The following is a 67,062-nucleotide window of genomic DNA, read 5'->3' on the forward strand; positions in this document are numbered from 1 at the left end:
AATTTGGACTTTCTTGTTTTCAAGAAAATGGGCAATGATTCACCTTGGCAACTTTTTCTGATTGGTTTTTATGTAACAGACTACTTCACTTAGTTTAGGAAAAATTTAACAGTGTCTTCTTGTGTGTTTACAAGCTAAAAAAAAGTGAATGTGCTTAAAAGAACAAGAGCAATAGTTCACATTAAATAATTTCAGCTTTTTGACCTCCAATAAAGTTCATTCTTGAGCAATAATAAATCATTTCACCATATTTTTCCCACTAACTATTTAATCTTTTGACCTTGTTTCCTACCTCATGACCTAGACAATTCTCATCTCACTTGAACATCAGGTGTTTAATTAAAATCAGTCAAGAATAGTGTTATATAGTGTTTACGAACAATAATGGACAGACAGATGGAGAGACAGACTGATGGATAGATTGGTAGACATTTGATCTGGGAATATAAAAATGAAAACCATTGAGCACTCCTTGTACCAAGCATGTCCTCATGAGCTGCATAAAAGATTGACTTAAGCATGGATCAAAATGGATGAAGCTGGTTTATGTAGGGATGGGGCAAATGCTTACATCTGTTATGTTCTTTAACAACCAAGGGGAACTTTGATTATGACTCAAGATGTAGAATGATCCACAGAATATATGGTACTGTCTGTCATACATAAACAAACAATATTAGTACATCAATTTCGATAATATCAATGAATAAAACCACTTTATTGGCAAGGTGAATGGACATAGAAACATAGCAAATTAAAAACATGAGGAAATAAATAAAACAAATACAAGTTATTTCCTTGATTTGAAAGACTTTATGTGCAATGTCCAATAAATGAACATAAAAACGTATTAATCACAGCATTGGATTGACAGATTGACTTGACAAATGGAATTGATGAATGAATGAAAACTTACTGTCATTGGTGTTTTGAGAGTCACTAGAATCAATGCTGGTAGAGGACACAGTGTTGTTCTCCATATCTGTATTTATTTTGGAATTAATGACATCACTCATGGCTGCAGGCTTGATAACATTATTTTCTTAACATTGACCTATTGAAAATAAACAAAGGTTACTTATGGCTTACTATGCTATAAATGAAAATCAAGTTGCGAACCAGTGCATCTGTATATTGATAAAACAACACACTTTGATGGCCATGTTATGTAAATCTAGTTTCAAACCTCATGTTCATAAACCTGCTATCAATTACTCTGCAATATGTCTGCTAACCATTTAACTAAGTAATGAGAAAATTTTTCTAAATAGCAGTACCAAAATACATTTAAAATCTATTTAATGTTTTTAAAATACAAGCTTGCATTGGTAATGAAGTCTATATATTTATATGGGTTACATTTTTATTTCAAATGATTGGGCAAAACTACGGCTAGATAAAGATCAACAAGATTTGTGTAGGAAGATGAACTGATTCATTTATATAAGTATGAATCATTCATGTCCTTAATAATCTCTTCGATTTACTACCATAGTAATAGTATTGCCTACGTCAAACACGGTTGCCTACTACACAGCATAAAATAGATCAATAAATTGTGATGCTTCCATTTCTAGGTTCAGTGATTCCATTGTCATTTCAATTTATAATCATTTCAATTTCAACTGCTTATTAAATTCATAACTATATACATCTATTTAAGAGTTATTTAACAGTCATATGTAAGGCAATTGTCTGACTTCATTAACATAAACAAAAGAGTTATTTCCCTTGATATTGACATTTTCAGGAATTTTAAATGAGCCCAGTTTGAAGGACAATTTCAATGGTTCAATGCTATTCATAAACTCAATTTAAGTGAAAGTGAAGAAATTGGTCAAACATTCATTAAAAGAATGTGTGATAACTAGGGTAATGGCACATTTGATGGCAGAAAAACAGGAGAAGAAAATTATACCAAACCACCTCAGCACCTGTCAAAACACTTGACTGTTTCTGAGATAATTTTCTTTCGAAATTAGACACAATAAGCTAAAACCATTATTGATAATTACGAACGTCCTATCAAATTCTAATGGAGAGTGATTTTGAAAAGTATTAACTCGGTTTTTAAGTGAGAAAAACTTAAACTTCATACAGACCTGGAATTGTCTCTGCCATCGGATCCGAACCGGAAGCTTCTAGGCTTAATACATTTGCCGCAGAAAAGTCTGTCTGCTTTTGCTGAAAATTGAAATTATTGAATAATTCCTTTATCTTTTACGAAAGTATATATCATCATTTTGTAAAAAGCTTGATGCTTCATATATTTTTTTGTATTTATTGAAATATTTTGAAATATTGCTCGACTTCCGCCTATCTCGCACACTTACCCTGTAGTCTTGATTGTCTAACAAAAGATACACCGATAGAGATCTGGATAATCAAGATAGAAAATCAATATGGTTTCCCCTGGCGGTGTTTTAAGTGAAATTTGAAAATTTTAAGCTTTTATGGCGTGATTTTATTGATGTTTAACCCAAGTCAACCTAAAATTCAAAAGCACTATTTTAGTCAGTAGAACTGGCCATCTTACCATCTGATAAAGTATACTTGGTTTCGAAGACGAAACTCTTTTTAACAATTTTCTAATGATATTGACACTGAAAAATACTTAAACTTATTTTCAAAAGGATGTCAATAAAAAACATTGATGGGGTTTAGGCAGTTAATGTCATGGAATATTTGTATGTCACTATGAAATTGATTTACCTTCATGTTTTTGCATTCATCCTTTTGACCTATTGGACTGGAACACAAATGCTATGGCAATCCCTCATTTCCGTTGGAATAAGGAACAAATCGACCAGTCTCGAGATGTCTTGACGCATTAAGACCTGCACAATATGGCAAATCGTCTAGTCCTATGAATTTAGCAGAATCTGTATACAAACTTCTGTTTGCTATGAATTAGAAAAATTTTCAACAATAAAAGTCTTTATTTCTAGTGTTACAAGATTGTCAATTGTGGGATTAACATTTTGGGTTTATATTATTTGTATTTTTGATCAGGTCATATTACCAAAATGGCAGAAAAACAAACACCACAGTCAAATGTTGATTCCATGTTCCAAAAGATGGGAGAAAAATTAGGATGGTTTCAATATAAAGATTTAGATAGTGCCATGAAAACTGTAAGTATTTTAGATTTAGCTAATCATGTGTTATATTATGGTGACACAGTCCTTGCAAAAATGAATTGTACATTTTTGATTGGATCCATCAATACAATATCATAGAACCAAAATGGGTGCTGGAATACATTCAATTTATTTCCATGATGAAGTATATCATTAGCACCAATTTTCATTGGAAATTGATTAGAAGTCTTAAGGTTGTCAGATATATCTTGATTTCTCAAGAAGAATATTTCATTAGATTTGTTTGTTTTGTTTTTAGTTATCAGATAAGAAGAAACACAATAAAAGTAGACTAAGATTAAGATCTAAACAAGACAAAGAAAATAGACCAGTTTTAAATCTAAACCAAAAAGAAGGTAACAACTTTGAAAGCCTATCTATCAATCCATTGTCCAAAGATTCCTGAGTGATAAAATGGTTGATTTCTTATTCAAGGGCTGTGATTATTGTACTAGTTCAGATACAAGCAGTTTTCATACCTCTGACATTTATTTGTACATCTTAGTTTGTATATCATTATGTCATTTGTTTAAAACCGTCTTTGATATATTTTTGCAGCTGATTCTAGGGAGCAATCAAAAGAATCTAGATTGAAAGAGATTCCACTAAAATCAAATAAGGAATATAAAGAAATACCACTAAGGAAGAGTCCAGCTAGTATAGATCTTACACAAGAAAACTCATCACAGGAAGTTTATAATACAGTTCCAACAAGCCCTTTATCTCAAAACAGTCAAAAACCACCACAGTCATCAAAATCATCAAGCAAAGCAATTAACCAGAATCCCAAGTCTACCCAAGGACTTTCAAGTAAAACTTCTGGACTGAATTTGATCGAAATGCCAAAAGAGTCTCAAACTGGAAATGAAGCGCTCAGGCAGAGTGAAAATTCTCAAGAGAAGAATAATGGACAATCAAGCCAGTGTCAAAAGCTGTACAATATGTCAGTGATAGCAGGACAGGATGATGCTGACATGTTCTCAATACTAGAAGATGTTGGTGTTCCACTAGTAGAATCAACTAGAATCTACAGTCGTCAATCTATCGATGTGTTTGGTTTAAGTATCAATGAAGAAACTGGTGAGAATGACTCGTATGAAAATCTACAAATTAAGCATGAGAATAAGACAGAAAAGAAAAGAAATTCTGATCTATTCACCACTGCAGTGGAATCTCAGAATGATTACTATACTGTCACAAATACAGCAACTCAAACTGGAAAGAGTTTGATGCATAAAAATGAAAATGATCATGCTGCAAATGAATCAATATCAAGTGAAGAAGGTTCATTGTACGAGGTGAAAGACGTGAGTATCCAGACAGAACCTGTTATCCAGTCTGATGAAAACCTTTGCAAACAATTTGAAGAAAGTGTAGTTATTTCCGAACATTCTGAAAATGCTCAGAAATTCACTTCTCAAAGTCAAGAACCAGAAAAGAGTGGACAATCGAGTCTAACCCCTTCCATTATAGAAGAATCACAGCTTGTCCTGAGAATGGATACCCACTATTCTATACCAGAAGTGGTTTCTGTAACACCAGAGGAAATACCTATTCCTCAACTTCCATCATCATCAAAATCCAGAAGGAAACCAAAAGTGAAACCCAAACCTAAAACAAAATCATTAAAAAGTAAAATAATGAAAAACACTATTGATTTTTCTGATTCAGAATCAGGGAGTGATTTTACACCTGTCAAAACCACACCCTCAACTTTACGTAAAAAACACAAACTTTATACTCCTGGAAATGAATCCTTTCTGTGCCCATCCCTTAATGATACCCTATCTCGATCTAGTGTCAAATCTCGACTGAATATGACACCTTTAGAAAAATCTATCTGTCAGTCCAATGCTGTTGAAAGCTATTCAGAAATGATGCCGAAATTATCACAGAAGTTGGAAACGAAACTATTAACAATTCCTGATTCAAAATCTATTCTCAGAGTTTCAAATATTCCAATTGTGGATTCTTTGAGAGTTGTTGATGATGTTTCTGAAAATGAAAAAGTATATGATGACGACCCTATGGACTCTAAAGAAGATGAACAAAGTATCAAATCTCTGGTCAGTGAGGGTGATATTGTAACAGAAAATGATTTCAGTTCTTTCAAAAATGAACAGGATTCCAGTGAAATTATACAAGATTCTCCAAAAGAAGAAAGAACTCCACCTTTACTTTCTGAAGATGAAAGTGCTTTGTTTTCTGATATCAGTATTACTGCTTCTTCAAAACCTTCTAAAACTTCATCAGAGATGGCCTCAAACTCATTTCCAGGTACTGATTATTTTTTAACTAAGAATTCGCCAACAAAAATCTCATCTGATACACATGAAAGCTCAATAACAGCACCTGCTCTAGAGAGCATGTCAACTCCCTCCCCAAATATTAAGATACCCTCCCCTCAAAATTCACCAGTTTATAGTCCATCACCCAGAACCAACTCAGTAATCAAACTTAAACAAAGTTCAACTTCAAAACCTAAACCAGGTTCAGCAACCAAACCAAAACCAAGTTCAGCAGCCAAACCTAAACCGGCTTCAGCAACCAAACACACAACCAGTGATAGGAAAGTGGCAAAAATGAAAGCTTTATTTTCATCATCTGATTCTGAAGAGGAGATGCTGACACCAGAAGTGACAAAGAGTAAATATTTCACCCCCAAACCAGGGAAGAAATCCATTACTTCTGATGCGAATCAAAGTAAATATTTTACACCGAAGTCACAGGCTGAAGCAGATTTGAGTGATTCTGATGATTGTGTGACAGGTTTAAATTTAGATAGATATAAAGTTATTAAAGAACAGCCATCTTCTAGTTGGAGGTTTGTATATACCTATTGCATTTAATAAGTCTTACACAAGCTGACCAAATCAACAAGGTAGAAAATAGTTGAATAGTCATCTTTTTAATTATTGAAAAATTTGAGTGATTTGCAACTTGACATCAATGAATTTTTACGACCATGCAATGTAATTTTCAGATTCCTTAATATCCATTCTAAGTAAAATTGATAAATTATTATTTAAATACATCTCAAAACCTGTAGAGCTATTAAATAAACTTGACTCTAGAAATGGGTGTAACTGTTTCTAATGGTTAAGGAGTTGCCATAATGAAATCCATCTTTGGCACTGATAGTTTAAAGATTGTGCTGTTATCTGATCTGTTGGGATATGAGACAAAATGTCGAATAACTGTTGTTATACTCCTATGTCGGAATTAACAGAGTACTCTGTGTCATTTTTATGTTTATATGTAATTAATTTTCAGGTCATCAAGGACAATTAGTGAGTCTAGTGATGATGATTTTGATCAATGTAAGTAAGATTACTGTACTGGGCTGTACTTTAGTTTTTTTTATATGGGCTCATAGTAACATAAGGAATTTTTATTTAAGCTTATCAACTCGCTTTGATGGCCACTTATCAGAGAATGATGAAAATTAAACCGTCTTGAATAAATGACCGCTGGCCAAGTTGCATGTCTTGTTTACTTCTCAATAATTAAGTTAATTTGTTAATGGAATACAATTTTCTTTAGATCTTTCTCTTTATTGTTAAAAATTTCAAACAGTAAAAATGAATTTTTGTCTTTATTTATATACTCTTAGGACGAATAGATCTTGAAATGTTTTTACTTGTTATCAATGTTGGCCGCCATTTTCAATCTTCAAAGTGCTGCTAGCCATGATTTGGTCAAATTGGATAAGCGCTTTGGCAAATCACTCAAATAATTGTGTATTGTAGGCAAATCATTGTAGGCACTTCTCTTATATTAATACACTCTTTGATCTGTGTCAATAGAATTTGCTTAAACGAAAACACCTATAGTGTATCACATAATAAAGATCAGTGCAACTTTTAAATTTTATCAATGTTCTGGTGAAGTTTTAGGTTCACTGCTTCCTGTATCAAGACATTTATTTTCTTTATATATTTTTCAGTTTTAGAATCAGTCAAACCACAAGTTAAACCAGTAACGGAAGTATTAGAAAAGAGGTTAGATATTTTTACACTTTTTGAACATAACATCTTAATTCATTTCATAAAGAACCATGGCAAATAGAAATGGAATGAAATGGGAGTTTTACGTCCTACTTTTGGCAACTTGTCAGCAGTCAAACAACAAAGCATTAAGTTGAATTTTGTCAATATGTCATGTGATGCATGTGTGTTAGTACATAGTGAATAACTTGTGTTCTTTGTGAATTTCACTTCAGACTTAATTGTTACTGTCCTGAAAATATTTCCCTCCCTGCATACAGTTTTGGATTTGTTCAATCAGTAGCAAATAATGGGAAGTTTCATGTTATATTTTAATATTTTATTTTTTAGTTTAAGTGATTTTATTGTGGATGATGATGAAATTATAACTGATGGATCAGATTCAGAATTGGAAGAAGAAATATTTATCTCAATTCAATCACCTAAAAATAGAGGCTGTACTATAGTCAGGTTGGTGTAGATTGAGATTTTTAAGACTGCTAGATTTCATATTGAAAATATAACTTACTATAACAAAAGCAGCATTCAGGGAAGAACAAAAATGAAATGCAGAACCAGTATGTCTCGATGTTGGCTTTCAATCCCTAGCACAATGAAACCCAATCAAGCAAATTTCAATTTTCTTTGTTTGGTATATTTTGGAATTAAAAGTTTTATTATAACAGACATTAATTTTTTGTTTGTTTCTTTCAGTCCTGTTTCTAAGAGATATTCACCATCAGTAGTTGATGTCAATAAACCACATAGATTGAAGACACCTACCTCCACTCTACTCTCTTCTCCTCATACTGATCAACTAAAAACACCTTCAACACATACCACTACATTTAGAACGCCGCATATATCTCATGCTGCAACAAGACCCTACTCTACAACAAGTACAGGTTTGTTTTGGTTTTAGATCATGCTGTGGCGATTGGACTTCAGCCAATTTGCCTTATCAAGACAAGTCTGAGAAATTCAAGTCCATTTCAACACCATCTTCCAAAAGCCTACTATGAATTATATGCTGATCATTTTGAATTTGTTTTCAAGCATTTTGAATGCTTCATGAGCTGAATAAATTGCAGAAAAAGTAGGATTTTAAACTCAATTCTCAGAAATGTTAAGATATATATGCTAATTAATTAATTTTTTTTTTAAGAGTTATTTAAACCTCCACAAAGACCTAAAGTTTTAACAACACCTAAAGTAAGTTTTTCTGATAAACCTACAGGACATGATAAACATAATAAATGTAGTTTTATAAAATCATTGACAACAGAATTAGATGAGAGCAGACGTCATCCTGAGTCCATCAAGTAAGTTTCTAGTCCCATCTAGTATGTATAAAGAATCTTAATGAAAGCACTGGCCTAGGTCACAGAGCAATCCCAGTATCTGGTAGTTGGACATTTGTGGGAGACTTTGTAAAATCAAAAGGGTCAGGGATTGTAAACCCGGTTTAGGTAATTTTGATGAGTATTGTAGCTTTATATTTTTTAGATATATTAAACAATTTAAGAAGAATTATGAAGAATTAACATCTAGATTATTTAAACTTTATAATGAAACAATCTTCGAAAAAAAGGTAAGTACCTAGTTTTACAAAAAAAATATCTGCTGATCAATTTTGTCATGAGCTATTTCTCAACCTAATTTTTATACTAATGCAGTTAGTTTTGCTATAATAAATTCAGTTTTTTTTTAATTAGGTAAGTGAAATGTTTGACAGGAGGCTAACAGATCTACATTTATCAGGAAAGTGTGGTTATTTCCCATGTATTGAATTATCCTCAAGTTTACATATACAATTGCGGATAATGGCCATGGAAAATTTCCATCTCACATCCGGAAAATAGTTAAAATATTTCACCTGTGTCATAGCTACATCCTTTACCTGTCAGAATTAGACATTTATGTCCTTTTCAACAAACCAAGCACTACTGTCAGCCTCTAGATAGTTAGGGATCACAAAAAGGAGTTTTTCTATTTCAGCTGTAAAAAAGCTGAATTCATTGATTATTTTTTCTGTCTATCTAGCTACCAGAAGATATGAGTATCACATGGAATAAAAGGTTATTAAGAACAGCAGGTTATTGTGCCTATAAGCGTTGCCATGGTAAACATGTTGCTAGAATTGAACTTTCTACTAAAGTCTGTGATAATGCAGGTTTGTTCAGTTTTTATATTCCTTTTGGTAGTTAACCATTGATTTCATTAAGATGAATATTTGAAATTTTATGATAATGAATCGAAGTCCTTATCAAGGGTTTCCTAATGCCAAGTTTTGTTGATGCAGATAGTCTTTTGATTAGAAGAGAATCGTAGCAATATATTTATTGGTTATTTTTCTATTCTGTGATAATAACATTATTTTTTCAGAAAGAGTACGAGATACCTTAATACATGAATTATGTCATGCTGCTGTGTGGATGTTAAATCAAAGAACAGACGGACATGGTCCTTACTGGAAATACTGGTAGGTGATTCGTTTTATTATACACCCACATTATAATGTGGACGTATATTTTCTTCACCCATGTCCTTCCGTACGTCTGTCCACAATTGGCTTGTGAACGCGATAGAGACTACAGTTTTCATCTGATTCGAATGAAATTTGGTGTGTTCATTTATATTAATGAGATCTTTGACAAGTTCGATACTCACTATTTTTCTATGAACGGTTTTTGAGTTATTGCCCTTGACTTAGCCAAAACGCGTCAGAATTGGCTTGTGAACGCGATAGAGACTATAGTTTTCATCTGATTTGAATAAAATTTGGTGTGATCATTTATATTGATGAGATCTTGGACAAGTTGGTCAAGTCTGAAGTTGGCTATATTTCGATGAAAGGTTTTTGAGTTATTGCCCTTGATTTATGAAAAACGCACCAAAATTTGTTTGTGAACACAATAGAGAGTATAGTTTTCATGCGATTTAAATGAAATTTGGTATGATTATTTATAATGATGAGATCTTAGTCAAGATTGAATTTGAGAATTTTTTGATCAACAGAATTTGAGTTATTGCCCTTGACTCAGTAAAAACTCATCAAAATTTGTTGGCGGTGACAGTTTATGTCAGAAATTTATTAAATTATGTGTTTAAATCAACAATATCTTGCACAAATTAGATTTTTGGTATGACACAGATAGGTGACTGCCCTTGATACACTGAAAATGTATGAGGAAAGTGGACGTATCTTGCTAGGCAACCACTTGTTTCAGGTCCTAAAGGTTTAGGTCCAGATGGATATTTTTTCATTTCAAATGTAACATCAACAACAGTTATTTAAGCAATGAACGATGGACCCACTGCAGTTACGGTGATATGAATACATTGGGCAAGGTGCCAAATTGTGCTTATATTTCCACTGTCCGATTGATAAATTATATTTCAAAAAGATTGCCATTACAAAAATAAGGCCTCCACAGCAGCCATATTGCGCGTTTAGTTTAGTCATACGCTATGAAAAATTGTCCCAAACACCCGCTTCAGAGTAAAGGACGGCAATTTCTTAAAAATTAACTATTTGTTTTTTGGTTTTCTTTTTTATTATTATAATCATAATAAATAAATTTTGACATCATTTTAACAAATGTAAGAAAAGTAGGTCGTGTTATTGTATTCCTACGCGCTCAGGGATGTGACTATGTGACCCACTGCAGTTTACGTCAATTTGAATGCATTTCTTGTCAAAAGGTTCACTGTGACAAATACAGTGAGAGTGGAAATATATCCATATGGACCTGAGGACATTGCAAGCATTTGAAATTTTGAAATAATACCTGAAAAATATGAACATATTCAATTCTGAACTCACTGTAGTCAGAGATTAGACCTTCTTGCTGGCTTCATGATTGACCAAATAGCATTATAATTGTTGTGTATTGTTTTAGGGCCAGAAAATCAAATTTAAGTCACCCAGAATTACCAATTATAAGTAGATGTCATAATTACAGTATATCTACTAAATATACTTATACATGTACACAGTGTGGATATCAGTAAGTTATTTATTATATAGCTATATTTGAAGGGTTTCAATAACTATTCTTCCCAGTATTTATCAGGGACACTATTAGCTTTTATTTGCACCATCGCTATTTCTGCTCTTTTTCTGTGGTGCCTGTAAATTAAAAGAACTTTCAATGGATGATTGAAACGGTGCAAATTAATTACTGTATAAAAGATATCACCATATTGATAGTGAGACAGGGAAAACAATCTGCAAAGCACATCAATTTTTTTCCATCATATCTTTCAAATGAATACTATACCACAGAGTAAAACTTACCTTTTTTTCCAGAATTGGCCGTCATTCAAAGTCTCTGGATACGACTAAGAAAGTTTGTGGACACTGTCATGGACGATTTGAATTGATGGGAACTCCAGGATCCAAGGAAGGAACGCCACGCACACCAAATAAATTTGCTTTATTTGTGAAAGAGAATTATGGCAGTGCCAAGAAGACTAACTCTGATTTCAAACATAAAGAAATAATGCAGTTATTGAGTCAACAATTTGCAGAGAAAACAAAGCTTGATTCTTAAAAAGTTTTATAATAAACTCTAATAAGTTTTCTCACATTTGTGTCTCATGGAACAATCTCTGAGGGTTAAGAATGTTGCTACATTGTGAATTGTTCAAAGGAAAATTAAATCTGAGTTTTGTAGTGAGAAGTTTCTGATTTACCACCTATATTATATGATTTATACTATAAACATTTGTGAAAATATGATTTCTGAAAAATTTGTTTTGTTTATGAATGATAAATTCTCTAACCTTCCCCTACTTTGGGTATTTTTCATTGCTTTATTACTGCACCATTTCACTCAACTTTTATAAATTCCGTTCTTTGATGCCTCACAACTTGACCTGTTGTCTTATTAGATGTAGTAAAGAATTAAAAACATTCGCTTGTGAAGGGAAATCCTCCACAAGTTCAAGTACTAATCATAGATTCTGCTCACATAAGGGTGCTTTGAATATTACACTATAAGATATATGTCTATTAAACTAAATAGTGCGGCTACATGTTCACCTAAAAATTGGGTGATATGGTATAATTGATTATGTCAGTTAGGGTATCAGAATTTTCCTTCTCTTGTTAATATTAGATGGGAATATAACACTATAGCACTTAATTATCCAGCAAACATCAATTTTATAAACTAAGTCATCTCATTGTCAGTTCGGTGTTCTTGTAGACTAAGGTTAATTAAGCACTGCTTTATAGACTACAGTAGCCCCCTAACAGGAATACAATAATAAAACAAAGTAGATAAATTGCTTAATTTCATTCTTGATAAAATGCAATGATAACATACAATAACTATTTACAATGTTTTCATATAATAATAATAATAGATCAGAGACAACTTGTCAACAAAAACAAGTCCAGAAATGGAGAATAGGGCAGAATACATACACATAGAATAATGCACTTAATTTATACATAAATATAGTCACTTGCAATGAGTCTTTAACATAGTCACAATTTGTCCAGTCTTAAAATATAATCATTTAGCTCATGTAATTCTTGTCATTTAATTCCGGGTAAACAAAACTATTCAATATCAACTAATAAATTCTAAACTTTTACCCCTAAGTTTTGGACATATTTTAGGTAAAAGTCCGTCTGTCCATATAAAAACATTTAACACAAAATTACACATACAATAGTGTTGGTTTTGAAATCTTAAAAAGTCTTGTAATAATTCGGCTAATTTTTAAATCTCTATTTCATAAAAGAATAGATTTTCTAGAAAAATAGATCTTTTTTTGAGAATGCTCATATTTCTTAATGGCAATTAAAAAATTAATTCTTTATAATACTTGAATGCAAATTTAAATTTTGGGAAATAATACTTTCAAAGAATAGAAATACTGCAAAATATATGGAAATTAATCAGGTTATAAAAAAATGACTTATTTCTGACATTTTTAAATAATGAAGAAATCATTGGCTATGGAATCAGAAAATTCAACTTGAATCCATGGCACCAACTGTTTCAGAGAGTAAAGTTAAGTCCTAAATTCATACATAGAGAAAGGAAGACAGATCAATACCTAATTTATAATTCTCAATAAAACAAAGAAATTGCTGGAATATTTGTACAACATGGAAATTGCATACCGGGAGTATATAGCACTTTAATATGATTACGGCACCATTATCTTATTGTTAATTCAGGGGCACCATAATATAAAATTAATAACAACCCAATTTAAACAAAAACTTAGCTTAATAAACAAATACATTATCATGTCTGTACTAAAAAGCATAAAGTTTAATTAATCTGTTTCTATAATGGCACCATTACAAAATGCAGTTCAAACTCAGAGAAACCATTAAAATGAGCTGAATAGATTTTGTTGCAAAAAAGTCAATTACTTATCCCTAACTAAGAATAGAAATACAAAATGAGCTAAAAAAAAAAAAAAATTGTCATCACATTTCAGCTAATGAATTTTTACATCTTTTAAGATCACTATATAGGTTTAACTGCAAGACTGGAAACAGTGAACTTCTACACTACTTAAATTTTCTTGAACTCAACTGCACATGCAATTTTAGTAAGTATTGCAATGTTGTGTAGAAAACTCCATTTAGACAATGATGGGTGTTTCACAAAGACTTTTACTTTTCAAAAGTCTTTTACTAAGATTTTACACAGTCAATCCAATCTTAAAGGCAAGAATCTTATATCAAGAACATAAGAACATTGTTTAAAAGCACATAAAGTCATAATTGATACAATCTTATTCAAAATGTTACATTTATGAATGGTTTTCAAAATGCTACCCAACATTTTCACATATATTGTCAATATTGAAATAATTCATTGTGGTTTTAAAAAAAAGATCAAAAATTAAAGAGATGAATATGTGTGTTTAAGACACTTAACCATTATGAGTCACTTAACTGAGACTTATCAAGTTAGGCTTATATTGTGAAAGGCAGTCTAGTTGAATTTTCATAGTGACTATTGCCATACAAGGTATTACACAAGTTATGCATGATTCTCAGACCACACGGGCGATTAAAATATCACATTTAATGATTGGGAATAAAATACAAATTGTCAAAGATCTTAGATATCTGAATGGTTTTAGAACCTTTAAAATATGCACATTAAATCATGGTCAGACGGATACAATGTTTTAGACCTATACAATGCTAAAAGGTAAGCTGTTGTAAGAGATTTAAGTAATGGACTAAAATGAATGCTAATTTATTTCAATGTACGAACACATAAATTAGAGAGCTATAGAAACTCAAATCAGTATTGAAAATCAAATTGAACACTACTATTTCATTTGAAGATGCTTGAAAAATAAGTTAGACATAAATAATATTAGTTTTTACTGAAAACATATTTACTTTCATTTTAAATAAAATAAATAAAGAAATAAATAGTTAAATAATTGACTGGAAAAGGTAGACTGAAATGGTGGACTTGAATATTTAGTACTAATTGACAAGTAATACTTGAATAATCTCCACTATGACTTTGGCAGGAAGATAACCATGGAAACAATGATGGAAGACTGATATGTTTCAATGTGTGTTGTACATATTTCCTACTGTTGACACACAAGTAACCATGGCAACAAATGATAAGAATATTCCTGTCCATCATAATAATTTCTGTTTTAAAGAGTATTCAGATATAGATCATTTTTTATAACAATAAGGCACCCTTAAATATTTTTTGAAAAAAAGGTACGCTTTCAGAAGCCATAAAAGATGGTGCTTTTCAAAAAGATGTCAGAAAATTGACTTGTACTGGTACGTTGTAATACTATTGAGCAAAATCTTTTCAAAATTCATTTACAATATGGTTCTGGCTAAACTTTGAATTTGAATATATATATTTTGTTTTAAGACACTTTATCATCTGGTAAAGGCTGTTAGATAACAGAATATCATCCAGTTAGAGTCACGAAAGTTTATCTAAGTTTCCGACAGGAAATAGATGAGTAAAATCTAGATGATTTAAGTTGATACAGTTTCAGACACTCACAAAAACAAAAAAATAATGGACATTCCTAAGATCATAATAATCTCTAAAATAAAAAAAAGCATGGGGTTAAGGTCAAGGTCATGAGCTATAAAGTCAAGGTCGGTTGCTGTTGTAATTAAGGTCAAATCTAACAGACCTTATAAATCCACAGATCATTTAAGATCAACTGTACACAATTTTTTTAAAATAAATAATTATTTTGGAATCAATTTTGTATTAAAGCCACTAGAATAAATATTGTTTAAATTACTATGCACGATTATGTTTTATTAACAAACTCCACAGCCATTGCTACCATCCATGTATAACTGGTATCTTTCATTATGTCACTTCACAGAATTATTCATCTGTTATACAATCCTCAGAAATTCTAACTTTCAGGACAATTTGAGCTGGAGTTGTCCTTCATACAAGAAATCTGATTTCAAGAACACAGTTGCGATTTTCTAACAGATAACCAATTCTTATTTAACAGATCCATTCTTATTGTTTGACAATGTTTATAAATTATGATAGTTCATTTCTCTTATATATATATACACATAACTTTCATTTTAGTTTTTATTTAGTAAGACACTGACAATTAAAGACACTATTTATAGAAGCACTACTTTCAATTTCATATCCTGTATTTCTTACTTTCACTTTCATCTAAACCAATGCAATACTTTAACTGAATTGTTTCTTTCACTAACATTAGCATCCTCCAAATCGTCTTCAGATTGCTTGCAATCCTTCCATCACATCCTTATCACAAACCATAAGACACAAACATGACCTGACATCATCAGCGTAGAGACAACTACAGACAATTCAAGGAGTGTGGCCTACCGTCATGTGTCTTTTAAACATTGTAGACCTTTCTGTACATAATGAACAAGTTGAGGAGAAGAATTTGGTGTATATATAAGTGGGCTGGCTTGCTTGTTCAAACAATCAAAAAATGCTGAAATAAAAAAATGAAAGTCATTTTAAATAACAACAATACTGAAATTATATTATTCAAACACTACAGCATGCTTTTTACTTCTTAATTTTAATATAATTCAAATGATATAATTTGCAAAAATATGCTACAAAACATGTCCTTTATCTCTCCAACAGAACATAACCTGTATTGAATAGCAAGCAATTTCAGACTGACATTACATTCCAAAAAGTAATAAATAATCATTACTTACAATGACATTCTTTGGCAATAATTTCAGCTTTATCCCAAAGTTCCCTAGCATTGACCAGATAACCCGAGATAGTAATATATTGCTGAGTTACGGAATGAATTCTCTGTGGTATGCTGACAGAACCTGGTGATGCCATTGGGGTTGAGTTAGCAGTTGCAGCAATAGATGATGCTGTACCATTTGGTTTATTAGCAGATAACTCACAACTTCCCTAAAATATAAAAACAAAACTTTCTGAAAACTTCATTTTAAAATGGGAGGAAGCACTTAGTATAATTCAGACTCTTTCTAATGAAGTACTACTATACAAATTGTGTTACTTTTAGGCTGTTGCATACCTTTCCCTTTTGAAGATGTCAATTTGTTTCAAGCCATAATTTATCAGTAGTTTATATTTTTTAGCTTCCCATAACTCTTTTTTTTTTTAGAAATAAACTCATACATTCCATCAACTGTAGTAATTGATATACATACTTCAGTTCTCACTGGCATAGTTTCTTGTTAGTAAATTTTGACATGGCAATAAAGTATGAGAACAAACCTGTGATCCGACTGAACCTATACTACCAGCAGGTGAAGGTGTTGGTGACATGGGTGATGGTATACCAGTACTACGATTCCAACCTTGGTGAGGAGATGGAGCATGAGGTGCTTTAGTAACCTACAGAATATAAAGAAAAGCTTATGATCACTTACAACACCATACAGAGACAGGTTTCAATTTAAGTCACTTTCTATCCGTGAACTGATCAGGAGCTGCCTTTTTAAAACAGTTTTGACATAGTTTACTCAGTCTACAGTAGAATAGAAAAATTATATTCAATGCCTACCTTACTCTGTTCATGTGATTCAATAATTTTCTTAAATTTTAACCCTTCATTTTTCTTCAAATAATACATTTTTAAATACAATATTGACTGAATACGATATCTGTAAAAGAATGAATAATTTTCATGTATCTGATTCTGGTGAAGTTTTCTAGGACAAAATAATTAAGATTACAATCAAATATCAAAATAACATTTTTATAAAATCAAATTCTAAAAGTCAAAGGAATAGAATCAAACAAACGTCAAAATAAGACAAATTATTAGGACATTTGTGAAAAGGACAAGCCTTTATAAGGTTATAAGATAATAAAATTGTTAAAGCAACCAATGTTCATTGTAGTATTTTATGTATAACAAAGGTGCCAGCCAATAGACTTCAAAAGGATAAAGAAGATATAAAACTTACATTAATCCTGATAATTTTTTATCATGAGCAGCAGAATCTAGTTTAATATTACTGGTAAACCATCTGTAATAAATAATACAACACATTTTAGAGTTACTTCCCTTATATTGCAGATGTGTGTTGAAGATGAGGCACATTCCTGTAGGTTATCAGGATCATTACAATCTTTTCAAAAGTAACACATACCGTTTTTTCTTAATAAAAAAAATGAACTGGTAACAACTGTCAGATTGTATGTCAGTTAATTCAATTTCTATAAACCAAAAATTCTATTAACCAAACTCTAAGAAAGTCAAAAGCTGATGAACAATATTTATATCATTTTTCAATTCACATGGCAAAACATATTATCATAGATGAATGTCACATGTCATACATGTGATACTATAAATAGATCTAGACTAAATTGGGTCGTAAATCAAATATAGCATTATAAATCAAAATTATCTCTGCTTTAAAAATAAAAATTAACAATAGAAAAACTGATTTATATTTCATTAAAAAAATGGAATTCTATTCTTAGATTAAATGATGACTATACAAAACTTGTGTTTCTTATCTATGTCATAGAATCTAGAGTATTTTAGAACACTTAGGTTTACTTATTTTTAAAGGAGTTTAAGGAGCATTTGTGATCAAAAATGAAAGTTGCACATTGTGAAAAATTTCACACACAATCGTTTTTATAATATTTGAATGGGACAAAGCCAAATTAATTAGTCATAAGAAATTCTATAAACACTAAAATTGACAAAAAATGTGTCCACACTTAAAGATTTTCTTGGTTTAAACAAAGAAATTACAAAATGTTCTAGCAAAAAACATACTACTCAATAACAAGTCACAGTTTAACAACAATTAATAGGTCTACATATGAGCTCATAGCAAAAAATCCAATTTTATCTTGTTTTTCATAAACACTTTTCTAATGAATGAAATACACAACAGACTTACTTTAATAAATGTAAAGTTTCATTATAAAGTGTAAACACTCTTTGTGGTTCAGTTTTCTTCTGTTCCATGGAATAAGCACCCTGTATATAGGCTAATACAGCTTCTGTATATGTATAGTATGATTGTAGAGGCTGTTTATCTCTCTGTAATACAAATACAATAGTGTTTATCTCTCTGTAATACAAATACAATAGAATGAATGACTGAGTTACTTCAGCTTTCTACATATTTGAAAACCAGTCATGGAATTTTATAAATACAGGGTTGTTTTGTTTTGTCTTCCATTTTGCTTACTTGCATGCACAGAACATGAATGAATGAATAGGTTTATGGTCAAATGAATAAATGTCAGAAAAAACAATATTAATACTTACCAAAGGATCAGCTTTATGTTTTAATTCTTTACCTTTAGATAAATAATGATCTACACTACTGTAAATAAAAATAACAAAAATATTAGAAAAGTTAGAAATACCAATAGTTTATCAAACCAAACCCAGTTTCTTAAAAAATCTTACCATTGAAACTTGTCAAACTCATAATATACTTTGATAGCAAGATCTTAAGAGAAATGGGACAGTTCTACACCGATTGAATTCAAATTAGACAAATATTCTATTCTATTAATTTTATCAGTCTCCATTCTAATCTAAAAAGATTATACCAAGGTCCTGTACATCCATTTCAAGCAATCACAGCGCATCATGTAGAATAAATATCAACTATAAATACAGTATGAATTATTCAACCTTCAGTCATACACTTCTTTTGAACTTTTTGGGGCAATGCTGAATAGTACTACTAAGTTTTGTCAAAATCCAGCAAGAATCATGCCTTTTAGTGATTAGGAGCTAAAAATTGAAAGCATTTTCAAGAACAAGGGCAATAACTCCTATAAAACATTTTTTGATTTTCAATAGGGTTCATCCATCATCATCATCATCATGATAATAAACATTTTTACCAAATTTTGTCAAAATCTGTCAAGAATAGTGCCTACCAGAATGTTCAGAATGTTGACGAGCTTAAAATTGAACGCATTTTCAAAAACAAGGGCAATAACTCATAATAAATATTTTTCAATTTTTATGATTTTCAATAGGGTCCATGCTTGGGTGATAAACACCTATACCAAGTTTCGTCAAAATCAGTCAGGAATTGTGCCTTCTGTTGTGTTTACGAGCAATTGTGGACAGACGGCCAAGCGTGACGACAATATACAGTATAAAAATGAAATATGAAACTGCCGATACCCACTTGTAAAAGTAATTCTGATTGGTCAGAGAGTTTTGAGTGATTGTCTGCTATAAATAGCTTGCAACGTCAACAGTACATGACCTGGGTATAAATCTCATTAGATTACAATAGAGACCGACCAAAAAATTTAAGAATGAAACAAAATTATGATCTAATTCTAATTAGATTCATTCTACTTCTTAAAAGATTTGGCTTGTATTGTATAACCATTGCTTCCATAAGAAATGTTACTTATCTGTCAATACAAGTTCATAAAACTTACTGTTCATCTAATCTAATCTGTGGTTTAGAAGATGATGATAAAGATTTAGCTGGTGAAGATGGTACTCTACTATCACTATATTTACTGAATGGTATATGATGATTATTAGATTCTATACCATTCTGATGTACTGGTGTACTTGACTTCTGTAAATAAACAGATTCATTTTATTATCGTAATATTGTTTTCTTTCTTAATCAAAGTTCAAAGGTCCATTATCCTTTGTAAACATAAGAAGGTTAAATGGGGAACAATTTTTTCATATTTTTTCACTTTCAGCCAACAAAGATTCCTTACTATCTGATTATGAACATGGTTTTCAGTTTTTCTTCTACTTATTTTCACAGAATCAGAAGACAAAGAGATGTTCAGCAAAATATACCTTACCTTAGTTTTATCAGAACTGGATTCTTTACTTGATTTCGATTCTAATTTAGGTTTTTTCGATTGATTAGATTTGTTACTATGACGACTAGATGTACTGGACGTACTGTTTCTGCGTTCACTACGACTGTGTGGTCGTTTCTCGTCTTCTGTATCTATATCTATACCATTTCTACACAAAAACAACATCAACATTAACTTAATTGTAAAATTACAGTTACTTAATTTGATGTAATCTGCATTAATCAGTCGTGAAAGTAGCATCTAAGTGCAAAGAAATCTGCATGAAATGTGCCAAAAGAAATATTTCATGACCATAGACTGGTTTGATATAGTATAGAAGTCTGAAATTATTTATCAAAATAAATCAGTTTAATGCTCCAAAATAACCATTATTGCTCACTACACAATATTACAAATGATCCGTAACCTACTAGAGTGCACAAGGAAGAACTAAAAATCCATTTTTTCGTATTTCAAAGCAATTTGCAATTTGACAGCGATATTCTTGAAAATTAGGGCTGACTGAAATTGGATTGATCATATCAACCAAAACAGTATCCAATGTAAAAAAAAGTTCAGTTTATATTTTCTCCATACATGAAGCCTCTGACTATAAATAAGTACACTGGGACTATTAGCATCTTTACAATGTCTCCAAAAATTAGATCTTATATGTCTAATTTTACCAGGGAAATATAAGATAGAAGCCATTGTAAAAAAGACAGAGTAAAATTAGAAATTTTCTTTATTCTATAATGAAATCAAACCCTGCAAGTTCCCTGTCATTTGATACTATTAGTTATATATGAATTTATTGTCCTCAGACAATCAGGGATGTTAATTATCTCAAACACATGCCAGTCGCCCTCCAACTTCAGTGACTAGATGTACATATTTCAATTTTTAAGGCTGTTTTTTTTTTTCATCTTAAATGTCTAATGTGTGTAGCCTGTTTTGGAATAGGGAGATTCTTTGTTGAACCATCACGGTGAGATATTTTACAAATGGTCCATGTATAAAGTGAAGAAATTTACTAGTAATACTAGTAAACTATCTAAGTCATTGACCCTTTCTGACCAATTCTTAAGGCTTTATGTAGGAGTTTATTTATACAGTATTGTCAAGCTACCAGCAGGTCATTGGCCTAATGACTACTCTATAATCTTCTAAAGTAAAAGTTGTTGATCTGTAATTGGTTTTAGACGTCACAAATGTCAAATATCACATCTTACATTGACACATTTGTCCTTCAGAATCTTGACAAGAAAATGTCTACCTGCTGTGCTAATTAGGTCTTCTTTACATCTAACTAAAAAGGTCTCAGATTTAAAAACTACTTTAGTTAAATTGCTACAATTGCTGGAGTCAGTATTTTGCATCGAACTTTTACTTTTATAAAATCATTTATTGAGTTTTTTTCGATGGATTTATAGCATTATCTGAGCAATGGAAACATGACTCCATTTGCTTGGTAATTTAGTGATATTAAATAAGCCATCTTTCCTTATGATTCCAGTCCATCCAGGGTAGATTAGCCAAGGATTAGCTAGCAGAAAGGATCCTTGGGATCCTAAAAGTTACCCTTGTTTTTTTTTATTAGTTTCTATTGAAAAGGAATTAGCAAACCGTCAAATGGAGGTAATTATCTCAAAAATATTTACAGATAATTAAACAATAAAACTAGACTTACTCTGTAGGGTTTGATGAAGATTTTTTAGAATTTGATGTAGAATGACTGGAACTAGATGATGAAGTCTTGCTTGACGTAGAAGTTGACGACGAGGATTTATGTTTTTTAGCACTATTATCATTTGATAAACTACTCTCACTCTTCCTCTTACTAGCTTTTGTTTCTTTAGTCCGTGGTTCTTTAGACTCTTTCTTACTCGAGGTGGAATCTTTGTCTTTTTTCACCTCTTCTTTCAATAACATACTTTCACTCAACTTACTACTTTTCTTACTCACTGTTTCTGATTCCAATTTCACAATAGTCGATTGTTTCACAGAATCTGATTCCTTTTTCGTCACTTTCACAGGCGAAGCCTTCACGACATTTGTCACAATTTCCTTTTTAACAGAAACACAATCATCCACAGATTCACTCACTTTTTTCAATTTTTTTACATTTTCCTTGCCAGAGGAACTTTCACTAGATTTCACATCCACATTTACACTAGGTTCTTTTTTATCTTTAGTTAATTTTTTAATTGGTTCAGGCTCAGATTTTTTCACAGGTTCTTTCTTAAGGTTTTTAATTAGTGACAGGTTAATTTTCACAACAACTGATTCGTCTGTTTTCGAGGGAACAATTTGGTTTTTAATATCATGTTTAGATATGGGTGATTTGGTAGACTTTTGAGATGGTAAAGACTTAATACTGAGTTCTTGTAAGGCGAGACTTTTATTGTCCGTGGAAGGTGAAGTCATATTTTTGCAGGGTCCGAAAGGATATGACGGAAGAGGAGAATGGAGACTTGGAGGACGGAAATCTTCCGTTGATTCAAATATTTCCTCAACATCCTGTGCGCAGTCTGTACTTTCATCTTCATCACTAGATTTATAACAGTCTGGTATGATTTTTTTCACATTGTCTTTATGGTTTTTCTTATATAAATGTTTTTTATGTTCAACATCATCTTTGTGGCGACCCAATTTGGAAGGCTTACCACTAGATGATTGAGAATTATTGAGTTTTGAGTCAGACGAATCATGAGAGTTTTTAGGTGATGAGAACAGTTGCTTAGTTATGGAGAGTTTATCATTTTGATTGTGGTCGGAAAGATTGGAGGACATGGGAGCAGTATGTTTAGTGTCTGGGGTAACAGAGACCACATCAACGTCTATATCACTATCAGAGTCAATAATCTCCCTTGAAAGGATTTTCTTACGTTTGGTCGAAGTTAATTTTCGTTTTCTCTCCTCTTTGTGTTTGGACTCCGTAGATTTCAAATTGTTCACACTAGAATGACTCTTTTTCAAAGACTTGCCGTCTTTTTTCACTTTGTCATTGGTTGATTTAATTGAGCTAGACTGACGTTGGCGTTTTACAGGATGTTTTCCTGTGGGTTTTGACATTGAAACATCACAAGTGTCAGAATCACTACTGCTTGAACTTAAGGCAGATGGAGAACAGCTAATCCTATGACATATTTCACTTTCTGAATTTTCACCATTTTGTAAACGATCTGCATCACATCCTGGCAAAGTGACATCATCATCACTGTCACTACTGATTGGAATATCAAATGGTAAGGTTGACGAAGGTCCAATATCTTTTAACGATTTACTAGTCACTAGATCATCTAACATAGCGCTATTCTCCTCATCTATCTTACTCCCTCCACTAGGTTTACTACCAGTACTGGTATTAGATAATGGAGAAGTTTTGGGTTTATTGATAAACTGAACTAGACTCCATTTTGGTTGATTCGGTTGACTTTCCTGAAAAGAAAAAGAAAACCATGTTATTTCAGGTGGATAAACCCTTCCTATCTCATAACTTTCTGCAATATTAGGATCTTTAGGTTATTTCTTGAGCTCTATCACATCTGTCACCTCCATACACAAATATCTCTGCGAGTGCTTATAGATTTTAAAACAGCTCCCAAAGACACTCATTCTAATCTGGATGACCAATGCAGTTGCTGATACCATCAGAATTTCTGATGAATATTTGAAGAACTTCTTAACTTCACTTGAGAAAAGTATCAAGAATCTTTATTTACCGTAGATGATGTAGAATCAACAGATTTGTCTAAATCTTTCTTGATTTCTTCTTTTTCTTTTGATTCATCTTTTTCTTTCTCTTCTTTCTCTTTTTCTTCTTTTTCATCTTCATCATCATCAGAATCGGAATCTGAACCAGAATTATTGGAATCACTGTCTGATCCTGATTCTGAACCACTACTAGAACTGTCACTACTAGAGGAAGGAGGCGTCCTGAAGTATAAAATTGATACAGTAAATAGATAAGGTTCATTATGTTTAATGAATGTATGGTCACAGAAAATAATTTTGATTCATTAAACAATTTCTCAATTAAAAATGTGAACATTTGAGAAAAACTGGTATAACTACACAGGTGTCACACTCATTAGCTTCAATCATACGTAAATGATAATAGTGTTAAATAATATATAAAGGAAGGGTGTCATTAAAGTAGAAATAGAGGTTTTTAGACAGAAGCAAGAAATGGCAAATAGTACAAGATATACACCATGTTGACCTCCTTATTTCAACAATTCAATAATAGTCAAAGGAATGTAAATCTGTGTTAATTATACTGTGTCCAGTAAAGTTCAAACAAGATAATTAAGCCCAAGGCAGTAAACTTAAAATGAAGACCTTTTTGTACAGTTAATAGAGTGCCAGTTCTGATTTATCAAAATGTATCAATAAACAGCAGCAATGCTTCTTTGAGTGGCATATAGTAATAAGATACTGAATAACTGAATATGATTTATCAGTATAGTTTGACAAAGTTGACAATAAACATCATCAAACCATTGCTGGCAAATTTTTAAGAAATTGTTATGTATATAAAGGCCAGAATATTTCCATGGAAAAATGTCATACTACAATTTACTTTATAAAAATATGTTTACTAAAATATCAGTTTAAAAAAACTCAATAATTTCTGTTAACTCAACTCGTTATGTTTTTTAGGGATTTTTTAAAAAAATCAAGTTAACGAAGTTTCATCCAATGAATCATCATTATACCAGGTCAAGTTTCTTCAATTTGCTTATATAATTTCAATTTTTGTGTCTTAATCCTATAAAATAATAGTAATAAGATGACTCAAATTAACCCTACTTCATATCTAACTTCAATATTTCTTCTATATCTCATGTTTTCCTGTGTTAAGTAAAACTAAGAAGACTTTACGCATTATTTCAATCAAATCAGATATAAAACACCATGCTACACTGTATATTTCTTTTAGATCAATACATTTCAATGCTAGAACGAGCTTTTATAATTTCATTCCACTTTACCAACGTTTCTGTTAAACTTCAAACAACGTGCAAAACCTTATTTTACCAATTAATTATTCTATATAACAATTTTAGAGTACAATATGTTTTGACTCTAGTTCTGAAAAAGAAGATGATGATTCCAAAGAGATGATGATGGAAATATCACTAATTTGAATTTCTATATTAAATGAGTTCCCATGCATTATGCTTTCATAACTGAAATATCAGTACAATTCATTCATGTCTTTGCTATCTGATTTCAAATAAAATATACATGGCCTCAATGACAGTGAAAAAACATACCACACTTTTATTAACTATTAATCTATTAATCTTGTCATATATACCCAGTCAAAACCTGATCTTCATAACAAATTCCTAATTCCCTGGAGGTCACATAGTGTGGACATGTGAAAAGAATACCGGAAAAGCAATATTTAGTAATTAATTTGTAATGATTAAATATCATTTGTAAGAATTAAACATGTTTTCTATTGTTCCATACTAAATCATTACAATAATTGAGTAAAAGTCAGAACCTAGTTGATAATTGATAGAAAAGATATAATCCATGAATATTTGATGACATTAGAGCAGAATCAACAGCAATTACCTCTACCTTAAGTTCTTTGAACTAAAATTTTGCAAGCTGATCTTACTATTTCAAACAGCTTCAAGCACAGATCAAATTCCACTATTGTTCTTCATCATCATAATAATGATTCCAACTCATTTATTTATACTGATTTGTTCCTTCATTTTTCAATACAAAGATTGTGTTTTAATTGTATTGAAGTTCTTGGATGAAAAAATACAGAGAATAACATGTATTTTTTATCATTTTTACAAGTCAAATTCCTAAATTAATTTCATGAACTGAAAAAAACTTTAACTATTCAGTAAGGTGTTCTAAAACTCCTATTATAAATATGAAAAGAATTGGTTGAACAGTTTATCACACAAATTAATCAAATGCATTGCATTCCTTGGTGGGGAGGTTACAAATTTATTTTATTTCAAATACAGTGTAGATCTTGTTAGATATATATTTCACGTTGAGTACACTTTGGTTTGTGTGACCTTTATAATACAATGAAGTTAAAATTCAATTTTTCTACATGGCAAGTAATTAACATGCATTTCAATTGTATAAAGTATAACATGTTGTTGTCACTTTGAGATAAGATTGAGGATTATATAACTAGACAGTGAGTAGATATCAGATAACAAGTATAACAATTGTCAACAAGTCTACATACCTCATCTAGTTGACATATTATTATTGTCATAGTCTCTTCCTCAATTCAACTCATAGTGGAGGGTGTCTGATGACTTGAAAAGTCCTTTTTCACATTGAACACTAAATAACCATCAGATCCCTATATTATTTTTAAGACAGGGTCAAATAACCTTGCAGAATATAGATAGTTGAACAGAGGACGAATAGATGAATTAAAGGATAGGTGAACTAGTCTAAGATGAATAAATGAGTTGATATGGTTAGTTAAGCTAAACGAGAATAGATAGATGAGCTTATAAAATTTTTGGTGATGAATAGATGAGCTTAATGAGAATAGATAGATGAGAAAGTAAAATGTCAATAAATGATCAGATGAGCTATATTACAAAGATAGATGAGTTAATTAATTGGAAAAATGAAGTCATGGAGTGTAATAACATGGATAAAATGAAAACTATAAAACCACTGTACTGCAATCAAGATGACATTTTCTGTGACTGTTCGTTATCCAACAAAAAGGACATATACTTAATTACCCCCATGTTGGACCCAATCCTAAATCAACAAGTATCTTACATCATTTATTCACACATGACATTTTATCTCTTTACTACGTCAAATTGATCAATACAAAAAATAGAACTAATTTTCTAAACAGAGAGTGATAATTGAGTATTTTTGAGTACATTGTCAGTGATGTCAACAAAACCATTATATTCTCCTCCTACAACTCCACCTACAACCTGAAATACTACACTGATTACTACACTGGAACTACTTTATTACACCAAATCTCACAGCCTTACTACACAGGAAGTAAATCATTACACTAGTCTAGTTCAGTCTAGTTTCCACCAATCAACTTGACAAGATAAAATACCATTCACAATTTTTAACTTAAAAAATAACACACCAGCTTCAAAATGTGAACTTGTTTTGCAGTTTTTCTACAGCTGCACAAAAAATTCCTCACGTCATTTATGACTCAATAATCAATAATACTGTCAAATATACATATATATATATTATATTTGAAAGGGACAAAATTCCATTAATCATTTACCATCTCTTACAAAATGGCACTAAAGTGTATCTTGGTTTATAAAACTAAAGATGTGATAAGGGTACATGCAAAATCTCTCATATGTCTATAAGTACTGTTTTCACTGCACACTGTGACAAATTGTCTGAAATCACTTATCAAATAGGACAAATAAGAAGTAAAAACTCTTAATTCTCAAATATTTTTAAACAATGCAAATTTATTAACAGCCTGTATTGTTATATTTCAAGGTGTAAATGAAGTTAAAAGATAAGAAAGTAAATGTATAACCTGAGTAAGAAGAAATAAATTTGATTTATAGCCTACAGTGTCTGTCTATAGTATTATTTATTGTTTTATTTTATTATCAACTAAACATGACCTACTTTTTATTGACTTTAAGATCTCTTTCTTTACTGATAACAACTTGGTATACCAATTTACAATAAAAAATATCATAATATTAATACATGGCAAAATATAAAATAATAATGAACTACTTATTACATTACCATTATCATAATTAATTTATAAATTATCAATGAGCATTTTAAAATGTTAATAATGAAACAGATGTGATTAGGGCTGGGTATCAATTAGCAAATTGATATCGATTATAGATGGCAGACTACCGATCAATTGAGAAACCCTGTAAAAACTATAAAAACGTGCCAAAATTCTTAATTTTTGCATCATAAAAATGAAGGAAGGAAGCCTATATGGAAAAGATTACTACTTATTAACTGGTACAGTTAGTGGAGAAAATGTAACTTCGACATATAATCAAATAAACAAATTTTTGTACCAAATCAATCTCAATAGAATTTAGTTTCAGCATAAAAATTCTTCAGATAATTTGGAGATGGCAGATATCCCTTTAACTGGCTGATATCGGACTCAGTCCACTAAAACTTTTTATGTAAATACGAATGTAGTCTGTGTTATGTTTAGAAATTCTCTTTCTCCATTCCTTTTGGTTTTTTGCATGCCTATTATTGAGTAATTTTTGGTCTAGATTTGGAATTTCATGTCTGTGATTTTGTGAGATGATGAGAAATTTTAATGCGGAAGGATAATTTTGAAAATAGTCCTTTTGTGTGCAGAGACAGTCAAGAGGATGTTGATAAAATGTAGAGGTCTACTCTCAGTTTGGCTAGCTCAAGATTTTCATGGTCATGACTCATATATTGAATTTTTGTCCAGTTACTTTAGTATTGGCCAGGTTTCATGTGACATATTTGAAAGTTTTCAACAAGATTTCTGGAAAAAGTTATAGAAGGTTGAATTTCATGATTGAACATGGAAACAGATGGCAAATGAATTACCAGTCTTAGTCCATATATTTGCAAAAGGTTAGTTGAAGAAGTTATCTCCCTGGGCTTTACTGGACCTCATTCACCTTCTATAGTTTTCATCTGTGAGTTACTCCCACAAGTTGGTAAAAGAATAAACCAAGCTCCTCAAAAATCTTATTTGTGGAAGTGTAGTTATGTGGGAGGACATAAAATTTTACAATTATCATTTCATTTGGAATATATTATTTTAAAAAAAAATTTCAGTCAAAGAAAACAGTCCTTTTCATTAAAATATTTTGCTAATCCAGATTATCATGGGGCCATACCATACTAACTAATCTGTAAAACTGTTAAAATCTAAATAATGTAGTGAAAGGTCAGTGTATTGTCCATTGCTTTACACAGACTATAAATCACACACTAGGGATTAAACATCTAATCTAATAGTCTAGTCAAATACTTTTACTCTTCATTTAACTTGTATTCTCACTAGTTTGTTGACATTGATCAGATCATATAACATGGAATTTTACACCCTACTAACCCTTCTCAACTTTACTATGCAATAAATTTTATGCCCTTTTTGCTTTTATGTCCTTCAATTATATTTACCATAAGCTTATCTGCATTACTTTTATCAAATAACTTACTCTTTTACAATAAATGAAAACATTCAGTGATGTGTAGAAATTTTGCAATGACTTAATGATAGCCTATGACCATTTCCACAACCCAACTGTCTTACGATATTTATATATACAACTTGTAGTGAATGAAGCATGTTATTGTCAATTTGTGAATAATTTTGTCTGTGGAATGAAATCATTTGCAGAAATCAATAGTTGATAGTCAGTGATTAACAGACAAGAAATTAATGTACATAATAGAAACAATAAAAATACAAGATGAGTTTTCAAACTGTTGTATAAAATTGATCAGTCTGTGATAGACAGCTGGAACTGACAATAATTACCATTTGTAGGAGAGCAAAAGATTCCAATTTTTAAAATTAATTCAAAAGCTCTTTCAATAGTCAACCAAATTATGTCTTTTATATTGTACTTGGGAATTTACACTTAAATAAATTTTGCTAATATTTCAAGCTAAATATGTTAATATTGATTCAGATCCATAATATTAACATCAATCAAGATGTGAAAATGAAAAGGTAATAAAAAAAATTTTTCAAGCAAATAAAACTTTAATCTAAATTTATAGCACAGAATGAGAATGAAAAAGAAAATCCTTATCAACTGCTAAACAGTATTGAATAAGCCTTAATTAAATTAGTGTCAGAATTAAAATTTAAGAAAGAATTTTGTATGTCTTACATCATGATAAAAAAGAAAGTTGTGATAATTATTAGTGAGAGATGTGAAATATAAGGTATATTAGTGAGTTATTGAATGATTTATAATGTGTAGAATATAATAGATGAACTGTCAATAGTTATAATGTATAAATCGTGTCTAGATTACTAACTGATAGATTTTAACCACCTTCTGATCACGTTTCATTCTTAATGCTTATTTTATTCCATTCTAACTTCCTTGTTGTAGAAGTTTTAACTGCTATATTGCAATTACATTTTTACACTTTACTATTCCTGGATAACTTTGGCATAATTTTGGCATTTAACTTCCTTTTTTGTTCAACCAGATCTCCACAAATGTTCCTATTGTAATACTAAAAGTTGAAGCAAGATATGCTTTCAACAATTATTATAGAAAAAGGTCAATGTTAACTAAGCTTTGATTGGGTGTACCTGTCTATACACATAGATAAACAATGTGAATTATTTTATATGTACCAACTTCAAAACATGTAGAAAACCTGCAAAATGTATCCTAATACCAACCACAGACCTCTAGAGTATCAATTTAACAGACCCATTAAAGTATTTAGTACACATGTAGTACAAATATTCAATTGTTTGACAATATTTAACAACTCATTCATTGGCCACTTGTTCAATAATCTAGAATATGATATTGAAATTGTTGCACTAACTGATGCCCTTCTAATTCAAGACAATTTACAAGTCATCAATGTGTATGTTATAAATCATTTCTTTCTATTTAATAAGTTAAAAGATATCAAACAATACTTGAAAATGGAACCTTTTTGACCTATCTTAATATCACAATAAAATTTCAGCCTGGAATCTTGATCACCATGTGGAACAATTTCTTTCTATTGTTAACAGGAAATCTGACTGCAATAGTACCCTGTTCTTTCTAATATGTGAAACATTGTCCACTATCTAATAATGATAAGCAATCAATTTAAGCACTCTGTTAATAGTGTAACATGATATGTACTGATCATAGCCTCTGGAGAATTGAACTATTTACACTTAACACAGTAATTATCATTACCATCATTCAAACACATTTTCATTTTCACTGTAATACCTTGAATAACAACCAGAATGATTGCTGATTTTTTCTAAAAAAAAATATCAGCGTACAGTCTGGAGCTTCATTAAGCAACCAGTAACCACCTACAGTAAGCAGCAGTGGTAATTCTCCTGACCAATTGCTTTATACAAGTTTGACTGTAATAAAACTTCCAGGGTTCAAACTTGGCATACGTAAAGATAATGCCTTTAAACCTGTTGTCAATTGTGCATGTTAAAGGTCCCTGGACAGTTGGAAATCGAAAAAGAGTAGGCATATGCTGCTGTCTTGGCACAAGTTCCATCATTGAACACTGTCTATATTAGTTAAATCAAATTCAGAAAAGGACATAAACCTATATTCATTTAATTTCATTTGTAACAAAACCTTACAATAACTACAAATTGTCAACTAGAAAATCTATGACCATTTATCCTGTAATTGACAATTAAAGGAAGTATTGAAGGTAATGTTTCTATGGCATATCAAAAACCTGATTAATAACCTTAATATTTTACACTCTATATTTCAATTAAATATTTCGTGAAATTTAGATTAAAATGACATCAAAATTCTTAAGAATTCGAACTTAAAGTTTCAAGATGTCTACAGTAAAAAATACATCAACTCTTCACCTTTACCAACTTATGGCAACTGTAACAAATTGAACTTCTTATTGTAGAATATTCTGGTTAGGGTCACCTTTTTATGTTCAGTGAGTGCCTTATATTGTTGTTCAAACCTTCCTGTATTTAGTTCCTGATGTCCTGATGTCCTGATGAGGATTTTAACCATTAAAATAGTTTGCCAGGCAAGGTAATATACGCCCATTCCACTGACAGCTTTGATTTTGAGGTGATACTGAATAATAATAAGTCAAAATCCGCTTTTTCTGATTTTCAATAAGGTTCATCCTTAGGTGTTTACAAACAATCATACCAAGTTTTGTTAAAATGATTCAAGAATTGTGTCTTCTAGAGTAATTGTGGACAGATGGACATGGTCGACAACAATATATATATCCCCATTTCATGTGGGCGTTTAAAATGTGGGATATAAAACATTGAAAATTGAATATACTGAAATTTAACCATACAGAATAAAATAAACATTGGAAAATCAAATAACTAAAAATAACATGCAAAAACATTCATAATCATTTATTTATTGCCTTCTAAGGAAAGACAATTGAGTAATGCCTGTAATAATCCTTACATCCTGAACTATCAATGAAAAATATTTATACCTGGTCATGACATTGACCTGAAAACAATAAATAATCATTAAAAATGTGTTGAAAAATCTTTATTTAGAAAAAGAATTATAACTTGAAGACCTACAAAAGGTCAACAAAGCAATCAACAACCAGATTGAAAATGTCCAATAATATTTTACCAAGACTAACATACACAAAAGGCTGGTCTCAGTGAAAAATTTTGAACTATTTCTCATGTAAATAAACATAAACAAACACAAAGGATAATAAACAAACAAAGAGACTTGGAAAACAAGTCTAAACTAATACAAGACTTGATACCTAGGTCTACATCTAGCTGCTAATGTCTTTTTCTTTAATCGACTAATCCAATGACTCAATCTGTCCAATACTCTACAGTTAAATATTAATAAATACATTACAAAATCATTAAATACAAAAATTATAACTCTTGTGAGTTTCATTTCATAGTCACACTCACTTTGACAAATTAGCCATCCATCAGAACAGTTATTAACTGGTAGTCACAGATTCAAACTACTTAGACGAAATAAGCCAGTTTGGCTTGAAAGCAAACCATGATCAATTGATGACAACTAGAAGCAACTGAAAGATTCAATCCTCAGTGCTCTCAGGTTGACATAGGCTCTATCTGAGATGGTTAGAAAATGGACAACAGTGACAACAAATTGCTGTTGGTATGGAGGTAACAGCAAATTATCTAATATAGCCAAAGCTGTAATGAATTTAATTCACTCAGTATGTTTTATATCTTCTATAAAACTCTCATGAATATACATTATAAAGTATTTTAATCATATAAAATAACAAAATAATTGTTTTTTTATTGGGAAACTATTTCTAGATCAATAATATGAAGAATGGTATCTGTAAATCATGTAGACTGTATTTTTTGTGTGTGTTTCTATTAGTTGTTGACATTTATTTTGGTGACATATGGTCTCTGATAATCTTATCTCTCTACACTCTGTCATTACCTTTATCATCTAGTACTAACTATTGAATCAATGAGACATAAATGAATGCATGAATGATGAAGCTTATTGAATAATATAATATTGAAATTTGAATCAAGAAATAGATGCATAAAGATTTGAATGAATGAACAAATGAACTAAATGAAATGGTGAAAACAACAGACTTCTTTATTGAATTATATGAATGAACAAATGAATGACTGTTGAACTGTTAAATTATTCAATAAGCAATAATATCTTATGAATGAATCAATGAAAGAATGAATGAATCAATGAATGAATGATTGAACTGTTGTATAATTATTCAAACAAACAATACAGTATATATTTCATGTTTATTCATTCACTTACACTAAATGAAAGCTGTAATATTGATTACTTTCATGAACAGAATAAATGGAATCAAACTACAATAAAATTTACTGAATAAAAAATTAGCTTAAATATTATATTTATCATATTCAAGTCCCACTCCTAATATGAAATATTTCATCAAACCAAACTAACACCATGACTGTCAATGTAATTGGTTCCATCCCACGTATCTTCAGGTCTTTAAGAATTCCATGATCAATGGCATAGATTTCATTAATGGGTTAAAGGTTTATATGAAGTAGTTGTAATGTCAGATACAAAGAAGTTAATATTGAATGGGAATAAAGTCTGTATATTATAGGCTTTTGTGGAACTAGAAGGAACTAATTAAGTCATTTAGAATAACTTTCTACAACCTTTAGTCAGACATTCTTTACAACTTCTGTTTATACAGATATACATTTCCACACAATTTCAATGAAATAAGTCTAAAATGGTGAAGTTGTCAATAGCCCCATTTACATCAGCTGCTATAAAGGGTTATGTTCTCTGTCTGGACCAGGCTGTGATACAATGTGCCCATTTACATTACAGTAAACTCAAGTGGTCTTAAAACGGTTCTTCAGTTGTAGTGTAAACGAAAAGCATTCTGGGCACGGTTATCTGAGGAACTCTTCATGAAGAAGTTAAAATGTCCGTTCTGAGAACTGTTCCGAGACCAAAAAATGTATTCATTCCGTTTTGTAATGTAAAAGGTTATAGAACACTTAGTCCTGTCTCTTCTTATGCTAGAACCTGTCAATGCCAATATATTATAGACTTTACTCCAAATGTTATAACGTCTGATATTGAGCAAGTAATCTTTGTCAACCTTGATTACTCATTATATCAGTACTTTCTGCCTCTTTATATTTCATAATTTGAATTTGTATATCTTGTAATACAGTAAGAAATGTCTGTCTTCATTTTCATTGAGGGAAGAAAAGAATATTGATTCTTCTTGTTATGATGCAATTTCTACCAATCTTAATGACAAACCACTCCTTAGTGAAGATTTATAGCACCCCCTCTCCTATCAATCTCTATGAATGAAGGCTAAAATCAATGAACAGTTTTAAAAACAATAAACCCACCCACTATTATCAAGAAATCCAGGCCACGAGATAAAAATCAATAAAATCCCCACCCCCATCAAATTCCTCTTATCATCAATAAAGTGAAATCAATAAGAGATTATTGGATGACGCTAAAAACCACCCACCTGTAACTATCAGCATAATAAAACTAAATCAGATTGCTTCTCAAGAGACGATAAAAACTACACTATTTCATTGTAAATTATTTTTTTAAACTAATTGTCTGTCAATTCCTAAAACTTTGCGTCCTGAAATATAATTTTATTTGTGTTGATTGTAGCTATTTTGAACAGGCGAGTGCACTAAAGCTGTCTGAAATACTTATCAATAATTCATGTAAGCTTAACTATTCTTTCATCATTTGCCATTGTTTCTCACAAATAATTATCTAAACTGCTGTGCTTTAATAGTCAATTTATTCACACAAAACGTTACATTGTACTTATTTTCAATATTTTGATTAAAATATTATTCAAATCCGTTTCCTGAAGAATATTGGTGTTTTAGTTCTGAATCCAGATTACACCCACGATAAGAAATATGAATGAAAGTATAATCTGGGGTTTGTTGTCAGAAAACATCATAATTTACCATGATTATATCTTAATTATATCCAGAAATATGATTGGTTGTTATATCGGCATATTATTAGATTAACCAACCACAGAAGTTTTAAGTTATTAAATATGATTATATTTATTCATGTCTCAGAGAACAAGATATCTTCAATAAACATCTTTCATATATACAAAATAAAACTACTATGATATTATATCTCAAAGATTTTCTGATTTTCTTTCATGACAATCATTTTCACAATGTCAAGGTAATATGAAGCATCTCATACCTAGGCATCATTAAGGACTTATCTTTATCATGAAAATTTAAAAATGCAGTGATTTACTTGGATTGTACACTAGCAGATACAGCCAATCAGAGCCCAACACAGAAAGACTGAGCAATTTATAACATTCTGAAGATGTACAAAACATTCACAGTTCAATATTCCTTGCAAGATGGGTAGGTATACAGAAAATGTATAAATGGCCTTTTAAATAAACGAACAAAGGTGCATGTTAATGAAAATACCTGATATCACTGAGCTTTCATGATTTTGACTTTCAATCCGATCTTAGAATGGACAGGCAGCATTTTTTTTACCAGTATTTCTCATAACCTTATATTTAATGATTTTGATTAAATAGTCATTTTTCGATTGAGAGTTTTGTAACTTTATATTACTTATCATTAGTCTACTTTATTCTGTAACACTAGTTTTTTAACACTAGTCTCTGACTTAACGGAATCTGTCATCAAATTTCTTTTCTCTACAGTTATATAAATTTTCTACATTTTATAATTTATGACATATGACATGTCAGTTGAAGATCTAAGAGACATTAAATAATTTTCTCCATATTATGTTGTCAACAGAATAATAGTTGTATGTTTGAAAAGATCAGACTTTAACTTACATTTATAGAATGCAAAATTCTATAAAAAGAAAAGTGTCCCAAAGACAACAAGTGGTTACATTTTCAGTATATCAAGGGCAGTCACCTATCTGTTTCAAATCATACCAAAAATCTAATTTGTGCAAGATATTGTTGATTTAAACAAACACACATTATTTAATAAAATTAAGGTGACATAAACTGTCACCTCTATCGCTAAGAAATTTTGAAGCTTTTTTACTAAGTCATGGGCAATAACTCAAATTCTGTTGATGGAAAAATTGTCAAATTTAATCTTGACTAAAATCTCATCATTATAAATGACCATACCAAATTTCATTTAAATTGGATAAAAACTGTAGTCTTTATTGTATTCACAAACAAATTTATACGATGTGGGCAATAACTAAAAAAAAAGGTTCATCGAAAGATCGACAAATTTGAACTTGTCCAAAATCTCATCAATATAAATGATCACACCAAATTTCATTCGAATCAGATAAAAACTGTAGTCTCTATCGCTTTCACAAGCCAATTGTGGACAGAAGGACCTGAAGACTATAAGAATTGTACTGTTTAGGTCACAAAATAAACTTTTCTAATACAAGTACATAATTTTGTAACATAAGTAAAATATTTTTTGATATTTTTCATTTCATATACGGTTATTTTACAGTAGAAACTAAAATTTAAGTACAAAATGTTGCTTATTGAACAGGAATTGAGTTGCAATTTTACCAATAATATGTGTATCAAATTGATAAATTAGCTTGCCATTCCAATCTTAAGATACATCCTGATGGTTTTTTGTTGAACACTTAACAAAAAAAATCACGCCTTTCAAAAGATATGACAAAATAAAGCTTGTTTTCAGGAAGCAATTTCTCAACATAAACAATAGTCTAGTAACAACGAGTTATAACAAGTATTTGACTCTAGTTGTTGTTACATGTATAAAATGTCTGGATTCTGACCACAAATATGGTGAATATTTAGAATCCACCTATCCTTTTTAAAAATGTCCACAACAATCTCTTGTTTATACTAATGAGTTTATTTAAGGAATTGACAATCTATTAAAAGTTAATAAATTAAGTTTGATAGAGTTTTTAATTTCAGCACTATCAGTATAAAAATCTTTATTAAAGATGGACTTGATCATTCGTTTAATATCAGTATTTGAGCAAGTGCCAAAGGAAATTAGGAGAACTCATTATCACTAAAATTCCACTATCAAGTTCTTACATTTCACAAATTGACATCTTGGATGTTAGTAATACATTGATTCACATTAAAGAAATTAAATAATGAGCTATCAGGCCTACATAATTCAATTTGTTAGTTAGAGTTATAAAACTACCCACTAACAGTAGTAATATTGACTGACTGACATTTAAATCTGTAGTAGGTAAAGTTTAATATGCTCATATAATACTACATTATACATGTTCCTATTCAAATACATCAGGCAAGTTCAAACTTACACTAGTTTAAAGTCATAAATAAGAATTCAAATCCTGTGATCACATTTATGATTGTTGACCACATTGCAAAAATTGATTTACAGAAATGCAATCCTTTTGCAATTGAAAGTTGCAATGATGTCTAAGCTTATCTAGTTTGCATTAGAATACTTTTAAGAATAATCATTTGATGAATCACAAATGCTTTTTTTTTTTAACATAAAGTAAAAGCATAGAGCACTTTGTCATCAAAACTAGACAAATTATTCTGAATCATTCAAACTTTGTGAAAGAAAAGTTCCAATATCATAACACTGGCTTAATCTGTTCAACAGTCAGTGTCCTTGAAGTTATTGGTAACAGTTATGATATCTCACGGGAATATCTGGAATAGCATGTCCTGGTTTAATTAAAGATGGAGGAACCTAATTAGGACAGTGGGATGTGAATTGGTCAGCTACACAAACATAAATCTACAACATGACTTAGTTTTAACAGCGGTTTTAAAATTTTAATTTTAAATTTATTCTAAGGCAGTGGTAAGGCTTGAAATTTTACTGTCTGAAATTTATTCACTACAATTGTCAAAATATATTGGAATGGTATGAAATTCTTTTGGAGTTTCAAATTCTTCTTCAAAGCCACAGGTTCAGAGACTGATAGACATAAAACATAAAACATGTTGGTTGGCCTGTCTGAAAATTACCTGTTGTAGAGAAAAGGGGTAGACATATATAATAGTTTTGGATGTGTTGAAGAAACAATGTCTTTGATTACTCTACATATTTTGCCTTCATTAAATTAAAATTATTTAATTGTAAAGATAAGCTTGGGTACTTAATAATTTCAAGAAGATATCATATATTAAACAAGATAAAACATGTTAGTTAAAGTCTAGCAGACAACATAAATGATCATCCTGGTGTGAATACAATTACCTAGCAACCATCAACTTGCATGGTATGCATTACATTGTAATTAATTACTGAACATTACAACACAATATGAGGCATAATTGCTCTAACTGGCATCAAGTACATTTATAGATTGACATGTTTTACTAGTAATCATTATATATAGAATTTTTATAATTTTCTTTTGATATCCAACATCAAATATTAATGTCAGACACAATGTCATGTGTGTAATAAATAAGCTATAGGCCTATCACTCATATATCTTAATCTTTTAGCTTAGCTTTATTTAATAAAATACTGTTATAGTCACAAGCATTTTGCATAATATTAATGTATATCTATGAATGAACTAAGCCACGTGTATTTTATGAGATATATATAGCACATAGCTAATAGCACATCTGTTGGATATACATGTATATGTGTTTTAAAAGTTAACCTAGAATTGCATAGTAATAATAAAAGAAACAATACTAATGTCATCATACTCTCAAATTATATTTTTACTTTCATCTTTATAAATTGAAGCCCTTCAGCCAATCATAGTTTGATCCTAGGCAGGGTATGCTCAATTATCTAGAATATCTGATGCCACTTGGCATTCCTAACAAGCTAACATTTGATTAAATACAGTTCAAATGATTGGTAGTAATATGAAATTCTAACATCAAACAGTGCTATATAATGATTTACAAAAAATATGTCACATCATTGCATTTAGTTACTAAAATATTTATGATATTCTTATAATAACCTGTAGAAATGGTTATACCATCCTGCCTTGCTACAATTTCATATGGTTATTTTCAGAAATAATAAGATATACACCTTATATATTGCAAGAGAAATGCAAGTTTGCAAGGAAATGTAGTGCTTACCTGTTGATATTGCTAGGTTTCATGGCAGTAGTCCCTCCTCTTCGTTCTGCTAAATCCGGTTTGGGCTGTAAAAACAGAAAATCAAAAGGAAAATTATTAAAGAGCATAATTTCCAAATGTGGAAAGTCTCCAATATTCTATCAGTGTCAGTTATTGCTCTAGTTACGATACTTTTCAGGATGAATAAATAAATGAATAAATCCTAAAGGACTTGAAATAACTGTTTAAACTGAACATGTTTTGTCTTCTGATGACGGAAGAATCCATTGTATTTTCTCATAGCTATTATTCCCACACAGTGGACTAGTCTATTACTACAGGGTTGAGAGGTAGTTATTTATGAGCTGTCGCATATTCTGTTTTCAAGTAACAGCTTGGTGGAAAATTCTTGCAATAAAATTATGGAAATGATATAAAACTAGATAAAAGTTGAATACGTGATTAAATATTGAAATTTCAATTTTTATACATGAAAGACAACTTTCAATTCATTAAAATAATGGCAGTTTATGTCTGGAATTTCAATTGTTTTAAATACTACCAGACTATGGCTTGAGATTTTTCACTAGTTTAACACAACCTTTTCATACTTTGTTTGAAAAAAATATTTTGAATTCTATATGTACTTATAACACCAAATCACTAGTTACAGATAATTAAAAATGACATAAGCATCTTTACGGTTACTCTAATTTAGCTATTTGCACCATATGTGCCGTTTTGTAAAATGAGGAAAATTTACCTTCGCTTCAACAGTGGCATGAGGGATTGGGGGTGATCTGAAAAAAATTCAAAATACATTACATTAATATAATAGAGACTCTTCATTTCTTAAAACAATTTGATAATACCTTTTTTTACATATTTTTCAAAAAGATAAAAATAAAAAATTTTGCTGATATCATTCATTAGAAATAAAACATTAATATTTCAGAATGCATAAACCTTAAACAAAACTATTAAAAAGAACAGTGCTTTAAAAAATGAAATATTTCAAATTTTTACAGTTGAATTGTTGTTGTCAACAGCCATATTGTTTTTATTTGATCAAACAAGAATAAACAAAAACTATAGAAGCTGTTGCTGATTAGGTTCAAGTCCAAAAAACATGACCAAAAAACAAATCCCAAATTGGTATAATGAATAAATTATAGCTGCCTGAATGATCACTGAGTAAGAGTTCAAGTCCTACATTAGTCTGGTTGCAATCTTGACTGAGCAACCTATTCTTAGAGGCAGAGAAATTCATTCTCATTGTCAAGTTTAGTCAGTCAACAATAATAATTGATGGTGGGAAATTAGTTAAATTATTGGGTATATAGAAAGGAATAATAGCTGGGTAATATTTTATATTGGTCTACAATAAACCATTAATATTAATTATAGCTAGTGAGATGAAGTGTATCTAGGGAAATTATCTTTTCCTTAACGATCTGATAGGATTATACATCCATACTAAATATCTCTTATTACTTTATAATATAATTACTTATTTTCACAACATTTCTTTACAGACTACTAAGGTATTATTTAATTTTGCATTTTGTCCTCTGATAATAGAACCCTACCTAATTCCTGGGAGAATTTTCAAGGCGAATAGTTCAGGTGATTCAATCGCCAGCGAACTTCTCCTAGTGTGTCCCGTGCTACAACATTCGTCCGATCATGGGCTGAAGCCATTCGCCAACACCAAGTGTGTTTGATATTATTTGCTCAAAAATTCATCGCCATCGACTTGTTCGGCAAGTGTGTCCACTTTCTTATAACTCATCCAATCACAGATGCCGAAGCTTCACATGACAAATAAAATGGTGACCACCCGTGATGCAATGTAGAGTGCAAAGAAATAGGAATTAATTATATCATGGGAGTCAAAGCCCAACTTATTATATATGAGATAAGTAACTGCCGCTCTTCCCTTCCTTTTGGACACCACCATATTATTATCATGTGAATTAGTGCTGTGTGCACGCGTAATTTAATTTTCAGGCAAGTTATCAATGCAGGCATTCTGCCAGTGTGTCCAGTGTGTCCATTGTGTCGGCCGAATGAATTCGGCAGCGAATTGTTTGTCAAAAATTCAGGTGAACAAAATTCGCCTAGTCTGTCCGTGATATTACCTCTGATAATGGACCCTTATTTTGCCTCTGAAAGAGAATTCTTCTTTTTCCTCTTATAATGGACTCCCAGTTTCGGATAGAACACTCTGATTTTACCCTGGATAGCTGATTTTTATCTAGCCTCTGATAGATGACTCTTAAGTAGCCTTTGACAGTTGACTCTGAAGTGTCCCTTTAAAGCTCATTGTAAAAGCTGTTGTCTAGCAAACTATAGCAAAGAGTTATAAGCTTATGTAAATTACAGTGCAAATAAATTTCATAGATAACAATTGCACATTTCAAATATAATATCAAATGTGTTGCAATTAAATCAGTTTTCACCTGAATATTCATGCTGGCTAGCTGCCAATTCAATGTCACAAAAGAAATGAAATATACCAAAAACTTGAATTTCATTGTTTTACTACTTAAAATCAACGATAATATAATGGCTGGCTTCTGACATGGACAGATGAAAAAATTTGACAGCTTTATGGCCGACACAAACTCTGTAACCTGTAGTTTAACTGTTACATCTTTGGCAAACTTACAACCATTAAAATTTATCTTTCAAATATCAGATTCGTTCGTACTAGGTGTACTAAAGAACATAATACAATAGTAATAATAATAGTTGGTGGAATAGAACATATTATTGTTGAGATATATAATTTGTTTAAGATATTTAAGAAAATTACTGCTCAATGCAGTATCAGTATCAGTTGTGCTGAGATGAATATTTTGACTTTGCAATTAAGTAAATAATTAAATAGCAGCTTTTGTAATCTTGAAATCTAATTTAAATCAGCTTTTGCAATAGTGATGTCATAAACAGTTCAACATTTAACAGTAAGTTAAAATAATTCAAATTAAAACATAAAATTTTCTTCACAAGTGTTGAAATATATTAGGTATTGCCCTTAAACAGTATAATTATACATTCTTGACTACCTGTAGAAACCAGTAGTCATTTAGGTCAAGTTATGATATTATGACCTACTTATTTTTAGCCTATGGGTGTGAATAACCACACTAACATAAGAATTGATGAATTAAATATAGATCAATTAAATTAATTATTCAGAATATATACATTTATAATAGATATTAACTACCAAATAAAGATTTAAAATTGGGTTTCCATAAAATAATAACTTTTGAAAATTTGTAGATGTGATATATTAAAATGTGTTTTTGAGTTTACATTAAAGTATCAGTATCTAAATTTCTAATAAACATCCATGCCCAATAGTACAATACTCTTATACAGTAATAATAGGTATTTGGGTCAAGAAACTTTGACAACTGATAAGAAACTTATCATGATTAAAGTGCAAGTCAACATGAAAAAAGTTGGAATTCAAGATATTTCAAAATGTAGCTAGTTGATAAAAAAGTTAAAATTTATTCACAATTTCAACAATGAAACCTTTAGAGAATTACATAATCCTCCATTGGAATACAAAATATCTAACAGTAATTCACAATATTTACAAGTACAGTTCACCTTCAAATATTACTTTAAAGCTTAAATATGTCAAAAGTCAGCAACATAACATGACCATCATAAGGTTTCATTCAAAATTTACATTTTAACTTATTGAGAATGGAGGTGGGGTAATGGGGGGACAGAGAGCTACCTGTAATATGAGTTTTGTAGTTCTGTTAGTTACGATTACTGTGTTTGTACATTCATCTTGCAGACCTATTTATCTTCTCACCTTCATAAAATTGCCATTTTTGATAATCTAACACTAATTCCTTCTTCCACTTGAAAACACAAAATTCCTTCAAGAATGAGTTTTACTAGTTATTAAAAGCTTGGTAGTATTTGGAAATTAAATGAAAACTTACTTTGTGACACTGGTAGTTACTGTAGGTTTATCATCTTTAACTTCTGTTTCTGAAACAGATAAAAATAATATTAATTATGTAAACAACAAATCAACATAAACATAATGATATGTACTGATAAATACATAACAAAGCACTATTTTTAATAAATCTGGTGTGGGAGTCCCATATATTTTAAGCGAACAAATAAAATGAAAGTTTTCAATATTACCACATCCATATTACAATTAAACTTCATAAAAAATAACATCAATGATGTCATTGACAATATCTACATGAAAGAATGTCAGCGAGAGACAATGAGTCTAATGTTCCACAATACTTTATCTAATATCCTGGTCACCTGAATTGGGGTCTTTTTCAAAAACAAATTTTTCACTTTAATATACTGAATATGACTTAAATATGAATTAAGCTGCAACATTTAGTACTTTCTGTAAATGTTTACGTCACGTGATACATTATTGGCCCAAAAAAAATTGAAAGTAGACCTATGAAATCAGCTAAGACGCTTAAAAAGCATCAAGAATGTTTGGTCGAAGCCTTCAAGATTATGATCATGAGATAGATATCCTATAATCATACCCAAGATTTTTTTAGCTTTGTGCAAAGGATACAGACTGGTGGTGGGGAAAAAAGATCTATTTATAGAACATTTATTCACCAACCACAACAATGAATCTTCGTCTTTCATTTTAACGACACGGGTAATTTAAGATGGTGAATTGGTTACTTCAATAATTTTGGCCTTTATACCTGGAACTGTGTATAGCAATAAAACAAAGACACCTCTAAGAGTTTTAAGGCATCTATAATCAACCTGCTCATGTTTTTACATACATACATGTTAGCTAAAATATCGAAGGAATATCAAAATCAAAACTACCCACGTTAAAATGTTTGTTTCTTTTCTAAAAGTTTAATGGTACTGGCCTTAACATTTTTATTTACACGTTTTACTATTGCAGTTTTAAATATGATTATGATATTTATCAGAGCTCCACTACAATAACCAGTAACCAGTGTTATTTTATTGTTCTTTATTAATTTGATATAATTCAACCCACTGAAATTGACACTTGATAATAAATAAAGTATATTAAAAAGTCATGTCTATGACATATCCTGTAAAGAAGTTGTAAAGACACTATGGTATAAGTAACTAGTCATATTTATGTCACAGACACCTGTCAACAACAGCTACTATTTCTAACAATTTCAATTACTATCTGTCCTATATTAGTTAATAAAAATATCAGTTATAACTGAGTTTATTATCTTACATCAGACTGGGTCATACTCTCATTTCAATTTCTCTTATTTTATATATTTCTTATACTCTATCACAGACACCAATCTAATAAAACTCTTTTTATTGTCTTTGAACCTTATTTCTATCAATTTTGTCATCTGATCCTTTTCTGTAAAATTTGCTAGTTTGATGTATAACAGCGAAATTACAGGACTTTAGAGCATTATTGATTTCTTCAAAAGGGTGAATACTTAAGCCCAACGCAGACGAGGAACATTTCTGTCGACGAACAAAAACATCGAACAAATATATTTGTTTTCGGTCATCCGCATACGACAAACATAATTCCACAGACGACGAACATTTAGCTCGAACAATACGCCAGTGCCACCGAAAATCACATGACCTCAAAATGGCGACGTCCATAAGAAAATGTAAAATTGCGTTTGCTATATTATTAATTTTAAAAAAGACGCCAACGTAGACGGCGAAATAGGAGCATTTGGGTTTGTACCCGGATTCAACGTCGTAAAGAGCAGGGTGTGTTCGGCAACCTTGTAAATTTACCGGTTGTTTCCAGGGCTTGTGTTATTTCTTGCATCCCAGTGTACTTCTTGTTTCTATCTGAATAGTCAGGCGAAGAAATCATAAACAAACAGGCAGATTGCGACCACATATCTACTAAAATCTGCTCCTTCTCCACAGTCCAAAATTTTGTGTTGGTGGATTCACTGGACGTCGCGATTTTGAGTGTCATGTGTTCTGGCTTCGATCGCTGATTGGTCTTTCGTCGATAAATGTTCGGCGCTAATGTTCGTGGTTAACGCAGACAGCGAACAATTTTAAAAAAATCAAACATGTTTGATTTCACGAACAATTTGAGATACACATTGGATCTATAACTCTTTTAAAACTAATGTAAATGTTCTTGCAGTATTATTCTTACTCAAAATCAATTTTTTCTAAAAAAAAAAAAAAAAAACAAAACAAAATAACTTGAAATTCCTTTTAAATATTTATTCCTGAGCTTAGTTCTGAAACATTTTTATGGGAACTCAGCAAAAATATTCCAAATTTTTTAGAAACATGTCAAAGCTGAAATATTTTAGATTTGTCAAAGAATTTTTTCATCCAATGAAAACATGTCAACTGTGAAGAAAAGGAAATGGTTTATTATTTTAAAAGAAATACAATATCAAATAAAAGTTTTTCTATTCATGACATATACAGGATTAACTTGTGTTTAACTAACCGTAAAACACTCACATGAATCTAGTTTAACCAATCAAACAAAACTATATTATCAATAAGAAAGAATGGGGATATATAGAACAACATCCTGGACTGTTGTCATATTGGGACTATTCAAATGACTATTTTAAGTTACAAGGTTATCACCTTTAGTTCTAACAAAAACTCATATGATAAAAGAAAGATTTTGTCCACTTTTTGTTTCAGAATTATCAATATAGTATATACTATACTTTTCAAAGATCTTGCACTCATGGCTTACTTAAATTTGGCTTCAGAATTATCAATGCTTCTTTTTCAGGCATTTTGCATCTAATTTGGACCATGAATCATCAATGAAAATTTTGGAGTCAATATCAAATCAGAATTATAAATGCTAATATCTCTATTAACCCATTTCAATGGTGATATTTTGCACTGGAATCGTGAATGTTTGTTAAACTTAAGAATATTAAGCATTAGAAGAGAATTATATAAGTTAAAGACTATTAAGTTTCTCTGTACTGGAAATATAAAGTATCATGTTTAAGATGTTATGCTAGTTTAAAAATAACAATGTAATCAATATCAGTATCAATAAATTATAGCATGAGACATCATCTTCATCTTTCAAAGGTCATGACAACATTTAATCCAAGTTGAAACTATAGGATTGATTAGTTGAAGATTTAATTCTAGACCAATCAGATTCTGTACGCATTGTAAGAATGATTTTAAAATCAAGGGTCAAAAATCTGAAGACAAAACTCATAATAAAGAATCATTTTGCACAAGAATTTCTAAATCTGCAGGAACTGTAATATCAGGCTGAAAGGTGAAAGGAAAAATCTCTAGTTCAAGAAATTACTGAATGCGAGAGCTGAAGAGACCCGATATATATAACCTAACATTATTCAATATACAATCTCTTTAATAGTAACTGTATCTATCTATAATAGCAATTTATTCACAGGATTTAAAGAAAGTAAACAAGCTAATAATAGACTTGTTGACCTCCTTCTAAATATCATCTTAATCAAATGTCAAAATAAACAACAGTCATTTACTTCATAAATACAGTTATCTCCCTTATTATGTTATTACTGAAAATACCACAGTATCTCTTGGTGTGATTGTAATCTATTTATAAACAAGAAATGCTGAGGTAAAATAACTTGATCAAAGATTAATCAAAGGCATTATTATAGATCATTCAAGATTGAAATTAAAAAATAAATGTTACTTCTTTTTCATGTTGTTGTGAACCTTTTTTTGGCATTCACAATTTTTTAGAAATAAGCACTTTTTGTGGATTTTTGACATTCTGTTTACCACAAATTTTAGACTGTAAAATATCCAAACAAATTGATAGATAAAAATATCCCATATAAAGTGATGAAATAAAATGTATCTCAAGAGAAGACCATAAAGTACAGTACTATTAGCTGACTATATAATGTAATGTAATGATATTGTTCTAACCTAGTGTACAGACAGTGTTAGTATGTCAGATATAGACCATATTTTCTTACTAAAGTTGTCCTATACTCTTCTTTATATTGATTTTACCATTGAAATTTAACAGATATAGCTATAAAAGTTTAATAGATAGGCCAAAAAATGAAACACAGCCATTGAACAGACTTGACATAATTTCCATAACATTATATCAAGTGAATACATCTTAAAACATGTCTTTCCATTGCCAAGCATAAGAATACTATTCTTAATATAGTGAGAGTTTAAATGCCTCATTCAGACTTAGTTTATGGAAGGTATCATAAGTTACAAGGCATAGCCATCTTTTCTTTCCTTGTCTTTATGTCTCTGTTTATAGCATCAACTTTTCAAAAGATAAATATAACAATTTAACGTTGGAGGACGTTCTATTATGTTTTGTCAAACCATATTCATAACCGAGTATGCATAATTAATGCAATTTATAAAGTCCTGTCATAGAATGTTGTGTAGGATCTGGTGTATAAGTGCCTATTTTTAAAGGGAATAAAAGTTAATCTAGCCTTTCAAGCAATAGTGATAATATGGTCTAGGATTTACAGTAACCACCATTTGCAACAAGGCAAATTCAAACTATGAATGTCACTAATAGACATATAGGAGCTAGAAAGCCTTTTTGGAACCACTTTCGTCAATTATTATTCTACAGAGGTTAACAAGATTAATATATGATATAACCTAAATATTCCATCACATAGCTTGAAGACATAGTTTACTGTTAACTTATAATTTGGTCATCCACACTATATCATCTCAATATAGATTGTTTTCATGTGAATGGTCATTAATTCAGGAGAATGAAAAGGTCTTTAGTTATGTGAGTAAAAAATAATCTTACCTGCAGTTGAAATACTGGGTAAAGGTACATCATCAACTTTAGAAGTCTGAAAAGTAATTATGATACTCATAAATTTTTAAGTCATATCATGACTGAGGGCTGTAGCTCAGTAGTTTAGCTCTGATGAGAACGTCATTAGGTTGAGAAATAGAAAGCATCAATAGATATTATACTCCCAATGTATGTCCTTGATCAGTAACAATAATATATATATATAATTTATGACCAAGACCTACCTTATGAGTAGTGACAGGAGCAGTTGTGGTAGGGAAAGGAAATTTATCCTCAGTTTTTCGTGGTGTATGAATTCCAGTTAAAGGTGGTTGTATGGTCATCTCCTGTAACAAGAATGAACAATGTTATATAATCAGATTAGTCTTAGATGAATCAATATCTTAATTTGCTTTAATCATTCATCTATAAGACTCAATGCTGATTCATTACCAACAATTATACAATGTATAGAACAATTCCTATAGCTGAAATTAGACTTCTACAAGAATAGTTGCTTGTGCAATTGTAATACTATTTCCTGTAGTTTCCTGTAGTGTGGTTGACTGTCAATTTATCAGCTGGTCATTTATCTAATGGTCATGACCATAATTTGACAAAGTGTTTGATGCCTGTTCTTTGACAAAGTGTTTGATGCTTGTTCTTTGACAAAGTGTTTGATGCCTGTTCTTTGTCTGTTCTTTGTCAGTGTTGTCTGATGCCTGTTCTTTGTCTGTTCTTTGTCAGTGCTGTCTGATGCCTGTTCTTTGTCTGTTCTTTGTCAGTGTTGTCTGATGCCTGTTCTTTGTCAGTGTTGTCTGATGCCCGTTGTTTGTCTGTTCTTTGTCAGTGTTGTCTGATGCCTGTTGTTTGTCTGTTCTTTGTCAGTGTTGTCTGATGCCTGTTCTTTGTCTGTTCTTTGTCAGTGTTGTCTGATGCCTGTTCTTTGTCTGTTCTTTGTCAGTGTTGTCTGATGCCTGTTCTTTGTCTGTTCTTTGATTATTAAGTAGAGTATTAAGTGTATTGGCTGTAAGTCTCTTCTGACTCGGAATTGGCAAAAGTGACAGAGCTAGTGAATTTCCATCTTCACAATGTTAAGCTATTATGAACTTCGTACTTATACCTTGACTGCAATAGTGACCTGTTTGGCAGTCAAGATATAAGACATAATAGCTTGACATTGTGAAGATGGAAATTTTGCTGGTCCTTTGACAGAATTTTGGCAATTGCCATTCAATAGATTTTCTTAATTTTACAACTTTGTATACGTTAGGTTATTGAGTAAATGTTTAAGGACAAGCATTACAATTGATTGTGATTCAAATAGAGACAGACAGAAATGAATGAAAGAGAAGAGATCCATAAGAATGAATATTAGATTGAAATGAATGGAATGGCTACCACATGTGTTGGAATATAGCCAAGTATATATGTAAGGTGTAGACACAATGCTTATATTAATGTATGTAATGTCAATGTGTCTATGTCTATAAATACATATATATATGTTACAACTATTTTATTTGTTTTAGGTTGAAAATCACCAAATTGCCAGAAATCAATGGTAGTATACCCCCACCCACCCACATATATCATCAGTCATCTTGTCAAACATCTGTATGATATCTAATCTATTCCAAATTAAAATTATTCTGTGTAATTTCTACTCAATATCGTCCAAACTTGTCATATATGCTAATACAATCAAACTTTTTTTTTTCCATTTAAAAAGGTTCACAATATAATTCAATATTAACAGATATTAACCCAGAAGTTCTCACAAAATAAATCCTTTTTTTCACAGAGCATCTAACTGGTTGAATACTTAATGACCCAAAACCGCACATGCATTGCAATTTGTCCACTTGTAGAGTTACCTACCGAAAAAACCATTCAGATACGCATTTTAATCAGATTGATTTCTTCTATTCCATTATGCATCATCATTTGAAAATCAAATGTGATAGAACTTACATCAATAGTATATATATATATATAATATATATATTATGTCAATTATTCATTATTAAAACAATGTCAATTTATTGATTTTCAACATAAAAAAATATTAACCACAGACTAATGATATAAAGAGAAATATATAGGATATCTTCCTAGACATTTTATAATTAACCTTTGTCTGCAATATTAGCTTTAAAAGAAAATCTTGCACTTACAGTACTGATTGAACTTACTAATAGATTCAATTGTCTTACTCAATATTCTGCTATATTAACTGAGTTTTTTTCTAAAACTTACTTATTAAATATTTGGTTCAGTTCAATTATATATTTACATCTATTTTAGCAAAAATTTAATTGGATTTTAACATCCCACTTTTCTTTCCACAATTTCCAATTGTAGTCAGGAGAGCTCTCTCTTTTGATATAGAACTGTCAAGGGAACCATCAAAAGTTCTAAGATGAATCAAATGAATGAAGGCTATTTGTGATTCAAATGAGACTGATTGATTCAAATATAATAATTTTTAGAGCTCATTTACACCAAGGATGTATGTGGCTGTAAAACGGTTGATAACATTTTAATAGTCATTGGAAAATTCATTTTGGATAATAATCCTGTTATAACAATTTAAATTTTAAAGATGTAAAATAATAGTCTAGTGAAAGTACTGAATGAACTGGAGAGTATAAAAGTAAGGTGAAGTTTGAAGAGTGCTTCAAGTCGACAGTAACAAGACCTAATAATAGTGATATCAGGAGATAGATACGGTCTCGTGTTGAGGCCAATCCTTTATTATGTGAACTAATACACTTTATTACATGTAGTCTATCATCAACTGGTAGGTTGAAATTCATAATAACTTTATATCATTGTAGATCTACTACTTTCTCTTTAGAGGAGTCAACTACCACCATACAACGATAACTCACGATTTGGCATAAATCACTGCACTTGGTCAGTAAGGCACAGGTCATTTAGGCAAAGTGTTTTTCAGGCACAGTGATTCAGACCTTTAAGTAGCTACACATTCAATTAGGCACATTCTTTTATGTTTCAAACATATAACGATGGAGTCTTTCTGAATATGAATGTGCTTAAAAAGAGTATGCTTAAATGAATATGTGCCTATATGTCCAGAACCTAACTTTCAACAATTGGATATGAGTATATTATGTGATGTCATAACTGTAAGATATGAGGATAAAATTCTTCAAAAGTTTATAATGTTTGTCATCCAATATTAAATCAATATAAACCTTGCATCTCTTCATATCTTTTGTCTGATCAAACATAACATTTTGAATGCACTTTTATCAGTAATAGTATTGCTTAGTAACAGACGACAGTAAAATGTATGTGGAAATTATTGATCTAATGATAACTCAAGTGACAACCTAAGATGAAAAGGTTGTTGTGTATTCACATAGAGTAAATATATAAATTATACAATTTTTTCACATTGACACACATAAAGACGACAAAGCATCCTGCAATTATGCGAAATTTTTAATGAGCATGCATAGATCTCTTGACAATAGTAGAAAGATGATCAAAATAATGCATCCAGTAAAGTAAGCAAGTCTAGTTTCGCTTACTAATCACAGTAATATATATGAAAACAAAAAAGCTGACAGAACAATATAGATAAGTTTTGTGCTAAAAAAATCTATCATGATATTTTAAAAGGAGAAGTGTAATATTTGTGTTTGGTGAAAAGTTTGACGTTAATATAATGAAGACAGGTGTGAGGAAATGTTCAAACATCTTTTTTTATCAATAAAATATCTTATGAATGAAATTGTATACAAGTATGGGGGTGGGGAATCTGATACTAATAGTCTATTCAAATATTGATACAATTGGCATCCACTGTCTTAATTCAACTTTCTTCAGTTTCATAATCTGACACTTTGTTATGGATAACAATTACTTTCATAAATATCTAATGATTGTTAACATGATACTCAGCTATATACTTATATTACTGATTAATGCATATGAACATGTACAGTGATGCATACAATCTTAGATCTAGCATGTTGTTCAGGTCATATAAAAGAAAGCCATCAATAGAAGCATCACAATTCAAAAATTTGAAATGAAAAATTGTCAACTTACATTGAATATTTCATCAAGGATGTCAGCATTCTTACTCTGCTGTAAAACAAAATATAAGAGTTAATGACACCATTACATTTAATTGCAATTAGAAAGCAGGATCTGCAATGTCCCAACTGGATTTAAAATTTTGTTCATACCATTAAAAAAATGAAATTTTGAGAATGGATGCAGCACAAGTATATGAATGTATAAGGGGGATGATTCAAATTAAACAGAGGTGCTATTCAGTTCACATCTGAAGACAAATTTCCAGGTCCATTTCAATATCTTGTCGCCAAAACTATCATAGAACACTTGAATAAAAGAAGTTGGGCTATTGGGATGGATATAGTTATGGCTACATGATATTTAAATTGATCACCTGATATTAAACATTCTAATTTACATTATTAGCTGTTTAAAAGAGACTTACTGTATCTGGTATGACAAGCTTAGGTGGACGTACTCCAGATCTAGCATTCTCTGATACAATACCATTAGGTGGAGACATTGGTCCCTTTCCAGATGGCTTCATTGACTTGTGAGTAGATTGCTGGTGATCGGTGGGTGATTTTGAATCTTGTGATATGGTTGAAGTATTGAGGGAAGAAGATTTATTATTAGATGCATCCAGGGCAGCTCGGTAGGAATCTAATGACAACTTTTTAGGTTTTTGAGTGCAGGTAGTCACTGGGCTGACACTTGGTCGTGGGTTTGCAGGTTTAGCTGGTGAGGAATGAGAGAAGGGATGGACTTTGACAGGAGAACGAGATTTAGACTTGTCATGACTAGGATGTGAAGAAGTGGATTGAAAATGTGGTAAACTTTTCCTTGTATTACTGGAGGCTGACTCCCGACTACTGGAATGAGCATTTGGAATATTGAATGACCGATTAGGATCTGGTTTTCGTCCCGAACTGTCTGATTGTTTATGTTGACCATTTACACGTTGATGTGATCCAGATGAGAAGAATCCATGTTTAGGGTCAGCAGTTACAGGGGTTGATGGTGTAGATGGTGATACCCCTATGATTGGTCCTGTATTTTCAAACGGTCTTACTTCATTGTATTTACCCAAGACACGCTGGATTTTTTGACTAGATTCATCAGGTGTATCAACCTAGAATTCAAAATATAATCAGTCAAAACAGCTCTAAGACTGAGGACAAAAAATGCTTCAAATATGACATTAAACTTAAAAAAAAGTTAGATAGTCAGTAAAAACACTGAAATTGAACTGTTCAAGTTTATAAATTACATGTAGATTTTATTTTTTCAGTCAGCATTAAGTCAATTTATGCTTTATTCATGTCAGCTACTTCAACCTCTATATGCTTCCAGAATTGAAGGTTCCAATATCTAAATGACTACCTTTTTAGGAGCACCAAAGAGTGGAAAGGATGGTGTAATAATATCAGGTTTCTGCTGAACTTGTCTTGCTCTCTGTTTCTGAGCTTCAAAACGAGCTTTTTCCTTTTCTTTTTTACTCGAACCATGACTACTGCAAAATAAAATGATAATTCCTCAAATTAAACTGAACTATTGTCAAAGGGTAATGCTGATATCTTATTGAGGGACAGATTCAGGTCATATTACACTTAACAATGTTATTTTGTATATTTGTAATTACCGTGTACCAATTAGAGCACTTACTTATACTGTGGGATTAAAATTAATGTTTGATATTATGTTTTTTTATGTTCTATATATGAAAGCCATGATGAAAAGATCATTAAAACTGATCCAAAAATTGTAATTATCAAAGTGAATGAAAGATGAAAGGGGAATACTCCCAGCAATCACTCCTCCATTTCTCATTAAATAGAGCAGTTACTAATGCAAGATCAGAAAGGTACTTACACAGTGCACACAAGAATTAAATCAACCACTGGAAGGATTGTATTGTAATAATCAATAAGACAACAGGGCCAGAAAACAAATTACACATTCCAAATGTCAGATATTTAATACATATAATATTACAATTAACTTTTTGTTTTTAATTTAGCTTTAATTCTAGATGTGGTTCTTTGCCTATATTATTTTCAGAAGTCAGACATCACTATCACTAAAAAGTGGTTTCATTTATAGGTTTCGTGCTTGTATTTTGTATTTCACCTGTGATTGTGTTTGATAAATTCTAACATTCTAACTATCATGTCAGCGTGTAGACACTATTTTTTTATTTTAAAATTTGATTGGTACTTGTCATTTTGTTACAATGCTTATTATATGTAATTAACACAAGCATTGTCATGTATTTTGTATTGATTAATCACAAACAAACCAATAAAATACTGGTGCTATAATTGCTGCTATAATTTTAAAGAAGATATCAACAACAGATATAAGCTATGGGCTTTACCTAAACTGGTAATATTTCATTGAAAAGTAAAGAAGAATGTACTGATCAATATGAGTGCTAGAAGGGTCACATTACAGAAGAGCACAGAAAATGAATCATATATAAAGTGTAACAAGGATAAAGATGAGTCAAGCATCAACAATGTGATATTGGTACAAATTCTAACAAATTCACTGAATTCACTCTTGATACTATAGACATCAATAATAGACCTTAGTGCTGATTAATATCCTGTCATGTGTCAATCTATATTCATCATCATCAGTATAAAACAATCAACTCCTAAATAGTGAGACAGCACCTATATCTCTAAATCAGTCAAGACTTGCATTCAAAAAACGATTACATTTTACTTAATTCAGTTAACATGAGAAATATTTTTGTCACAAGTGAGAAATTTATTATCATAGAAAATATATCACAAGATTTAATCGTATTCTTTTTAATTAAGGTGGATGCCAAAAGAATGCTCACTATCAATTCCAGAAAATTATAAGACAATACTTTTTTATTCAAGTTTCTCCACAGGATTTCTTGAGTTCTAGTAGATCTAAGTCAAAAGATAAATGACAGTTAAGAAATAAAACAGTTTGTGTCAATATCACGAAATGTGGTCAATACATCTTCAGTCAGGTGAAAAATTTATAATGCTTTCTAATGGATTTGAATTCATATATATATGAAATATTGTGACCTTAGTAAATAATAGACAAACACCTATCAAGATATAATATATCTTTCATATCATTGTTTTCATCTTTAATTTCAGTATTGTTTCAATACATAGCCTACTTCCGAGCATTGTTATATATGAATGTTGTTTGAGAGAGAGATGTACAGTAGAAACACAATTTGAGAATCTTCTATATATACATACAGACATGCAAGTGGTAGAAAGCCTTGACCTTTAAGATAAGCCGTCATACAAATGAGTTCATGCGATTGATGTACACCAGGCAGAATAACGTAAAATAATAGTATTCTGATAGCAATGAAACTTTGTCTCTTGATCATTATTTGACAATCTCTTGATCTGAGTGAGAAAAAAATAGGTGTGAGAAAGCAGGTGTGATGTTATCTGTAATGTTTTTACCTAGAAATTAAGTAACATTATCACATCATCTGTTGCCTCTTAACATAGTCTAGTTGACATACATACCAGTAGAAAACTAACTAAGAGAGAAATACTGATATCTTGACACAGTATAGGTCTAATAGGTAATAAAAATAACAGGTGAAATATCAACCAGTCTGGTAGACTGAATCTTATCTTATTTTTATAGTAAATCTATAGACATCTTAATGGAACTTTACCAGTTGTCAGTCTAAAAGAAAATGACATGTCTGCAGAATACTTCTGCTTGTTTTTGTCATATAATCAGTCGTAACGTATAAATTACTTTTTAGTAAATGACGGCTGACTGCTGATCGACAAGAATGAGAGTTAATTTTTTTTTAATTTTTTAGCTATAGCTCTCGAGTCCATTATGACATTATTGAATTTGTGCTCCACTAATTTAGGCACTGTAGAAGATGACATAAACAAGACAGGTCATGATCACCCTTCTTGAGCACCTGAAACTGTCAAATACAGCACATATCTTAAACTGTTTATTTGGTATATTTGTCAGATCTAAAGTATAGCCTGTAAATAATAAATTATCTAAATGAAGACACATCTGTAACAAACAATACAATCAATAGTCAAATATTGCTGAAGACAGCAGAAATATACCAGCCACCAGATGTTTCACTGTAATGAGTCAATACAACATAGTTGTAATTTGACAATTCTGATTCTTACTAGAGTTAAAATCAGAATCAAATCAATAGTAGTACTCACAAATAACACTGATTGAATTAAGTCAAAAAATACATAGCACGCTATGAAGGAGACTTGATACCAAAAATTGAAACCACTTCGTCAAGTGATTGATGTAATTTTACAAGCCGAAGAGCAAGTCTGAGACAACAACATTCCAAGACATATTAATCATTTTTTGTGATATCAGGATCTGTATTTAATGATTTAATGATAAATGATAATTAATAAATTATTGAGATCCATGTTTATATTAAATACACATATTTGTATGCTATTCATTATTTACCATGAAGTGCCAACTCCAATTTTTATGGATCAATAATTTATATGATAAACTGATTTCATTAATAAATGAGTGAATAAAATTGATGAAAATGTGAATGAGTGATAAAAGGTCAAAGAAATTGTCAATGACACAACACTACTTTTCAACAAATATAAAAATAAACTAGCTTGTTAATAATTTGAATTGTACCTGAATGATCTTCACAAATATCATCATTAGACTAGAATATTGATTGAAGTAAAAAAAACAAACAAATTATCCATATGAAAACAGGTATTGCACTCGATCAATCAAAGAAAGATCCATCAACACCTACTGACGGAGGAATCTAAGTAAAGAAAAGATTGTTGACTATAATAATTGATGAAGGTAGCTATTGTTTATAATACACCTGAAAATATCATCAATTAAAACTATGACTTTTATACTTCATTAATTATTGAAACTTTATCAATTTACTCATTCATTAAAATATATAATATAAGTAATAACACTTCAATAAAACTTTGTGCATTAAAATATAGCTTACACATCAAAATAACATGACCACACCCATGATGGCAATTTAAAACACATCATATTCATCTGAGTTGTCTTAAGCCCAGTTTACATTAGAATGCTACAAAATTTCATCTGTTCCGTTCATAGAACTGTTCAAACATCTTCCCTCTGTAGTCTCGTATTGGAACAGTTTGCGGAACGCTCTACTGCCTACACTACTAGATTTTCATCAGAACAGTTCTGAGAACAGATTATACTTTTAGTGTAAACGGGGCTATAGACATAGAAAGTTTCACTCAACCCGGTGAAACATGTAGCTTCAAGCATCCACTGAAAATCTGACTTTAACACACTGTGACTTAATCAGGGTCAGTAACTAAAAACCCTAGAAGTGCACTAGGATAGAGATTATCAAGATAATCAATCATTGAAAAGGACAAGCTGATAATCTTCTGTTTTCTTGTAAATTTGTTTGTTTTGTTTTCATTCTTTCCTTTGGTGCAGCATATAAAGAACCTAAAGTACTTCTATTATGTTTAAATGTGCCAAGCACACAATTTTAAGACACAAATGACTGATAAATGTTCAATCTGTCTATGATAGCTCTGTGACAGCAACACCTTTATCCACTCATTGATGGTAATAGAGACTTACAAATCTATAGAGAATCATACACGTGTGTCAATGGAACAAGACTGTGTAGGAAGAGCTACATGTTATTTACAGTACGGAAATAAGACCTCTATAAATATCCCAGGGAACTGTCAATATCTTACTAAATATAGCTCTCAATACCTTTATATATATATTTACAATAGATAGTCCCAATCGATAATATATTGTTCATTCAATAGCGTTAAATACAACAATCATTTAAATTTTCTTTCAGTTTATATATAACTAATCTTGTTTCTTTATAAGTAAACATAATCTTTCCAAAAAAGACATCTAATAATCTTATTAAATTTAATAGCATAATTCAAGAGACAGGGGGACACTTTTATTGATAAATTGCACAATCCTGAAGGAAATAAAAATCTTTGGATTCCCAAGCCTGTGCTTCTTAGAGATGGTGTTGCCTTTTACATCTTATCTTCTAATAACAACGTCTCATCTTAGACTTAAATATTAATATTCAGAAAAGCTTTTGAAAAAAAAACACAATTTGTAATAAAAAGGAACTGCAGTGAAAGAAATCACAGCCAAGCCATCTATCTCTTCATCCATTTATATTTAATGAGAATAATAAACAAGCAAAAGAATGATTTATATTGTTATCAGGTATCTAATTTTATATCAAGCACCGTTTTTCAATGGCAAATTAACCACTCAAGTCATCAAATCCAAAAATAACTGGTTGTCGCTCTACCAGAATAGCTGTTCAGTATTAATAATAGACTTAGTCTGAAAACACCAGGTAGAATCTAGTAAATATAGACCTAGTCTTAATTGTCAGATAAATTACACTTTCTTTAACATCTTAATGAACTCTTTCTACTTATATCTCATGCAATATAATATGACAAACTATTTTACTGCTTCTAGCTAGTTTTCCTTTATTGACTTATTACTATTTCCTATTTTCAAATAACAACCATACTTGTGTTATTCAATAATTCTATTGTTTGTGACACTGACAAGCTAATATAGACAACCATTAAAGTAGGCCAGCTATTTTTCATACAATGAAATAATATTTTATGAAATTGAACTGATTCTAAGTAATCTCTAATAACCAGGAACCATTCTTAAGCCATTGCTTGCCAATATATTAGTTTTAATTAAGTAGGTTCAAGCTGGGTTGGACACTATACAATATTTGGTTGATATCGCTCTCCCTGCAGAGATTATTTGGACAGGATCTAGGGTCTCAATGATGTAGAGATTGAAATAGGAGATATTGTCAGTAGCCAAATCATAATATCATTAATAATACTACTGACAGCAGGCAAAGGTCAGGGGTCAGCTAATATTATCATCACCTGCTAATATTACCCTGTCATAAGGTCAAGGACACACTTATTACATCTTTGAGTGATAAACAAATTAATTATTGACAAAATACTCCAGTTAATTGGCCTTGTTACAGTTAACATTGGTAATAACTACTATATTTTTTAAAACATGATGTCAGCCATAAAGGAGATAGATTTCAGTGCCAATATTGAGATATTTCATGGGAATTGTTTATTATAATTTGATAAGTAATCAGTATCAGTTTAACACCAGACTCAATGGCTGGTTGATTTTGCATATTTCACTATTTCATACCATTACCCCTTTTATAGTGTGAGGATTTGTTAAGAGAAATACATGCGTAACTTAATATTAGCAAGTAGCACTTGCTTGGATCAAAGAACAATGGGATGAAAATTAATCAAAACCTAGACAAATTTTACCAAATCCTGGTACTTTTTATCGTTAATAGCATGTTTTTAAGCCTTCACAGACTTGATAATATGAAAGTGACTTGGAAGGGATTTTCATGTAACACACCTTACAAGGGTAAGGGTTTGGTACAGACTTACAGATAACATTCATAGGTGTAAAAGGAGTATTATGTTACTAAATGACTGAACATATACATTTGATAATAAAATGACAAAAACTTCCTCTTATTTGGTGTTCACTCATCTTTCGTACTTTTTCAGTTACAGATTCTAATATTTGGACAAAAATAAATAAAATTGTTTGAGCTCTCATTGAAAAAAAAAAAAATATCCAATGTGAACCAAACGCTACAAAATTCCCGTTCGGAATCTCAGACAATGTAAGAAGATTTAAAGTGAGAAGTAACTCAAAGGAATGAAAAATTTCACGTCTTTCAACAGTAATGACATTTGACCTTGTTAGTTTTTATTTGTCAGTAAAATCAGGTGAAGAAAGTCATAAAATAATTTAGACAGGATCTTATTTTTTGTTATTAATTTTCAGATCCACCCTTAATTAATTACTGTAGTGACAAAATAAGTTCAATATTATAGTTGGTGAACAATAAAATATATATATAAATTGGTCTGATAAGCTCACTTAACTCATTTAGACTTAAACTAGGGTTGGTTCACAATCTCATTATAATAGTCATCTGAATGGTCACTCACTGAATCAATTTTAAAGTTAGCTTTATCAACCAATTAGAATAATGTATTAAGGAACACTGATCAATGTTATGAGTTCAACAGGGTTAATACTGGTCAATTACCAATTACATACAATGACATATATTCTAATAAACATGGAATAGATAATAAAATATTAGATTCTTGTTGGGAATTCATGTCATATAGTCAGTATATCATACATCATATAACAATAAATATAGTGACGACATGTCAGTTACTGTCAGATATCTTACTAGTTTATTACTACACCAATTTATCAATCTAATCCATACATCACACCAAGCACGTCACTTACTTCTATTATTTATATAGGCTTATTCAACCTACTTTCAACTTGTGTTTGTCCCTTATTTCGATAGATTTCACCCTTCTCAGCCAGTTTTAAATATTTTATATCTATTTAAAAAGATAATGGCTAAAAAGCTCATTTTCGTGTAACAATAGTGTTATATTGAAAAAGTAAATCTTGGTTTATCTATCATTAAATCAACATACTGTGACTGTCAGAGGTGACAGCAGATTTTTCTACTGATAAATATTACCATGTTCTAATATTTTGAAAAATGATATGGAAAACTTTAAGTTTAACTGATATCAAACATTAAGTAAACAGTAAGAGAACCATTTAATTCATAATTCATAAGTTTTAAAGTACATATCTACGCCCTTTGATTTCACCCTTTCTGACTCGACTCTATATCTTATTTGCAATTAAGTAAAGAGTTTTCTTGTTAGTGCTAAAAAGTTAAAATTATAATTTAAGTAGATCAACGTGATATCAAAATGACTGGCAACCTGATTAAAAGACAACATAGAATCAGCACATTTAATTACAATTCTTTAACACTGACTTTGAATCTGACTTGGAAATAATAAAAAAAAAAAAACAAGGTAGAGGATCCTGGTGTTTGCTTACTTTTTGAGAAAGAGATATCAAAAAATGTAACTACGGTACCCTGTTTTGATTGGCAAGTTCTAGAACATAGTTCTACGGTAATTATAGTGGACAGATTTTTTTTTTAATCTGAGAAACATGTGTACTATTATCTGAGTAGCATGTTCGCTGTAGAGTGCAATAACTGTCAGTGAAGAGGTCACGTTTACTGCAAATTCATGTTTTCATATATATATATATATATATATATATATATAACCTTATTCAGAAACATTAAAGTAGAGTACAGACAATTGATATAATAATAATGTATATATTTATCTAGATAATTGTTGAAATAGTGTTAAATATAGAATGATTGACATGGTACCTGACAAACCATTGTCCCTGTAATGATAATAACTCCATAATATCAACACACTGATGTCAGTTAGTATTAATATATTTCACACATTGCACTTATTATTTCCATTTTTTAGACTCTAACATATTTTTTTATCATAATTTATTAACAATCTCTAATTACATCATGGAATCACATTGGACACACATGCTTATTTGTTTATACTGAAAATACCCATATATTATATCATTAAATTAAGGTATAAGTTTTGTTGTAATCCAAATATATTAGACACAACAGTTCAATTTCAAGTTTATCTTTTAGCCACTAATATGTTACTTATTTCATCATCCACTTTTTAACAATTTGCTTAAATCTAGTAAACACACATTAAATCCATTATTTTTTGATAAAATAACTGACAATCCTATCAATAAGATGAGAACTGTACACAATAACATAATTCAATCATGACCTTGAATTTGATTACGCTTTTTCTCATCCCAAAATATCACTTGGTCTTGATATCAGTGACTAAATAACAGGTTAGTTTACATATGACTTGAGAATCTAGTCTATGTTAAAATGTCACATAATTGATGTCAAACAATAGAAAATAAATTGTCATTTTCTATCAAACAGAAAACATATATCCTAGCTTAATTTCCCTGATGGTATAAAAAACTGTGCAATAACTGCTAAAAAAGAGTAAAATTAAACTTTGTAGCATACTTTACTGAATGTCAACATATAAAACATATGGAAAATATGTCACTTAATACATGTGAAAATATATCGTGACTTCTCAGCTGCATGTTTTATGTTTTTTTCCTCATGACCATTTTCTACCACACATAATAAACATTATGAACTCTCAAAAGTCTACGTTTTTCCGAATACAAAATATTCAAATAAACAGTTGTAAAAAATCACTAAGTTGCAATTAAGATAGTTACAAATACAGTGAAACCATTTTAGCACGAAACTTAGTTATGTTCTGAGGATACCTTGATAGGGAATGTAAAGAGGCTTTCTATAAATATGTATCGGAGACACTGATAACATCGATTTGCACCATTCCAATTTTCAATAAGACGTCTGTGGTTCTTTCAATTCCACTTAAACTAATGCAAAGGTCCTTATATCTACAGCAGCTTTTGTGATGGTCCTAAACACTTTCTATTAATTAAGTGTGCATGAGCTACATACATCCAACTCCAAATTGGAATTGTGCAAATTTATGCTATCAATGTCCTTCGTACACATTAAAAGTTTATAAAACCTTTTTACAATCCCTTAAATATTCCTTTCACAGCTTGTAATTTTCATTTTCAAACAAGTGCCTTAAGACAACTACAAGTATTTCATGAATATTACAGATATCAACACCACACAGCTCTATTTTTCAGATTGTAGTATGTGGTATTCAGTGATGTTACAGTCAATTATGAGTCATAGTCAAATCTCTTTGGAAACAAGATCTACCAGCTTAATAGCATACTGAATATTGAAAATCATATAAACATCAGCAACTTATTCCAATTCCCTGGGAAAAAAACACAAATCGTACTGAAGAATATGAGATATTTTGTAAGACATATTAAATGTTGATAAATAACACGTTTATGAAGAAATTTCACTTAATTGGGTAGAATGAAAACAAATTTTTTATGACATTACAATTGATTACAATTACATTGATGAAAGGATGGAAGAGTGGGAGGCTCAATTAGATAAAAATATCAAATTTTGACAAAGATTACAATAACTTTCAGTAACACATAGTAATAAGCTTTCAATTGACCTGTCATTTGTTTTTTTTGGCCAATGATCAAAATGACAACCTTTGTATAGTGATACTATGGCATAATTGGCAAGCCCAGCACTATTGCTGTGCAATCAATAGTTTTGAAACAAAAGAAAGTAAATAAAAAAGTCAAATGATAACTAACCTCTGATAATATGTTATCGGTTCCATTGAAAATAGTTAGCAAATTGCTCTTAAAAACACTACAGAATCAGTCATAGTCAAGTATGTAGATAACTGTAAAAATCATCACATTATTTCCTTCTTTCACTAAGCATAATGTTTACTTTCCATCCATTTAAGCAGTCATATAAATAAATTCTAAAAATAAGCATTAGCTACTCCCCAATATACATAATGGGTGAAACAACCCTTTTAAAAGAAGTCATATAAGTTTACTATTGCAGTGTTCTTAAGTTAAAAGGCAGCAGTTACTTTACAGATTACAAAAAATTACACATAAAATAAATATTCCTTTTAAATCAAGAAAACTTTCAGATTAAATAACAAATAAACCCTCACGACAAATTCATATTTTTTGTTACTCAAGTTCAATGCAATTGGCTAATGTGTATAAGTTTTGTACATTTTTCCAAAAATACAATAAAGATTTACCCAGAACAAGCCATGATAAATTTCTATTGGTTAAGGTAGTAAAGTTGTTGTAAGTATGACATCATGACAATATTTAATTGTTACAAGGAATTAATTGTTCAAGGAATTACCAAATACTACAAGTATTAATCATAATAATAGTATTAACTACATGTATAACAGCGACATGGGTAACCTATTCACTGTGACTTTACACTGCATGCATTACACCAATAAGGTATGGAAAATCCTCTAACAACTTGACTAAAAATATCAATAGTGGTTTTATGTCTAAATATAGAACTCACATACTGTGACACAGTTTTGATATCAACTTGTATAATATAAAGATGTATATGGATTGACATAATTTTGCACTACTAAATTAACATAAATTTGATTGTTTTACCCACTGTAGATTACTTCTGGTATCTTAATTTTCCATTTAAATATTATTACCAGGTTATGACAAGTAAGCAAAATTACAAGAGGGATATCATATTAAAATCTAATTCAAACTATGACCTCTCATGTCTAGGACAAATAGCCTTTGAAAATGATCTTGTGTTGTTTGCATATAAAGCAATTTAAACAAAGATATGCAAAAAGCTCTGTTCAGTACTGAAATTGACATAGCTTGACCTAAGAAAACCAGACATTCTTACTATGTTTTTAAAATGAAAATGGCAATTTATATAACAATGAAGTTCTTGGAAGTAAGACAATAATTAGCTATAGAGACATATTTATAATAAATCACTATAAAAATATTCTCTGTTATACACAATAAATCTTTAGACTAATGTATAGAAATCTAATGAAACTTAAAAGCTTTGAAGCATATAGATATAATCGAATAGAAAGGATACAGAATGACATACATGTAGGATTTGTCCATTTATTACTGCCAGTAATGAAGAGCACATACAAGTACACACTTTACAAGGACCCGGTATTAAATGATAGTAGAACACCTCCACAAAGCACTGCCTTTTTTTTCAAAATTTAGTACAACAAGCAAAAACTGGCAGTCTTTTTATGGGTGCTATGGTACCTTGCTTATTCACTTAACTGTTATCACAGGCAGGTCCAAACTGAGACCATCATTTTCTCCATCAAAACTTCAAAATGAACCTGGTGTTCTATCTACTTGCTCTACTTTAATTTTTCTAATGTGAGATTTTTTTAAAGGTGCTGTAAGAGGCATCGTATAATCTACAGTATGCAACAGCTATGGAACTGACAGAAATTCAGCTACAATAGGGGTGACAACTCAATAAAATCTAATCTTTTTATAAAGCCCCAGATTTAAAAGGATGGAGAGTGAATTATAAGGATAATGAAGTAGCAGTAATTATTGATGATGTAAATAACATTATGAATCAGACCAGACTGAGTAATTGACTGGTGTCAACTCACTACAACTATCAGGATATTTAACTTATCTACTCCTCTGATTTGGTCTATAACCTTTACCTTGGTTAAAATTCTGTGTATGAGTCCTGTGTATGAATATACTCCGGGAGGATTTACAGCAAATTTCGTAACAACCACAACCTCAGATGATGGATTTGTCACTGTTTTTCACCTGGTTTAGAATAACTAAGTTTCACTTGGTTTAGAGGAACTAAGTTGCAACATGTAGCCTTTGACCCAGCAAGTCTGCTTCTTGACACTAAATCTGATAGTTGTTAACAGCTAACTGCTGCCCCTTTAAGTTCAAAAATGGAACTTAAATGTGAAAACATGTAAGCTTATGTCTTGTATGCTAAGTAAAGATTCAGTACACGTCCATGCAATATGATAAGCATAGTGGGTGTATCATAATGTATTGATTGCTGATATATCATGCCAGCACTGTTAAACATTGACATTCCTACACTTCATTTGTAATGCATCATGATTGCTAATTTTTCAAATGGAAAATGATGTTTCATATAAAGAGGCATCAATGTCCATGTAACTTGAAACATGTCATGCAAAAGAGTCTTTTTCCAGCTGCTGTATCAATGGTCACTGTCAAGAAGGAACCAGATTGAGAAATCAAAAGGTACTGCCTCAATCTATACTGCTAAATTTTTAAACCTTAACAATTTGAGAGCACTGTGTGACCCACCACTATGCAATTTCATGAAGATTTCTAAGAGTTCTATGTTGAACAAAGTTCCAAGCTACATTACTTAGCGAAATGAGAATGAATTCGTCAATTCCCAATAAAATACACTAGACAAGAACATTTTGATTTTCATCCTTCATATATAAATTGTTAACTTTTTTTTATAATCATGCTCTCATAGACACAATCTCGTTATTACCATAAAACATTTCATTAATGTTCAGCATGATATATTTCCATATGAATGCACATTGTCTTAATAGGCATACCAGTAATTAATACTTAGCAAGAGTAAGCTTTTTAAATGTAACAAAAGTTTCAGTATCAAACCACATAACCTTTTATTGCAATGCCATGCAGTGTGCAATGAGGGAAGTTTGTCAGGACAGTATGCATTAGCCTACTGTTATGCGATTTCCAGCTGTCGAGGGATCTGTAAAGTACATGACTTGTAGAGCATGAGGTCTTAGTTTATTGTCCCATTAGTACAAGAAGAGGCTTTTTGGAAAAACCAAGTTGTGTTCATTTAAGAAATCACAGTTCTCCTTCTAGTTAACCTTAATATCTTAAATATCTAGCTGTCATGGTCCTAG

At 30.6% G+C, this 67,062-nt stretch overlaps 2 protein-coding genes across 2 annotated transcripts; one reads left to right on the forward strand and one right to left on the reverse strand.

Annotated features, from left to right (window-relative positions):
- Window positions 1-8,633: 8,633 nt before the first annotated feature.
- LOTGIDRAFT_105193 (hypothetical protein) lies at window positions 8,634-11,682 on the forward strand (the record flags this gene model as incomplete). The annotated part of the gene is made up of 5 exons (XM_009057141.1): window positions 8,634-8,717; window positions 9,170-9,299; window positions 9,512-9,608; window positions 11,029-11,136; window positions 11,439-11,682. Coding segments are annotated over 5 exons (663 nt in total), but the record flags the coding sequence as incomplete, so codon positions are not given.
- Window positions 11,683-15,992: 4,310 nt separating this feature from the next.
- LOTGIDRAFT_228539 (hypothetical protein) lies at window positions 15,993-57,304 on the reverse strand (the record flags this gene model as incomplete). Its single annotated transcript, XM_009057142.1, has 22 exons — window positions 15,993-16,105; window positions 16,341-16,551; window positions 16,882-17,001; window positions 17,171-17,270; window positions 17,577-17,639; window positions 18,531-18,673; window positions 18,905-18,962; window positions 20,050-20,195; window positions 20,437-20,605; window positions 22,127-23,877; window positions 24,162-24,375; window positions 32,929-33,000; window positions 39,769-39,833; window positions 40,511-40,547; window positions 43,722-43,770; window positions 48,560-48,605; window positions 48,796-48,897; window positions 52,634-52,672; window positions 53,049-53,735; window positions 53,987-54,116; window positions 56,556-56,659; window positions 57,281-57,304. The coding sequence occupies 22 exons, from the start codon at window positions 57,302-57,304 to the stop codon at window positions 15,993-15,995; spliced, it is 4,443 nt and encodes a 1,480-aa protein (XP_009055390.1).
- Window positions 57,305-67,062: the final 9,758 nt, after the last annotated feature.

Source organism: Lottia gigantea (assembly GCF_000327385.1).
Source record: "Lottia gigantea unplaced genomic scaffold LOTGIsca_3, whole genome shotgun sequence".
Lineage (NCBI taxonomy): Eukaryota > Metazoa > Mollusca > Gastropoda > Lottiidae > Lottia > Lottia gigantea.